At 44.2% G+C, this 72,089-nt stretch overlaps 4 long non-coding RNA genes across 7 annotated transcripts in view; 3 read left to right on the top strand and 1 right to left on the bottom strand.

Moving 5' to 3' along the window:
- The window catches only part of LOC308593938, a 13,513-nt gene extending 7,551 nt beyond the window's left edge, over positions 1-5,962 (bottom strand). The window contains exons 1-2 of the long non-coding RNA XR_014011112.1: positions 5,690-5,962; positions 97-301 (exon numbers count right to left, since the gene is read on the bottom strand). This is a non-coding gene — a long non-coding RNA (uncharacterized lncRNA). The remainder of the gene's footprint in view (positions 1-96; positions 302-5,689) is intronic.
- A 6,027-nt stretch (positions 5,963-11,989) lies between these two features.
- Positions 11,990-32,893, top strand: LOC308593962. Of its 4 annotated transcripts, none has more exons than XR_014011152.1 (3): positions 11,990-12,019; positions 12,824-13,335; positions 32,754-32,893. It is a non-coding gene; the product is annotated as an uncharacterized lncRNA (long non-coding RNA). The 4 variants fall into 4 exon arrangements; XR_014011153.1 differs by lacking the exon at positions 32,754-32,893 and adding an exon at positions 14,736-14,979; XR_014011154.1 differs by lacking the exon at positions 32,754-32,893 and adding an exon at positions 14,766-14,979 and having other exon boundaries at positions 12,824-13,363.
- A 25,297-nt stretch (positions 32,894-58,190) lies between these two features.
- Positions 58,191-58,607, top strand: LOC308593512. The gene is made up of 2 exons (XR_014010989.1): positions 58,191-58,228; positions 58,426-58,607. It is a non-coding gene; the product is annotated as an uncharacterized lncRNA (long non-coding RNA).
- A 554-nt stretch (positions 58,608-59,161) lies between these two features.
- Positions 59,162-64,199, top strand: LOC308594024. Its single transcript, XR_014011236.1, has 3 exons — positions 59,162-59,211; positions 61,566-62,105; positions 63,758-64,199. It is a non-coding gene; the product is annotated as an uncharacterized lncRNA (long non-coding RNA).
- Positions 64,200-72,089: the final 7,890 nt, after the last annotated feature.

Below are 72,089 nucleotides of genomic sequence, written 5' to 3'. Positions count from 1 at the left end.
GTAGTCGCCACCTGCTTGTTAAAGTTATACATTTAATGTACATAAAATGCTGTGTTTGGATGCATTGTATTTGGAATGCTGTAAAGAGAAGTTTACCTTAAAAAAGAGGTTCCACTCTGGCTGAAAGCAGAAGGCTGGTGTTTTTCCACCTTGGTGAGTTAAACCAACCAATGACTCGTTACCCGGAAAACTGAGCTGCAACTCTCACAGCAGAAGACATCTGAGAAATCAGAGATGGCTAGTAGTAGCAGTAGCAGTAGCAGAGAAGCTTTGCAGTGATGAAGAAGCTGAGGATCTCTCTCTGGGACCAGAGAGAGGAAAGTTTACTGAACTGAGTAAAGGAATTAGAGGACTGAACTGCATTGTTTGATTGCACCATGTTACTTTGTTATTTTGTTCTTGTAACTTATTGTAACTAGATTTAAGACCTTTCAACAGTAAAGCTTTGAAACTCATTATCGGAGTGGAAAGCTCACTTATTTCTACACAAGGGATTCTGCTGAACTCTTCCCAAGATCAGCCCCCACCCAAAAGACAGAACTTAACTTTTTCAAGGGGTGTGGCTAAAAACAAGAATTGAACTGAGCCTTGAGAAGCACATAGACCTGAAAGAGGAAGTGGGAAAGAGGGTTACTCTTCCAGCTTTGTCCTTCAGCTCTCTGTACTCTTCAAGATAGAAAATTGTAACCACCCTCACTATTTCATGACTGAGGGGAGATGAGTTGGGGGGGGGGGAGAGAGCTGAGAGGCTTTTGGGGCACTGGGGAAGACCTCATATTTTCCTTGATAATTATTTTAATGAGTGTGTAAACATTCAATTAAATGGTTGCTGTTCATTCACAGAGGTGACAGCAAATTGCTACACATGTTGGCAGTGAAAATCTGTCCCCCATCCAACACTGAGTGTTCTCTATTGTTGTTATATATACAGTGGTACCTCAGGTTAAATACTTAATTCGTTCCAGAGGTCCGTACTTAACCTGAAAATGTTCTTAACCTGAAGCACTACTTTAGCGAATGGGGCCTCCTGCTGCCGCCGCGCCACCGGAGCACAATTTCTGTTCTCATCCTGAAGCAAAGTTCTTAACCCGAGGTAATATTTCTGGGTTAGCGGCGTCTGTAACCTGAAGCGTATGTAACCTGAGGTACCACTGTATCTGCACAGAGCACAGGGAAATGCACCAGACTCTCTCTCTCTCTCCTCTGGTTTCTTGCATACACCATCCATTATGATGTGCATTCTGCAAGGGAGTAAAATTTCTTTTAAGGGCTCACCACATGCATCAGTTAGCTGGTATGGCTAATTACTTAATTGCAGAACAACAGTTGGACTCCAGTTAACCGGAGTCAAATTTCCCACCACGTCCACTGGAACATGTTTTGGTTCCCTGATGCCTACTTCTTTCCCAAGCGCTCCCCTTAATTTCTCGTTGCTGTGGACAGAGTCTTCCAGAGATGGATTGCCTTGGCTGAAGGCAAGAGAGTGAGTGGACAGGTTCCAGCATTCGAGAAAAGGCAGATGGCTCATCACATATGGACAGAAGAAGCAGAACTGGATTGCATCCTGAAGATGTCAGAGGAATTTGCCATAGCCAAATATTGTATGCATGGGCTCAGGCTGGGAAGAAAAGGGCATTTGATAGGCAAATATAGCAGCCCCCTGTCATGTTCACCTCTCATTCCCCTTAAGATGTAGGCAGATTACCTGTTTTGCGATACTTTGGGTTTCCCCAATCCCAGCAGCTGCCAATGAAATGGAATGCAGATAAGTGAATGCACTACAATGTAGGCATTATGGGAGGCTGGAGAACTTGACATGGGGTGCTGGGTGTCCCCCCCCCCCAGCAATGCTGTGTCAGCTGTAATATCTGATTCAGAGGCAACGAGTCTATGGCCCTCAAGATGTTGCTGGACTATGTATCAGGTAGCGCAATGGGTCAGTGTGTGTGGCTTTTAACCAGAAGGTTGGTGGTTGAGCCCTACATTGCAGAGGGTCAGGATACCTTCCAACTCTATACAGTGGTACCTCGGGTTAAGAACTTAATTCGTTCCGGAGGTCCGTTCTTAACCTGAAACTGTTCTTAACCTGAAGCACCACTTTAGCTAATGGGGCCTCCCATTGCCGCCGCGCCAGTGCTGTGCAATTTCTGATCTCATCCTGAAGCAAAGTTCTTAACCCGAGGTACTATTTCTGGGTTAGCGGAGTCTGTAACCTGAAGCGTTTGTAACCTGAAGCGTCTGTAACCCAAGGTACCACTGTAGTTCTATGATTCTATGACTCAGATCAGCCCTGACCATTGGCCATCCAGCTTGGGACTGATGGGAATAGGCAGTCCAGCAATGACTTGAGAGTCACAAATCCTGCAGGCTTGAACCTTAGGACAATATACATTTAAATGCTTTGCTTGATTATAGTTGGTCTAGAAACCTAAAAGCATACAACGTTCCACCCCATTATGTTCCAAATATTCCATGGAATACACAGTATAGATGGTTTCCTTGTTGCACCAAACAGCTGAATTAGAGTTTGATTTGTGTATATAAAACTGGCTCATTTCTTTCTGTTTGCCATTCAGCATCTAGGCCCTCCGAAAGGAGCAAATAGATGTAGAGTTGGGGGGGGGGGACTAGATGCAGGGAGGAGCATATCTTTTATTTAAAGGTTAAAACTGAGTGAAATGCCTTGTTTTTATCTTCCTCTTTAAAGGTTTGTGTCTGTCTGAATGACCTTACAGTGTTTGAATTTGAAATTATAGTTTCATTACCTGGTTTCAGACAGGTTGTTGTCATGTATCGGCTATGTGGGGGGAGGAACAGAGAGCTGGGTGGGTTGAAATGAAACTAAAAAGCAATTGTGATTATGTAGTCAATCTCCTGTGTTTAGGTATAAGCTGGGCATGCACTAGATAAGTCATGAGTGGCTTGTCACAGTGAGGCTCCCCACAGCTTGGCCTTCTCGTTGAAGGTCCAGATGTGATTTATTATAATCCAAACCTTCATTGCCCTGATTAATATTTGCCTCTGTCTGTCTCTGATGCTACTGAGGATGAAATTGTTGCACAGAGCCCCTGACCTCATGGTCACTTCCATCTACCAGATGGAGCTGCCTTGGACACAGAATTAACCTGTGCCTCCATGGACAGGTGTGAGTCCAAAATGACTTCCAGGCTGCACATCTGGTCCTTCAGGCACACAGTTACTCCATTCAGGACCAGAGAGTTCCCCACACCTGCCCACCCCCTGTCCTCCAGAAACAATACTTCTGTCTTGTTGGGATATAATCTCAATTTCTTCACTCTCGCCAGAAAAAACAGAGCATCTCTTGACACAAGAGCAAAGAAGAAGAATAAGGGTTTGGCAGATCCAGGGCTACAGGTGGCAGTCCTCAAATCTAGACCTACTTTGTAACTCAAGATCCTTGAAGTCCATGCCTTGAAGGCATGAGGGCTTGTGAAGCTGAAGCCTAAAATCAATACAGCATCAGATATCAGTACTGCTCTGTTGACCAGGTACAGGCAAAAAGCCAGGACTCTTAGTATTTTATATAAAGCCTTTCAAGCCAGAGGCTTCATATTTTCTGCCAACTGCAGGGGCCACTACTACACCACCCTATTTGCTTTGGTGCTTAAGCAGTTCTCTGACTCTTAGGTCTGAGCACATGCAGCCTAGGTTACTCCAATATTTAGAAATCAGCTCCATGTTCGTTCTGGGGATTCTAAGAAATTAATTCAGAAACTGGGGTACTTCCAATCCCAGGTTTCGCTGATGAATTCTCTCTCTCTCCTCCCTCCACAAGGCAGATTGCCTCAGGCAGCCATGAAAGAATCTGGTAGGCCTGACTCTAAATACTTATTTCTACTGTAGTCCTTTTAATAAAACCACACTCTTACAGCAACTTACTGGGTTACGTCCCAACAGTGTTTGCTGTCGTCTATCAGCATAGGAATTCTTTGATAGGAGGCGAAGAAGGGATTTTGTTTTTCCCAAAGTAGGGCTTTTCTTAGGCAACCACACATGAATGAGCTATTTCTGACAGAAAGCCTAATTATGCCAATTTTGTGTTTGTGCACAGGAGTTCCAGAATACCCAATTACAATGCATTATGTTTCCCCCACCTTCACCACATCAGCAAACAGAATTTATTACAAAGGCGCAGAAGCTGTGCCTGAAAGCTACCTTGTCGTGAAGGCTGTGTCTTGAATTTAGTTTTCATGTCTGTTTTGCAGCACACAAAACATGTTTCCATAATCAGGATTCCAAAAGGGGGGGTTGTTGGGTACGTTGAAGGAAATTGATGAATAAAAGATGTGAACATTGGATTCCAGACTCAGAACATGGTTTGTTCTAGCTACGAAACCCCATCCTGACTTAATATGCTGTTAAAACATTTGCTATACATAGAAGCAACGTGACCCTGTATTGTCTGGTGGGGAACCTGTGGCTCCCAGTGTTACTGGGCTACAGTTTCCATCATCCCTGAACATTGTAGTAGCTTGAGGGCCACAAGGGCTGGATCTACACTGACCTGTTTAACATTATTTCCCCCTATTAAAACGATATTAAATATGCCATTCTAAAACATCACAGGGCATACTTGTTAATGAAAACATATTTTACCTTGTTTTCCCCCATCAAATGTGATCCTTCCTTCCTTCCTTCCTTCCTTCCTTCCTTCCTTCCTTCCTTCCTTCCTTCCTTCCTTCCATGTCCTTTGTTATCTCCGCATGCCAGCCTTTCAAATTTAAATGAAATCGAACACCGCCCCTCAAATACCATCGGAGGGGGTGGGGGTCAGCGTTTGAAAGCAGTGAAGAAAGGTAAAATGCTACATAGGGACATATGAACAGTGCTTCACCGATATAGCAGCATAAAACGGTTAAAAATCAAGCAATAAGTAAGACAAGGTAATAACGCATTATGAATGTAAATAGTAGGACACCATCTGTCCATCTAGGTTATGAAAACCATTCCTAAACCTTTCCTTAACGTTAAAAACCATGAGTGTAGATCTGCCCCAGAGCTGCCCTACGTCCCTATGCTGTGTGGTTCTCTGTGTGGTGTGGGGCAAGCCATGGTCTGCTCTGAGGAGAACTTAGCTGAACAGCACCCCATGTCTTTGGAGAAGGCAAGGTGAAGTCTTGCTAAATGGGCCAGATCCCCCCCCCCCATTTTAAAAATGACATCCCATGCAGTAGCTCAGCTTTCCCCAGCCTGGTGCTCTCTTACAAATCCCACCAACATGGCCAATGGTCAGGGATGAGGGGAGAAGAGAAGAAGACAAGAAGAGAAGATGAAGAGTTTGGATTTGATATCCCGCTTTATCACTACCCGAAGGAGTCTCAAAGCGGCTAACATTCTCCTTTCCCTTCCTCCCCCACAACAAACACTCTGTGAGGTGAGTGGGGCTGAGAGACTTCAGAGAAGTGTGATTAGCCCAAGGTCACCCAGCATCTGCATGTGGAGGAGCGGGGACGTGAACCCGGTTCACCAGATTACGAGACTACCACTCTTAACCACTATACCACACTGGCTCCCATGTAGTACATGTGGAGGGGGCCAGGCTATGCAAGCTGCAGTTGCACATTCCCAGTGAATTCATAAACCAGACACTTCCCCAAGGTGTTTTTGGGACTGCCATATTTTAAACAATTTTGGAGTGCAGTAGGCCCTGCCTGGGCAGCCCACGTACCTGGCAATAATAGCTGGACCATTTGTCACATCTTGTCAAGGTGTATATGGACCTCAAGAGTTAATGTTGGCCAGTTGTTAGCTTCCAGTTCAGGGCACTGTTTCCATTCCCACCCTACCTGGAGGCTTCATCAAGCATCTAAGACCATTCACAGTGCAATCCTGTGATGTAATAACAGCACTGGGTTACTTATTATGATGCTGTTCATGGTTTCCTAGCAGAGAGAAGGAAAATCAACAGCTACAGTTTTTAACAACATGCAGCGACGTTGATGCCATTTGGCACTTGTATCAACACTTTTCTCTTTTTTTTTTAATAAATTTTTATTGGTTTTACAGCATTTTTTAAAAAGAACAAACAAACACAAAACAAAACAAACATACAAAATACTTTCAAAGATATTTTCATAAACCTCTTTTCTTGGACTTCCCCATACCCCCCCTCTCTGCATCCCAGTGTCCATATTTGAACTAGCAACTCCCAGTTGTTACCTTCTAATCTCTGTCATCTTAGTCCTCCTTTATTATCTAACCTTGTATCCCTGTACCCTGTTACTTCTAGCAACCACAACATTTTAACATTCGTTGAGTTTATAGTAGTCCTTAAGATAGCTCTTAAATTTTTTCCATTCTTCTTCCACCATCTCTTTACGTTGGTCACGGATTCTGCCTGTCATCTCAGCCAGTGTCATATAGTCCATCACTTTCATCTGCCATTCTTCCAGAGTAGGTAAAACTTGTGTCTTCCAATACTTTGCGATGAGTATTCTTGCTGCTGTTGTGGCATACATAAAGAAATTTCTGTCTTTCTTTGTCACCAATTGGCCGACAATGCCCAAGAGAAAGGCCTCTGGTTTTTTAGAAAATGTACATTTAAGTACCTTTTTCATTTCATTATAGATCATTTCCCAGAAGGCCTTTATCTTCGGGCATGTCCACCAAAGGTGGTAAAAAGTACCTTCAGTCTCTTTACATTTCCAACATTTATTATCGGGCAAATGATAGATTTTTGCCAGCTTGACTGGGGTCATGTACCACCTGTATACCATTTTCATAATGTTTTCCTTTAAGGCATTACATGCCGTAAATTTGATACCGGTGTTCCATAACCATTCCCAGTCATCTGACATAATGTTGTGTCCAACATCCTGCGCCCACTTAATCATAGCAGATTTAACTGTTTCATCCTGTGTGTTCCATTTCAACAGCAAGTTATACATTCTAGATAAATTCTTAGTATTGGGTTCTAGCAATTCGGTCTCTAGTTTTGATTTCTCCACTTGGAAACCGATTTTCCTATCCTGTTTAAAAATTTCCATTATTTGGCGATATTGAAACCAATTTTCTACTTTGTGCTTCAATTTCTCCTGACTTTGTAGTTTAACCTTGTCTCCATCCTGTTCTAAAATTTCCCAATACTTCGGCCATCCGACCTCCATATTGAGTTTCTTCACTGCTTTAGCCTCCACTGGTGACACCCATCTAGGGGTTTTATTTTCCAATAAGTCTTTGTATCTTATCCAGACATTAAATAATGCTTTTCTAACAATGTGATTTTTAAAGGTACTGTTAACCTTGTCATACCAAAGATATGCATGCCAACCAAAAGCATTATTGAAGCCTTCCAGATCCAAGATGTCTGTATTCTCGAGGAGCATCCATTCTTTCAGCCAGCAAAACGCTGCTGCCTCATAGTACAATTTTAGGTCCGGCAGGGCAAAACCCCCTCTTTCTTTAGCGTCAGTCAGAATTTTGAATTTAATTCGGGGCTTTTTGCCCTGCCAGACAAATTTCGAAATGTCTTTGTGCCACCTCTTAAAACATTCCATCTTATCAAGAATCTGCAAGGTCTGAAACAAAAATAACATTCTAGGCAATACATTCATTTTAATTACTGCAATTCGGCCTAACATTGACAGTTTCAGATTTGACCATATTTCTAGATCTTTTTTAATCTCTGACCAACATTTTTCATAATTGTCCTTATACAAATTAACATTCTTAGGTGTTAAATAAACCCCTAGGTATTTGACTTTCTTAACCACTGTCAAACCTGTTTCCTCCTGAAATTTCTCCTTTTCCATGTCTGTTAGGTTTTTCCCTAAGACTTTAGTTTTTTGCTTATTCAACTTAAATCCAGCCACCTGGCCAAATTGTTGAATTATTTCTAAAACCCTTTTCGTACTAGTGTTTGGCTCTTGCAAAGTCAATACTAGGTCATCTGCATACGCTCTTAACTTGTAGTGTTTAGCTCCGACCTGCACACCTTTGACCTGCTGGTCATTTCTTATCATATTCAGCAACACCTCCAGAACCGAAATGAAAAGTAATGGGGAAATTGGGCACCCCTGCCGAGTTCCTTTTTCTATCTTAAGTTCCTCAGTCACAACATTATTTACAATCAGCTTAGCTTTTTGTTCGAAATATATTGCAGCCATACCATTCTCAAAACCCTGGCCTACCCCCATCCCATGAAGATTCTTCCTCATAAAGCTCCAAGAGATATTATCAAAGGCTTTCTCCGCGTCCACAAAGATCAATACTGCTTTAGTGTTTATATTCACCTCCAGCTTTTCCAAAATGTCTATTACATTCCTTACATTGTCCGCTAGGTGTCTTTTAGGGAGAAAGCCTGCTTGGTCTTTATGAATCTTCTCCATCAAAACTCTTTTAAATCTTTTTGCCAAAATGTCTGCAAAAATTTTGTAATCCACATTAAGGAGTGATATCGGGCGGTAGTTCTTGAGTTGGGTCTTTTCAGTCTCTGACTTTGGTATGAGTGAGATATATGCCTCTTTCCACGATTCAGGTGCCCTTTTTCCTTCAAGGATCTCATTACAAACTTCTCTTAATGGTTGAATCAACCATTCCTTCAACGATTTGTAGTATCTAGAAGTCAGTCCATCTGGTCCCGGAGATTTGCCCAATTGCATATTCTGAATGGCAGCCTCTATCTCTTGTTCTGAGATTCTCTGGTTCAAGTCCATCTTACTTTGCTGAGAGATATTTTGTAATCCATATCTTCCAAGGAATTTGTCTATATCTTCTTCATTTTGCGGGCCTTGGGTGTAAAGTTTTTTGAAGTAACTTAGAAAGCAATTTCTAATTTCATTAGGTTTAGATATACTCTTTCCATCAACCTCTAGGCTTGTAACTGTATTTAGTTTCTGCCTTTTCTTCAATTGCCATGCCAAAAGTTTACCGCATTTATTTGCTGATTCAAAAGTCTTTTGTTTCATTTGCTTTATCTTCCATTCAATCTCTTGGTTCATCAATTCCATATATTGAGTTTGATATAACTTAATCTCTCTTAAAATGTCCTGAGACTTTGGTTTTGTTCTTAGTTTCCTCTCTCCTTCCTTTATCATTTCCAAGATCTTCTCTTTTTTCTCATTTTGTTTTTTCCTCTTTATTGAATTTTGTTGAATCAAAAATCCTCTCATAACAGCTTTACTTGCGTCCCAGATCACTCTTTTCTCCACGTCAGTCCTCAAATTTATTTCAAAATAGTCTTTTAAAGTCTTTTGGGCCTTCGTGAGAATCTCCTTATCTCGAAAGAGGGTGTCATTCATTCTCCATCTAAATTGACCGGTTATTGTGAGTTTCATCTCCATCTTCACGGCGTTATGGTCGGAGCAAGTTTTTGGGCAGATTTCCACTTTCTTAATCTTTGGAGCCAATCCACTAGTAACCCAGATTTGGTCAATTCTGGTCCAGGTCATCATTGCTTGGGAGAAGAAGGTTCCCTCTCTCTCCAGAGGGTTCCTTGTTCTCCAAATGTCTATCAAGTCCATATTTTCTGTCATTTCGAAAAAAGTCTTGGGGAGTCTCCCTTCTTTAGTGACTGTTAGTCTTTGTGCCTTGTCCATATTAGTGGAGACCACGCCATTCATGTCTCCCATGATTATCATATTATAATCCAGATAGTCCGTCAAAGTTTCATGAAGTCCCTTAAAGAAGTCAGATTTGCCTTCATTTGGTGCATAAATTCCAACAACTAAAAGTTTTTCTCCTTGTACTTGTATCTCCACAGCCAGATATCTCCCTTGATCATCTTTAAATATCATTTTTGGAGCCCATTTCTCCTTCACATATATTACCACTCCCCTCTTCTTAACTTTGTCTGATGAGACAAATTCTTGTCCTAACCTTTTATTTGTGAGTAATCTCCTGTGGGCTCTAGTTATGTGAGTTTCTTGTAAACATATCAAATCCAATTGTTCTCTGTTCAAAATATGAAATACTTGTCTTCTCTTCAAAGGCCCATTCAGTCCATTACAATTCCAACTAAGGAATTGCAGAGCCATCTTGTTATTTTCTTAAGGCTCCTCCAACAGCTCCAAGTTGTTGCTCTTCTTCTGACGGTGGTGGTTTTTGTCCAAACGAGAGATTCAGGATATCCAGTGCTCTCCTCTGTTCTGCAAGTACGTCCACAGTCCCCTTCTGTAGGTCCTCCTGATATCTTGCCAGAAATTTGTCTTTATCTTGAATTGTCTTTATTTTCACTTTCTTTGCCTTGTAGTCGAATGACAGTCCTTGTGGGAATTCCCACCTGAAGCGGATCTGATTTTTCTTTAACAAAAGCACCAAATCTTTGTAGAAGTTTCTTAAGTCCAAGATATATTTTGGTATGTCTTTAAAGATCTGTACTGCTGAATTTCCAATTTGGAGGGCTTTTCCAAAGTGTAGTCCTAAAATTTTATCTCTTTCCTCCTTAGATCTGAGTGTGATCAAACAATCTCTTGGTGTCTTTCTATCTTGCTTTTTGCCGAGTCTAAAGGCAGTTGTGATTTTGAAATCGTCTTCCTCCAGGTCCCAGCAATCCGCAAACTCCCGTGTCAAATATTCCACAAGGTTGTCACTTTCATTCTCCGGAATCAGTCTTAATTTTAAGTTTCTCTCTTTCCTCTGTAACTCCCACAAGGCCAAGGTTGCATCATGCTCATAGACCTTCTTGGCAAGTGGCTCTAATTTCTCCTGCGTCTCTCCAGCTGTGGCTTTGGCCTCTTCGGCAATTTGACGCGTGGTGGCATTTTCCTCGACCAATTTATTTATAGATTCTGTATTCTGGTTTAATCTTGTTGATATTTCTGTTAATTTTTGTGTGTTCTCTGAAGTCTGTTTTGTCAAAGACTCCAGAGTCTGGTTTATCTTAAGCAAAGCTTCTGTCACAGCTTCCATAGAAACGGCTGCTCCTTTGTCCTGTCCTGTTGTTCCAGCTAGTCCGGCTGTTACGCCTAAGATCGAACCTCTTCTCTTTGCTTGTTGCAGCTGCAGCTGTTGCTGTTGTTGTTGCTTGGTCTTGGCTCTTGTAGTTATCTCTTCTTGTGGCCCACTCATGTCAAGGTCAATTCCCACGGGATTTATTCTCCCTTGGAAAATTCCCCTGTCTTAGGCCGTGCTGGACTTCACTTTATCCTCTAGAGGGAGCAAATCAAAATGGCCATAGAAGGAAATTTCAAAATACATGAACAAAGGAGACCATCCAAGATGTAGAAAGAAAGGAGATTAACCCAGTCAAAATCAATGTTACTCAAGTCTTATAGCTTCCAATTGCCACAGTTGCCCAGTATACTGTTTATACTGTTTCTTCTTAAAATGTACAAAAGTCAGGCACTGTGGAAACTTTGTATCAAGATGTCACTTCACAGGGAAAAGTCAGCTCAATGTACTAAGAAGGCAGACCGTTTCAGACTTTCAAGTAGATGAGATAGCAGAGGTTTTTTCCTTCAAATAAGTCATGCAGTTAATGGTCAAATTCGCCTCCCCTCTGCCCTGCTTGCTAGAGGGGAGATCAAAGGTTTAAATGTCCGGTTTAGCTGATCAAAGGACGAATTTAAACGGATGCAGGTTTAGAGCTCCGTTGCTTTCACTTTCATGCGGTCGGGGGGAGGCAGACTTCCTTTGTTTAAATCTCCCCCGTTTTTAGCCCAATTTTTAAAATTTAGAAAAGTCCCAGTTATTTTTCAGTTCTTACTCACGGGGAATCAGTCCGAATTTCTTTTCAGGAAGGAATCGGCGCTCTCCGCTTATGGCGACGCGGCTTCACTTCGCAGGCTGGGTAGCGACTCTCAGCACCGCGCTCACTCCCGATGTCGATCCGTAGCCTTTAAAAAGGCTCTTTCACGGTACCGGAGGGCGCGAAGGTGCCCACCGAGTCTCCTTGTTCTCAGGCTTCTGCGCCTGGGATTTTAGGGGTCCCCCGCTTGCCGTAGCGGGTAAGACCCGAACTTGCGAAGCAGTCCTTCTCCGGAGCTCGGAGGTAGGACCGCCATTAAGCGCTGGCACCGACCGGAAGTCCGTATCAACACTTTTCTCTGAGCTTTCAAAGGTGGGTCAGTATTGCTATACATTATTTCCCAAACTGACAGGAAAGCTTCACCTGTGATATTTTACCTGACTCAGCTGTGGCCAAGTCAGCAGGCTGCCCAAGGGGCACAGAAATCACTGTTTTAAAAGGGAAACTTCTCCGAGAAAAGTGGCAGACCAATGCAGATTCAACTGCTTTAGTTAGTCCTCACTGATTTTGGTAGAACAGACTTATATGCGCTTACAGAATCTTTAAACACTCAGCTAATGGCCATTTGTAGGCAGATGTAAGCTTTCCACCTATGAGTTCCTCGCTGGTTGCTTCCGTAAACTAGCTGCTAGGTGCACAGTCAAAATAATACACCAATCTGCTATAGTGGGAAGCTGGATTCTATCCCTCCTTTAATCTTCCCTGGCAACACTGGCAAAAGCTGAGAGGCCAATTTTTTGACCTGGACTACATATCATCGCTTGATCAGCTCTGTTCTGTTTAAACGTTATAAAAGACCTATCCCTTGGTTGAGATATCAAAAACAGCATGCCTGCAGTCCACGGCTCTGTCAAGAACAATGAGTGGCAACCGGTCTCCTGTCATATGTAGAGATTGTTGGTTGTTCATTTGAGGGACAATGTCAGAAGGAGCAGGAGCTTAAAATGCTACCTTGATGGTGGACCATTAGATGGCTGTGACAGTGCCACTCGGCAGGTATATTTGGAATGGGGGATTTGTATGACTCACTCTTGTATCACAACTGAGGGCTTATCTGTATTAATGGATACAAAGGCCGGGTCAGAGTAAGTTGGAATTTTCATCTGTATTATACAGTGTGATGCTCTGGCAGTTTTGAAAGGCTCCACTTCAGCAGACCTCTATCATTTCTAAAGACAAAACGCTGAGAAACAAGAGCATCTGTGATTACTTGCATTCCTCCAGTATTACAGGTCAGCTAAGCCAACGCTTATCATTATAAATCATTTTATTTCCACTGTTGTTGTGACTCATGAGCGTTTAGTTATAGGATCAGGAGGCACAGAAGCGAGCGCAGAGAAAGTTGAGAACAGGGTTAAAATGAGGAGAGCAGCCATGATCGGGTGCTGTACTTATTACAAACCTGTCACTTCGAGTCACCTTTCTTGTTAGTTGTTCCTTGCCAAGCAGCGGAGTGTGGCAGCCGGAATGCGGGGAGCCGGAGGTGAAGTTACTGTGGGAGATCAGACTTGGAAAGGTGCAGAGATGCAAGACCAGATAGAATGTGAAGTGGAGCACAAGATTCTCACTGGCGGGAGACAGAGCAATTGAGTAACAAGCACCACCAAAAATGGAAAAAATACATCAGGGTAAGATAATGGAACAGATGAGAGCTCGGTGATATCATGTTGTACCGTGCCTTTCTAAATAAGGTGTTTTATAAATAAACAGTATTTTATTTGTTTCCAAAATATTTTACTATTATGATTATGATTATTAAAAAAAGGTAAAGATAAAGAACCCCGGATGGTTAAGTCCAGTCAAAGGCAACTATGAGGTTGCGGTGCTCATCTTGTTTTCAGGCCGATGGAGCTGGTGTTTGTCCACATACAGCTTTCTGGGTTATGTGGGCAGCATGACTAAACCACTTTTGGTGCACTGGAACACTGTGACAGAAACCAGAGTGCACGGAAACGCTGTTTACCTTCCTGCCGCAGTGGTACCTATTTATCTACTTGCACTGGTGTGCTTTCGAAATGCTAGGTTGGCAGGAGTTGGGATGGAGTGATGGGAGCTCACCCCATTGTGGGGATTCGAACCACCGACCTTCTGATCGACAAGTCCTAGGCTCTGTGGTTTAACCCACATTGCCACCCGCGTCCCTGACATCTAGGTAGGTTCTCCTTTAATTGCAAACCGAATTAGATTTCTTCCTCCCAGGGGCTACACAGCTCTTCCAGTTAAAGCAGCCTCAAAAACTTGGCTTTTTGTTGTTGTTTCATATACTTTTTTAAAAAAACTGAAAACTCTGCTTTTCCTGGATTGAGCATGCAATTTTTTTCATTCTCCCTAAATGCATTAAACACACGCTCCTTCTCTCTTTCATAATGTGGACAGAAAGGGGTTCTATTCCTCCCCCCTCATGGACACTTTTTCTTTCTTCCTCAGTTAGGCAGAGAGCCAAAGCAAGGCTGTCTAATTCATCTTCTCCCCAGCCATGATTTCTCATGTTGAGGGTCAGTGTGTGTTGCGCAGTAGGGCATTGATTTGCTGCATGTAGCTCGCCTTCCTTTTATTTTTCATCATTAGTACCTGACTCAGTACCTGGTGATGGGCTGACTGCTACCACCGAGATCATGCTATGAAGAACTATTCCCCCCCCCCCCCACAATTGAGATGAAATGCCTGGGTGTGTTTTTATTTTATTTTATTTAAAAAATGATTTGGTAAGCCAGCTTGACAGCTGGATCATTAGAGGCATGAAAAATGCATGGGGTATTTAAAAACAACAACAAAATGTGGCTGATACGCTGTGCTTTCAGGTAACGGAACAAATCTACATTTGTAAATTGTCTCCAAAAAATCGGGAATCCAGGAAAAGAAAATGCCTTCAGTGTGTAGAAAGGAATTTATTTAATTAATTAAACCTGCCACAGCAATTGACATAAAACGTACTGTTCTCTGGTCTTTTGCTGTAGACCACTTTGAAACGCCCTTCTTCCATCTTAGGGACGATAATGTTTATTTTTCCCCCAAAAAATAATCTTAGGAGTAATAATGCGACAGTCTTAGTGTGGAGAAAGATGCCGCACATTATTAAAGAAGTCATGATAAAAGAGAATGGCACTTCAGATCCCCGAAAAATGCTTTCAGAAGGGAAACTGAATGTATGCTAGGAGTAATATAGGCTTTGCTTTTGCACTAGGAACCAGTCCCAAACAAAACTGATCTTAGCCTCATATCTGAAGCACCCAAAGCAGTTGCATGTCAAGGTCCCCAGGGCCACCGCAATAACTCACACATCACACAGAAATTTTTGTTTAAGGTTTTTGGCATAATTTTGGCCACAACTTTATTAAAACACAAAAATGTGAGTGGTTGCTTAGGCATTGGTTGCGACTGACATTCCGCACGCCTGCAAAAGTCAGAAAAGGGGAATGCACTTGGGGGTAGCGACGGAGCAGGGAACCTGCCCTCAGCCCTCTCCAAATGAAACCAGGGGCTCTTGCATGGCCCGAGCACCTTGACAGGGTGGACAAAAGCAATAGTGAGCCCCTGTATTCCTTTAACGGAATCCCTTGCAGCAGGAGCATTAGAGGGGCAGGCACAGCCAATCCATGCCCCTCAACCAACCAAACCATAGAACCAATGCCTAACTGCAACCTTACAAGTTGTGACGATTTGCTACAAAGTAGGCAAAAACCAAATGGCCCCAGCCAATCAGCCAGATGGACAAAATTCCTACCGGGCCCCTGCCCCAAGAGCAGACGACCCCATGACAGGCATAGCAAGGTCAAAGCGAACAACCCTAAATATGGGGGGGGGGGCAATCCAATGCACAGGGCGAAAAGAGGAATCTCTACGCCTCGTGCAGGGAGTTTCTGGCTGTCAATCAACAAAAGGCAACATTAACTTCATCCCAGCAATAAGGGAAGCCCAATCAAATCAGTGGCCAACGATCAATTAGCCCGCCCCACAACTTTGGAGTGTCCTGTCGGCCCCCACCGCAACACGTGCTCTCCATGAAGGAGAACACTCTTAAATGTAAAACTAGGAGCTTGGCAGCCTCCATGAAGCTAGGAACTTGGACTGATTCTTTTCTGCTGCAAAGAGAAGTGTGATCTGCAGGGGAGAAGCATCCTGGGGGAGGGGGTGGTGACTTGTGCCTAAGAAGAGGCCATTCCAACATTTCCTCTCTCCAATTCTCGGGTGCAAATGGAAGAGCCACACAGCTTTGCAGTTAGGTCTATCAACCTGCGTTGGTGTGTTGCCAAAGTCAACTTGAAACGAGCCTGGAAGCACCGGCTTGAAGTGCTCGCCTGAAACATCTGCTTAGCAACAAGGATTCTCCTGAGCGACAGGTGTCTTCATCAAGGCATGTCTGGAGAGATGGAGCTGAATTTGAGGCACTCAGTGTTGGTCCGTGTGGCTGCCAGAATATGTGGAAGTCTGGATGAAGCAGAGATCTGTAAATAGTTTTGTTTCTAGTTTTATATGTAGACCAGTAGTGCTATGCAACTTGTAATGTAAATAATAGAGACTTTAGAGAAGAACTGGGTTGGTGAGGTGGTTATTCCTTGGTAATTTGCCAAGAGAAGGCTGGACTGCCATGGCTGTGAAGATACAGAAAGAGTTTCTGCTTAACTCTGCTGAGACAGAGAAAATAAACCCCAAGAGTTGGCGCTTATGCAATAACAGCCTGAATCTCTAGACCCATGTTTGCCACCAAACACCTAGCTTCAGTCAGAATGGCCAGGAAAATGGATACATTTCACTATTAAAAGGCATATGAGTCCTGCTTTAAATGATCCATCGGAAATATCGCCTTAGACAGTATACAGTTGCTAGCATTGCTTTTTAAAAAATGCATGAATTGGTCTTTGCATGCCTAATGTAAGGTTGTGCATTACTTTGTCACCATAATCAGCAACAAGCTGCTCTCCTATGTGCTACATGGCAAATAGCATTCTGGACAATCCAAGCTGGTCATTAAAAATGTATATTTTGGGATTTGGATCTCCAATGGCCTTAATTATCTTAAGTTTTTTCAATACCCTCTTTAGGGATACTGTGAAGAGCCAACAGATTTTATATTGGTGGTCACTGCGTTATGCAAGACATGTTTTCTCTCCCCCCCCCCCGCAATAAACCCATCTTGTATGAATATAAAGCATTGTCATGCTGCCTTGCTTATTCATTAAGCACTAATAAATAGAACATGGGAAAAGGTAGTGCTGTTTTTGAATAAACAAGATAGCCAGAATACTAGCAATGGTTAGTAACAATACTACGGATTTTCTCCAATTGGATTAGCAGATTAAAAGATCCTTTGGCGTGCATGTATTATTCGCAGAATAAAACAGCAGCAAAATGTGTAGATTAGGTAGAAAACAACTCCCTATATTCTGTTCTGCTCTTCCAACCTTCTGCCAAGGAACAGCCTAGGTTTCCTACACGGGACTGCCTTTGCACACTATATATGTTTGATATTTGTACTCAATATAAAAAAAGAAATCAATTTGAAAACCAGCTTTGTCAATAACAGGAGGATGGTAATTTTAAATATATTAAAATGCAGCTTAAACTTTAAATGTAACAATGGCCGAGCTTTGCAAAGAGTTAGTAGGTACACCAATCTGCTGCAACAAAAATAGCAGTGCCTTGTGATGCCCTGAAGACAAATAGATTTATTATAGCATAAACTTTGTTGGAGCTGAGTTCTACAGTAAATCTATTAAGTCTCTAAACTGCCACAATAACTCTCTTCTTCTTTTTTTAAGGAATGAAGTTTGGGTGAAATCAAATTTTTAAACCAGTCCCACAAACCCCACACTTTATTGGAGCTAACAGGCCTTTGAACAGGCAGTCCTTCAGTAACCTCTGAAGAGATGCAATCTAGTGAATAAGAACACATTGCAAACAGACTCCTGTTCTCCTGGGTGTAGATCAAACTCGAAAACAGTGACACTTCCATTTATGAGAGCGACTTCAAAGATGCAGTTATGGTCACGACTTGTAAACAGAACTCCTGTAGCAAGCAAAATGGTCATTAAAAACAAACAAACAAACAAGAAAATTATTTGCTACTTTTTAATTTTAAAGTCTTTCTGCCTAGGGCTCGTTGTAGACAGAGACTGGGGCTGACAATAGCTAAGACCACTTTAAGTCAAGTGAAGAATTTCAAGTACAAGCTTTATACAAGCTATGTTAAAATCAGGACAAATAACCTGTTAACTGCCCTGGGAAAAATGGGACACCCTGTGTTTTCTTGTGAGAGGGCAGTGGCCAAAATGGTTGCAACCATCTCACACAATTTTGGAATGCACTTGATGAGGAGAGCATTGCCTAAATGAAGGGGCTGTTCATTACACAGAGTGCTAATTACAGAACTGTAAGTTTGCCTTCCTATTTTTGTTTTGTTTAGAGAACAATTTCCCTCTCTTATGAATTCATGAGGCTGAATCCCTCTGCATCTTGCGCTACAACCTGTTATTCATTCAGTGATGCTTTCATTTTCCAACGCCCTGTCTGACTTTGTGCATAAGTTTGCAAAGTGGTGTAATGCATCATTTATGTTTTCCCACCTTTCTTGACTGATAGCCTTCTTGACTGTCAATTGCATGGTAATATTCTGCAAAGGAAAGGAAGTATGTGTGTGCCTGCATGGGAGATTTAGTTGTCCTGGAACTCAAGGGCATCCACCTATGAACAAATGCACAAAATAAAAAGCATAAGTTGGGATTACAGAAGATCATTTGATAGACAACAAAGGCCCCAAGAGAAGGCATTTAGAGATGAGTACGGGAATAAATGAAGCAAATGTGATCTACTTAGCTGAGCAAGAGTCTTTGAGCAAAGAGGAGCATAATAGCAAGACTTCTCTTATGAATGAGATGGTGCATCTATAATATATATTATAATGAAGTTTCCAAAATAGTAATTATAGGGCTGTGGCTGTAAATGCCAACTACTGTATAACGTGACAATCTTTCCTATTTTTTTTTAATTGCTTACTATAATAAACAACTTAACAAAATTGATCATGTAACTCCAAAGGTTTCATTACAACTCCAAAGCCTTCAGTAAAAACTGTTAGGAGCTGGATAATGTTTATGTGGCACTGTGGTCTAAACCACTGAGCCTAGGGCTTGCTGATCGGAAGGTCAGAGGTTCGAATCCCCGCAACAGGGTGAGCTCCCATTGCTCTGTCCCAGCTCCTGCCAGCCTAGCAGTTCGAAAGCATGCCAGTGCGAGTAGATAAATAGGTACCGCTCCGGTGGGAAGGCAAACGGCATTTCCATGCACTGCTCTGGTTTCGCCAGAAGTGGCTTAGTCATGCTGGACACACGACCCAGAAAAACTGTCTGTGGACAAACATCGGCTCCCTCGGCCAGTAAAACGAGATGAACACCACAACCCCGGAGTTGTTCGCAACTGGACTTAATTGTCAGGGGTCCTTTATACCTTTTTAATGTTTATATAAGCTGTACTGGCAAGTTGCAATGCCTGTGTTAAATGTGTCTTGTACACATCCCTGAATCAAAATCAAAGATTGGAGGAGCAACTCCACCCAAGCATCCCTTTGTACACATGTAACCAATCCTTCCATTGTAGTGAAACCATTCCAAGAATGTGAGACCCCCATGGCCATTTCCAGATGACCAGATGATTGAGCATTCATCCTGGTTTGTTTGCACAAAGTTTGGGAGGTTAAATGATGCCAGCTATTTATTCAGTATTCATTCTTATTTGTTTGCTGGACAGAACTCCAGCCAAGTAGTCGGCCTGTACTTTATGAGCACGTAGCTGCCACCCTGAAGCTCTCATGGTAAAAAAAAAAGGGAGGGGCTGAACCTAGCACCCATTTTTCAGTATTGCACCTAGCACCAGCTGAGAAGATCTCCCACAGCTGGTGTTCTGAAGCTGTTGCTGTCACAAAGGAAGTGAGATACCAGTCAAGGAACCATCTAACTTGCTTTTGACACCCCTTTTTTGCACTACAGAGATACCTCGGGTTAAGTACTTAATTCGTTCCGAAGGTCCGTTCTTAACCTGAAACTGTTCTTAACCTGAAGCACCACTTTAGCTAATGGGGCCTCCTGCTGCTGCCGTACCGCCAGAGCACGATTTCTGTTCTTATCCTGAAGCAACGTTCTTAACTTGAAGCACTATTTCTGTTCTTATCCTGCAGCAAAGTTCTTAACTTGAAGCACTATTTCTTGGTTAGCGGAGTCTGTAACCTGAAGCGTATGTGTCAGGGCTGCCACTCAGTCCCAGCTCACATAGGACCACGTTAGCCAGCGTTCAGGTTAAAAGAGTCTTTATTGGATTACAGCTTCCATTTCCAAACTGCAATATGCAGCCCTACTTCTTCTAGGTCAGACCGGCGAAGACCCGTCTGAGTCTCCGCCTCTAGCACACCAGCTTAATACCCTAGCCTTGCTCCACCTCCTGCGCCTTTCCCTCCGTCTCTGGGTCCTTCTGCCCCCCGGGGTCTCCTTTTTCCTACTCTCTTCTGACGCAGACCCCCCTGACCCTTCCGCCTCCTTGCGGCGGGCTTTGGGACCTGGTTCACTCTCTGGGCTGCTTACTGCGCCAGCTTCCGCTACATTTGAACTTGGCGCGCGCGCCCAACTCTCAACCTTCCTCTTGATCGTTTCGTCGCTCCCCGAGGTGGGCGTGACTACTCCTGACTCATGCCCTCCCTCCTTCTGAAAGCCTCCGGAACCCGATATCTGGTCCCCTTTCTCCCCGCTGTTCCCGTCTGGGTACGTGGGTCCCGATCTCCAACTGCTGCTCTCTGATTCCTCTCTGGACCCTTCTTCCTGGGGTGTCCCCCTGCTTTCCCCCCTTGCTCTGACTGCTGGCGCTCCCTTCTGGGAATCCTCGGACTCACTGGATAAGCTCGGCGATCTCGGTTCGTCATCCCCACTCATCTTTCCTTCGTATTCCTCCCCCTCGCTCTCTGTCTCCTCCCTTCTCTGCGTCTCTGCTTCTGAACCCCTGACATCCATCCCCCCCTCGAAGCCCCCCCTTCCCCCCTCCCCACTTTCAAGGGTGGTTGCAGGGTGCTCCATCATCATAGGAGTGAATGCCGGATACAGTTCGCTCCTCGTTGCTGGCCGCCAACTGAAGACCTCCGAGTCTTCCTCCTCGCGTTCGTCAACGGTGAGCTGCTCCGCCTCCATTTCAGTGCCGCCGTGCTCGAAACCGAGATCCTCCCCGCACACGTCCATGTCAGTCTCTGCGTCGGTCGCTTGACCTGGCATCTCCAGCCACCTCCGGCGCCACTGCTCCTCTGGCCGATCGTCCCACCAATACGAGGTGTCGGACGCCGAACCCTCCGGTGACCCCTCTGGGGAATGTGTGCGCTGTGCGGGCTCCCCGTCCGAGTCGAAGCCATGGAACGTGCTGGAGGAAAGTGTGGGCGTGAACAACCAGTCGTCGAAGAAGCCTGCTGGCATGGGTCTGTGTGGGAAAAGGGCATGAAACTCGTCCTTGAGCAGGGGTTCCTCCAAAGCGTAGTCTGGCACCCAGCTATTAGCACTAGCCCGGGTGCCCTCTCTGGCTAGGAGGTATTCCACTCCGTCTTCCCCCCATCTGGAGTCCAAAATCTCCGTGACTTCGTTGATGGGGTCCTGCTGTGGCAATCTTCCCGCCTCCGACCGCTCCTGAGACGGACTCGGTGCTGTTCCTGGTTCCTGGAACCTGTGAGGTGTCCTGTAGGGAGTGAGCACCGACCTGTGGAACACCGGATGCATCCTGGAACCCTCCGGGAGCACCAGCCTGAAAGCTACTGGGTTGATCTGCGCTTCGACTTGGTATGGACCGAGTTGCTTGTGCCCCAACTTCTTTTTGGCTAACGATCTGGTCGGCACTGCGTGGGCTGCCAACCAGACCCAGTCTCCCACTCGGATCTCTTCGCCAACCCGCCTGTGCTTGTCCGCTTGCACCTTGTATGCGTGCTTCGCTAGCTCCAGCTGCCGTCGGAGTTGATCGTGGACCTCCTGCAACTCAGACGCGAAAGCGTCCGCCGTCTGCGGTTCCCCTTCCCCCACTCTGTCCAGTCCCGGGAAGGTTCTGGGATTCCTCCCATTGTTGGCGAAGAACGGTGTCACCCCTGTGGACACGTGCTTCGTGTTGTTGTAGGCGAACTCGGCGAGCGGCAGGTAATCCACCCACGTCGCAGGCTGTTGATTGGCATAGCATCTCAGGTACTGCTGCATGATGGCATTGACCCTCTCCGCTTGCCCGTTGGTCTGCGGGTGTCTCGCTGATGTCAGGTTGATTTTGACGTTCAGGAAGCCCATCAGCTTCTGCCAGAAATTCGAGATGAACTGGCGACCGCGGTCGGACAGTATAGACCGCGGCAGCCCGTGCACTTTGAACACGTGATCTATGAACAGTTTGGCTGTTTGTTCTGCCGTGGCCACCTTCGCACACGGTATGAAGTGTGCCATCTTGGTGAACAAGTCCACCACCACTAGTACAGCCGTCTTGCCTCTCGAGCTGGGTAGATCCGTGACAAAGTCCAGGGCCACCCTCTCCCACGGTTCAAACGGCGTTTGCAGTGGTTCGAGCAGTCCCGCTGGTGGTTTGTGCACTGGCTTGGCCCTCTGGCAGGTGTCGCACCTCGCGACGTAGTCCGCGACTTCCCCTCTCAGTCTGGGCCACCAAAAGTCCCTTGCGACTAATTCCACCGTTTTTTCCGTGCCAAAGTGCCCGGCCGTGGGTGCGTCGTGCAACTGCTGCAGTACCTTGGCGCGAAGTTCATCTCCCGGCACGTAGATGGCCCCTTTACGTAAGAGCAAGCCGTCCCGTATCTGGAACTCGTCGCTCTTCGCCGTGCCCTTGTGCACCTCGGCCATCTTCGCCTGCGCGAATGAGTCGTCCTGCAACGCCCGCCGCACCGCATCCAGGTCTACTGTGGCTGAAGCGCACACCCACGCTGTTGGCGCGAAGATGTGCATGGCTGCCGCTGGCGTCGCCTCTTCGAGGTATTGCGGTTTTCGGGACAGTGCATCCGCCGTGATGTTGGTGTCGCCTGGGACGTACTCTATTCGGAAATCGAAGTCAGCAAAGAACTCCGCCCAACGTATCTGCCTCTGGTTCAGGAACTTCGCCGTGCGCCAGTGCTCCAGATTCTTGTGGTCCGTGCAGACCTGCACCGTGTGCTTGGCGCCGATCAGGAAGTGCCTCCATGCTTTGAATGCTGCATGAATGGCAAGCAACTCCCTGTCCCAGATGGTGTAGTTCTGCTCCGACTTGCTGAGCTTTCTGGAGTAGAACGCTCCCGGTCTCCAGACCCCCTGTGGGTCCCTCTGCAGCAGGACAGCTCCCACTGCTCTATCGGACGCGTCTGTCTCTACCCGCATCGGTCTGCTGGGGTCGATATGCAGCAGTTGCTCTTCCGACGCGAAGAGACGCTTGAGTGCCTGAAAGGACTGCTCTGCCTGCTCCGTCCAGATGAATTTCTTTTTCTTGGAGCTTAGCGTGTCCGTAATAGCCGCCGTCTGCATCGCGAACCCTTTGATAAACTTGCGATAGAAGTTGGCGAAGCCGACAAACCGCTGGACCTCCTTCCGGTTGCGCGGGCTCTTCCAATCCAACACCGCTCGCACCTTGGCGCTGTCCATGGCTAGCCCCTTGTCCGACAACTTGTAACCCAAGAAATCCACCTCCGTCGTGTCGAACTGGCACTTCTCCAGTTTGGCGTACAGTCTATGCTGCTGCAACCTCTCCAGCACCTCCCGAACGTCTTGGTCATGCGCTTGCTGCGACTCGGAGAATATCAGGATTTCATCCAGAAAGCAGACGCACTTCTTGTAGAGGAGTCCCGCCAACACATGATGCATGAAAGCTTGAAAACAGTGAGAACCGTTTTGCAATCCAAACGGCATCACTCTGTACTCGTAGGTGCCCAGAGGCGTGAACATGGCTGTCTTCCACTCATCGCCCTCCCTCATGCGGATGAGATTGTACGCCCCTCGCAGGTCCAACTTGGTAAACACGCGTCCCTTGCGCACCGTCGCCAGTAGGTCGTCAATCCTGGGCATGGGGAAATCAGAGGGCTTGGTCATCTTGTTCAAGAGGCGAAAATCCACCACCAGCCTCTTTTGGGGCGTGTCCTTCTTCTTCACAAAGAAAACAGGACTGCCCCCTACTGCCCTGGACTCCCGGATGAAACCGCGCTCCAAATTGTGATCTATGAACTGTTTGAGTTCCTGTAGTTCATCCTCAGACATGGAATACAGCTTCCCCTTCGGTAGCGTCGCCCCTGGTAGGAGGTCAATCTTGCAGTCATATTGCCTGTGCGGTGGTAACTTGTCTGCCTCCTTCTCGCAGAAGACCTCCAGAAAGTCTGCGTATTTGTGGGGGACTGCTTGCAACGTTCCCAACTGCAGTTGTGATTCCTCCTCCTCTCCCTCCTGTCCGGGCAGGATGCAGTGTTCTGCGCAGTAAGAGGAGCCGAAGATCAGCTGTCGCTGGTACCAAGCCAGTGTCGGACTGTGCCTGTCCAGCCAACTCATGCCCAACACAATGGGTGTGTCCGACAGTCGTGTGACGTTAAAACTGATGACTTCCCTGTGGTTGCCAAGGCGCATCACCATTGGCGGCGTTTGCTTCACCACCTGCCCCCCCAGCAACTCTCTGCCATCCACTGTGACGACTTGCAGGGGCAGAGTGGCCGGTAATAGCTGTATAGCGTGCTGCTCCACAAAATCCTGTGCTATAAAGTCTGCGTTGCTTCCAGAATCCACAGAAAGCGGGACTTCGATAGTGACGCCATCGGGCAGCTGGAGAGATGCTGTGAGTTGCACTACTGGTTTGGGTGGGAGGGGGTCTGTGGGTTGCAAGATCGCTGGGGACTGCTTCAGTGATGCGTCTGGCTGGGCCCCAGTGCCTCTGTCTCCAGCCAGACATCGTCGTTTCCCTGCTGGTGTTCGCTGTGTTGCGTGGCCGCTTTCACCGTTGCGGAGGCTGCAGTGTGCTTGGAGCTCCTCTGGGGACACTCTTTCGCCAAGTGTTGAGAGCTGTCGCATATATAACACTTCCTGGTCCCTCTAGGAGGTTTAGTCTTGACTGCCGCCGGTGCAGGGGCTCTGGTAGCTGACTGAGCCCTGGCTCCTCCCACCTCCATAGGTTCCACTCCCCCTCCTGGCGGAGGTGTAGATTGCGCACGCGTAGCGTCCCTGGGAACGAAAGAGAAACTTCTCGCTGCTTCGCGCCCTCCACGTCCTTCGTCTCTGCACCACGGACGTTCTTCCAGCCTCACCCCCACAGTCAGCGCCCTTTGGACCACCTCCTGCGTGCTCCGGGGCCTCTCCCCCCTCGCAATTTCGTCTTTAACAGCACTGCTTAAACCCTCCCAGAATAGGTCTCTGACTGGGGGCGAATCCCGGTCCCATTCCAAGGCACTGACCAGCGCAAAAAAGCGGGCGTGATACTGGCGTACGCTCGCCCTCCCTTGTTTCAGTCCATGAATCTCCCGTCGGGCAAGATCCACGTCAATGGTAGATAAAAAGCACGCATCCATCGCTTTGATAAAGGCATCTGCATTCTGAAGTGCCGGATCTTTATCCCTCCACAAATTGCGTAGCCACGCTTTAGCATCCCCATGCAAATGGGATAGTATAAACCCCACTTTCTCTTCCTCATCCCTAAAGTCTTTCGCCAGCAGTTGCAGTGCGCACATTACGTCTGCTCGAAAATTGGGGTACTGTTGTAAATTCCCATCGAAGTGAGCCACAAGCCCTCCTGCTCTCCGTGCCAACCCAACCCCCTCCGGTCTGGGTCCTGGCTGCCCATGCTTAACCAATGCTTCAAACCTGGCGTGGAGATCTCTGTAGGCGGCTGCCGCATCCTCCTCCCTTTTCTTGGATGCCTGTACCTCTGCGTTCAATTGGGTCACTGCCTGTTGCAGCGCTGAAATTTTCTCTGCTTCCGTCATCTCTGCCAACCGTTGTGAGCTCGCTCCCAAACACCAATTTCCTCCTCTCGCTGCTTCTGCCTCCGCTGCGAGGTATCAGGTGTCCGAAGCTTAAATGGGACGGGTCTTACTGTCAGGGCTGCCACTCAGTCCCAGCTCACATAGGACCACGTTAGCCAGCGTTCAGGTTAAAAGAGTCTTTATTGGATTACAGCTTCCATTTCCAAACTGCAATATGCAGCCCTACTTCTTCTAGGTCAGACCGGCGAAGACCCGTCTGAGTCTCCGCCTCTAGCACACCAGCTTAATACCCTAGCCTTGCTCCACCTCCTGCGCCTTTCCCTCCGTCTCTGGGTCCTTCTGCCCCCCGGGGTCTCCTTTTTCCTACTCTCTTCTGACGCGGACCCCCCTGACCCTTCCGCCTCCTTGCGGCGGGCTTTGGGACCTGGTTCACTCTCTGGGCTGCTTACTGCGCCAGCTTCCGCTACATTTGAACTTGGCGCGCGCGCCCAACTCTCAACCTTCCTCTTGATCGTTTCGTCGCTCCCCGAGGTGGGCGTGACTACTCCTGACTCATGCCCTCCCTCCTTCTGAAAGCCTCCGGAACCCGATATCTGGTCCCCTTTCTCCCCGCTGTTCCCGTCTGGGTACGTGGGTCCCGATCTCCAACTGCTGCTCTCTGATTCCTCTCTGGACCCTTCTTCCTGGGGTGTCCCCCTGCTTTCCCCCCTTGCTCTGACTGCTGGCGCTCCCTTCTGGGAATCCTCGGACTCACTGGATAAGCTCGGCGATCTCGGTTCGTCATCCCCACTCATCTTTCCTTCGTATTCCTCCCCCTCGCTCTCTGTCTCCTCCCTTCTCTGCATCTCTGCTTCTGAACCCCTGACAGTATGTAACCCGAGGTACCACTGTATCTGCCTAGATCCTACTATGATGCTGCCATTTTGAAAAGAGATGCAATGAAATGTACAAGTGTCTTTACTTTATTCACCCAAGCTCAGTTGTGTACATCCGAACCAACCCTTTCTATCTGCAGGCAACTACAAAAGGGAAAAGAAGATCTGCCACATTTCCTAAGTTGCCCTGAACACTTTTATGGAAAGATGAGACAGACGTATAAGAAACAACGTCTGACACATAATTAATTTTTTTGTTTTTAGTAACTGTGAGTTGTCCTAAAGGTCTGGACCAGTGCTTGAATTATTGGGATGGGGGCTGTGAGGAAGATAGGAGAGCCCTTAGTGAAACCCAACAGCTTCATCACCTTACTCCCTCTGGATTGTGCCATTTCTTTCCCTACTCTGTAGCCATATTAAAATGGCAACTAAGGAGACCATTATAAAAAGTTAAATGCAGCGTGGTACCCTCAGTGCTTCCTAAAAATTGTTCACTGTTTTGATATTGAATACAACATTCAAAAATACAGAACCCTAGTTTCACTGGAGCCGGCCAGTTTTGCTAAACTACATGTTAATTCCCCTTTAGCAATGGGTATGGAAAATTGCATGTAAGCTACTTCATGTGATGGCCTGGGATTCGGACTCGGAGGCTGAACCTGAGGAATCCCAGCCTGCACAGGAGTCCCCGCCTCCAGAACCAGCTGAGCTGGGGCTGGGGCTTGAGCCTGAAGGGTCCTCACCTGTGCTGGATCCTCAGGTGCAGGCACCAGCTGAATCTGCTCTGGCTCCTGACGTGATGGAGGACCCATTGCCTCCAGGTGCTCCACTCCCAGCCCCGTCAGGGGAAGCTGAGGTTGTCTCTGGGTCCAGTAACCCTCCAGCCTCTCGTGAGCTGCAGAGGCTCGGGGCAGAGAGACGGAGGGAACTAAGTTCCCACAGAAGGAGTGCTCGCCTCCAGGCCAGGAGAGGTGAGTCACCTGTGGACCGGGGCTGCCCTATGCCTCGGGGCAGATAAAAGCCGGCCAACCCCAGTCCCAGGTTGCGGGAGCAACATTGCTGGTAGCCTGTTCCTGCCTGCACCCTGTCCTGTTCTTCTGCCAGAGTTCCTGACCTCACCTGACTCCCTGCCTTGGACCCAGCTTCAGCCTTGATGGACAGCCTCCATACTGCACCCTCGACCTCGGACTGGACTCAGACCTCACCACATGGTTAACCCTCGGGACCAGTCCACTTCTATTGACTTCAGCTGGATTCAGGCAAACTAAATGTGTTTTTCAGCCTTTGGTGGTAGGCATTTTTGAAATACCACAAAAGGGAAATGGTAGCGGTGCCAAGAGAGCCAAGGTTACGCAAGGTCATACAACTGCTTTGAATTCTTCCTACTGTGATTTCCTCCCCATCAAACCCCCGGTACAACTATCCTCACAATGGCACATATCTAATTAAAGTCAGTGGCAATTGAACAACCATGCACCCAGACTTTTATAAAAGATGATTTATGTGTCTGAATGGAGACTGTAATCCTGATTTTCTTATTCAATTAAATGTTTAAGTGCTCTATAGCATCCAAATGAAGGTTAAGTTCTAAGTGATTAAGATCAGTTGCACTGAAGAGTTTTTAACAAGACAAGACTTATATGATAACCTGGTTATAAAATCTGAGCTTTTCAGAGCGGTGAAAGCTAATGGTAGGGAATGGACCTCCAAGGTTGCTGAAACTAGTGAGATTTACCCAGGGCTATGTTTCTAGAGTTTTCTTGGCAGGGATACTGGAGTGGCTTGCCAGTTCCTGCTCCAGGTGGATCACATTTGGTCAAAACTCTCCACTATGACCTGTCCATCTTGGGTGGCCTTGCATGGCATAGCTCATAGCTTCTCTGAGTTATTCAAGCCCCTTCGCCATGACCAGGCAGTGATCCATGAAGGGGGAATTAACCCGGAATTAAAATTGCCGGAAGAAATATCAACAACCTCAGATATGCAGATGACACAACACTGATGGCAGAAAGTGAGGAGGAATTAAAGAGGTGAAAGAGGAGAGAGCAAAATATGGTCTGAAGCTCAACATCAAAAAAACAAAGATCATGGCCACTGGTCCCATTACCTCCTGGCAAATAGAAGGGGAAGAAATGGAGGGAGTGAGAGATTTTACTTTCTTGGGCTCCATGATCACTGCAGATGGTGACAGCAGCCACGAAATTAAAAGACGCCTGCTTCTTGGGAGAAAAGCAATGACAAACATAGACAACATCTTAAAAACAGAGACATCACCTTGCCAACAAAGGTCCCTATAGTTAAAGCTATGGTTTTCCCAGTAGTGATGTATGGAAGTGAGAGCTGGACCATAAAGGCAGCTGATCGCCGAAGAATTGATGCTCTCTAGTGCTGGAGGAGACTCTTGAGAGTCTCGTAGACTGCAAGAAGATCAAACCTATCCATTCTGAAGGAAATCAGCCCTGAGTGCTCACTGGAAGGACAGATCCTGAAGCTGAGACTCCAATACTTTGGCCACCTCATGAGAAGAGAAGACTTCCTGGAAAAGACCCTGATGTTGGGAAAGATTGAGGGCACAAGGAGAAGGGGATGACAGAGGACGAGATGGTTGGATAGTGTTCTCAAAGCTACCAGCATGAGTTTGACCAAACTGCGGGAGGCAGTGGAAGACAGGAGTGCCTGGCGTGCTCTGGTCCATGGGGTCACGAAGAGCTGGTCATGACTAAACGACTAAACAACAACAAATGTTTCTAGAAAAAGATGTGCCGGAACTCACCATGAATGCCTCCCTTGTTCTCTTATAAGGGCAATGGCGTCCACCTGAGTGGTGCCGGAACTGAGTTCCAGTGAGTTCCAGCTGAAAAAAGCCTTCCACTAAATAATGTGAAATAACAATGGATGCGATTAAAGTGATAGGATGTGAAAGCTTCATATTTGAAGGTGTAATTTCATCCCTTGTCTTATTTTCTTTTCTGTTGAAAGCAATGGCCCGAGCAGTGTGAAGATTCCAGCAAGTGTTCTCTGCAATCATTCGAGGTCTAGCAAAGCAGATTCAAGTGAGGCCAAGTAGGGCAGATTCCAGGTTTTAGCAAGGCAAAGCAGGGCAATTTTTTTTAAAAAATGTTTTTCAGGTTTATACATTTCAATAATTTTACAGTCATTTTAACATTTCAAAACTTGACTTCCTTCCCCCTCTTTCTGCAGTTCTTTGAATTTAATTTTAATATCTTCTGCATATCCAAATTAACTTAATTTGTTCATTTATTCATCTACTTTAAATCTATACTCTTATGAAACTGCAGGTTATTACAATAATCCTGCCAATGTTCTTATCTGTTTACAATTTGTCTGTAAATATTAACCTATTTCCATTCTTTTATAAAAAGTTTATCTTGATTTCTTATTTTTCCGGTAAGTTTCTCCATTTCTGCATATTCCATAAGTTTTTGTATCCATTCTTCCTTTGCTGGGACTTCCAATTTTTTGGCAAGTAACATTCTTGTTACTATAGTAGCATAGATGAAGACGTTTCTGTACAATTTGGGTAGTTCTGTCCCTATAATTCCCCAAAGGAAAGTTTCTGGGGTTTTTTTTTACAAACGTTACTTTAAACATCTTTTTCAATTTATTATATATCATTTCCCAGTAAGCTTTAAGCTTACTACAAGACCACCACATATGATAAAAGGAACCTTCTTTTTCTTGACATTTCCAACACTTATTTGATTTAGATTTATACATTTTTGCCAATTTACTCAGTGTTCGATACCATCAATATATCATTTTCATATAATTTTCTCTTAGACCATAAAATGCTGTAAATTTTATATCAATGTTCCACAATTGTTCCCATGCTTCCATATCTATATTATGACCAATATCTATTGCCCAATGTATCATTGAGGATTTTACTTGCTCATCCCTTGTCTCCCATTCCAGTAATATTTTATACACTTTAGACAGCACTTATACATTCCAACAGGTCTCTCTCTAGTTTTGGTATTTGTTACCCAAGCAGGACAAAGTAAGGCAAAGCGGGAGTTATGGCATGGCTTGGAAGAAGTTCAGGATGCATAGGATTCATTGGATAGCCAAAGCTGGAAGCTCATAGGAATAAAGCTCAAATGATTCAGATTTAGAATGGTGTGGGCACAGAGCACAAAGCTGAAGGGGTGCATCTTCATCATCTACCGTATTTTTTGCTCCATAAGACACACCTGACCATAAGATGCACCTAGTTTTTGGAGGAGGAATGCAAGAAAAAAAATATTCTTTAAAGGGAGCGCTGAGCAGAGCCTGTCTGCATCCCAGGCTCTGCTCAGCGCTCCCTTTCACGAGCCACGTGGAGCGTGTGTGTGGCACTTGCAAGCTTTTCCCTGAGGAGGGAGAAGGGCAGCCCGTCACTGATGGGTTGCCCTTCTCCCTCCTTGGGTAAAAGCCCCCCCCCCCCACGCTTCACGCAGCTCTTGCGGGCTTTTCTGGGAGGTCGGGGAAGGGACAGAGGGGCTAAGCCAGAAGCTAGAACAGCAAGAGTGAGCGCTGGACAGTGATCCCTCTCACAGTTCTGGCTTCTGGGATAGCCGTGCAGCCTGCATTCGCTCCATAAGACGCACACCCATTTCCCCTTACTTTTTAGGAGAGAAAGGATGTGTCTTATAGGGTGAAAAATACGGTATCTTTATATGGGTACCTAATCAAAGTTAGTGGGGGTGCCAAATGCTGTCCTTGCTGAAGGTACCATATTACCCAACCCACCCCTGCTCAAATGTTGACTCAGCAGCAAAGCAATCCAAAATGGAGTGTTAAATAGAGCTGCAACTCAACCTGGAAACTGAAGACAGAGGACAGTTTAGTATAGCAATTCTGATGACCGAGTGGAATGCATTAGCACTGCACCGAAGAATAAAGAGGTTTGATGAGTAAGGAGGAAGGGGGGAAAAAACACTGGAAGACTGACAAAAGTCCTGGTAGAGTCATTTTTTCCTGCTTATATAGAAAGGAGAAAACCGGGGTGAAAAGATCACAAGGGCTGCCTTTGCCACAATTGTCTGAGAGATTTCCAGCCCCTGTTAACAATAATTGCTGTGCGCTTGGCTCATCCCTGTTATCTTAAAAGGTAGGTTGTGGCAGGAAGGATAAGGACACACCATTTCACAGGCTATCCAAAGATGCTGCATGAACTGGCAAAGGATGACCTCGAGAAACACCCTTAGCAGGAGACGGCACAGCGCGAAAAAAAAAGGAAGCAAGGAGGAAAAGCATAAAATAGGGGATTGCCACTCCTGGCCAAGGTTTCAATACCATATGCTTCTGTCTCTGTGTTTTGCTTGTGCAGAACAAAAAGTATTGCTGTAAAACTTGCCCCACCAGATGCACACTTCCTTCTGAACAGGAGTTGGCTGCCTTAAAGGTCAGCAGATGGACAGGTGATGGATAAACCGCTAAGCTGAACAATCACACCCAAGAGTCAGTATTGTTAGGCCTTGGAGGTCTTATTGGAACACGAGTGCAGGAGAAGTTGGAGGGGAGGCTGGCTGAAGTTTACTTAACACTTTCTGATACCAGAGACACACTCCTGGCTGTATTCACCAGCATATATCCAGTAGAACAGACTGTGCATTGTTATTAGCTGAAATAATTGACTGCAAGAGCTGCAGCTACAGCTAATTTAGTCAGGATTACTGTCTCGGGCTGTAGCTCCCAGTACTCTAATAGAGGTCTTGCTGAACAGTAATTATTGTACATGCCTGTCAACTACAAGAAGTATTTTGAGATAGTTTTTTTATCACCAGACAAAAAAGTGCTGGAATTATTTATAGGTGCAACCAGAATATAATAAATGTTAAAGCAAGGCTGGCTATTTTGTACATTTAAAACCTAGTGAATTGTTGGGACTGTGGGTTGGTGGGTCTGTGCACGATTCCTCATTTGGAGTAGATTAGCATGGGTAGTGTATTAGGGTTATTCTGTGGCAAGTACTGAATTAAGACCATGAAAGTGTTTAGTATCATTGCTTAATTGACACTGAAATAGTGAATGGCTGTGTATATTGCTGAGAAAGTTTAACATCAGAAAATGCCACTGGAGTATACTAAGTGGTCTCTGAACTCCTTGATGGGTTGATTATTAACTAATGGTTCTTTCTGCTAGCTAACGTGAGTGTTTAACCTTAAATCAGGTAACAAAGGTATTTGGTTGCAAATCTCCATTTTGAAAGAGAGTTGCCTTTATTCTTTGTTCCCAGGCTCTGTGGAAGTAAAGATGTGTAAATGACCATCTCCAGTAAGGCAATACAGGCAAAATGGATACAGTAAGGAGAGACAGACCTTTGATACTCTATTTGGAGTATTTCATATTTCATATTCAGCTGAGTCATTACTGGACTTGCACATGATCTTCTGGATATTTTGTATTTACTGTTTTCAGTTCTGTTTTGGAGAAAGTAAAGTTTTAATTAAACTTATGGGCTGTTTACCTTCCTTCCAGAGTGGTACCTATTTATCTACTTGCACTTTGACGTGCTTTCGAACTGTTAGGTTGGCGGGAGCAGGGAGAGCCAGTGTGGTGTAGTGCTCGTAATCTGGGGAACCGGGTTCGCTTCCCCGCTCCTCCACATGCAGCTGCTGGGTGACCTTGGGCCAGTCACACTTCTTTGAAGTCTCTCAGCCCCACTCACCTCACAGAGTGTTTGTTGTGGGGGAGGAAAGGAAAGGAGAATGTTAGCCGCTTTGAGACTCCTTAAAGGGAGTGAAAGGCAGGATATCAAATCCAAACTCTTCTTCTTCTTCTTCTTCAGGGACCCAGCAACGGGAGCTCACCACATCGCGGGGATTCGAACCACCGACCTTCTGATCGGCAAGTCCTAGGCTCTGTGGTTTAACCCACAGTGCCACCCACATCCCTACAGCTCCCATTATCCCATCATCATGCTAGCTGGGATTGATGGCAGTTAAAGGTAAAGGTACCCCTGCCCGTACGGGCCAGTCTTGACAGACTCTAGGGTTGTGCACTCATCTCATTCTAGAGCCGGGAGCCAGCGCTGTCCGCAGACACTTCCGGGTCACGTGGCCAGCGTGACGAAGCTGCTCCGGCAAACCGGCACCAGAGCAGCACACGGAACGCCGTTTACCTTCCCGCTATAAAGCAGTCCCTATTTATCTACTTGCACCCAGGGGTGCTTTCGAACTGCTAGGCTGGCGCTGGGACCGAGCAACGGGAGCGCACCCCGCCGCGGGGATTCAAACTGCCGACCATGCGATCGGCAAGTCCTAGGCGCTGAGGTTTTACCCACAGTGCCACCCGCGTCCCACTGATGGCAGTTAGATTCCAACAAAATCTGGAGAGAATTGGTTCCCCATCCCTGCCAAAGATATTGCTAGATGAGTCACACTCTACACAGAAGCGTAAGAGTGAGATGGAGGAATATTGGTAGGGATGGAACTTTTGTCATGCTTAACACAAATTTGTATACCAGATGAGTCTGTTTGCTATTTGTAATCCGAAGTCCTTAAACAGAAAAGTCTCTCCTCGTGATCACTTTGTGAATATATTTTTTATAAATGGGAAAATCTTGAATAGAACAGTGATGTTTGTATTTAAAATTACTATTCTTGAAAAGTGTTAGGAAAAGTAATAGCAATTTGCTGAGGAACCCTTCAGAACAAAAGCACGTTGCGCGGTGTTTCAAAAAAGTAACCTTTATGGTCACTATTATGTAAATAAGCTTTGTATTCTGTTAATGCCATTTTAAGTGTCTCCAAGAGAACTCTGCAGGCCAATCACGTAGCAAAGCTGCCAGTGGGACTGGACAATCCATCTAAAATGCCATTTTGAAAAGACATTTCATTTCCTTGTATAAAGCATTGAGAATCAACCCAGTGAATATCTGCTGGAAGCAATTGCTGCATTCAAGATGCCATGTAATGAAATCCTCTGCCCTTGGCGGTAGGAAATCAATAATTTCTTTATTCAATGGTTGAAATAACAAAACAGAGATTATACAGATCTGGATGAAAATATATCTTATACATGCATAGCTAAAAACAAAGAAAGTGCTATGAAGAAGTCTTTGGATGCAGTTGTAAGAGCCCACTAGGATCCTGGTGATCCGTTGAAATAGCATTGCTTATCACCACCTCGCTTGTGACTAGCCTGTTATAAGCAGAAGGCAAGATGGTGGAAAAATCCCTAGCAGAAGTGACTTTTCTTTGTTTTCATCAAGCACTGCCCTATCGCCGTACCCTGGAGCCACAGTAGAATTCACTTGAGCTTCTTTTGTAGCTTATTAAATATCTGTTGTTCTCCAGTTTTATTATCATTTTTTAAAAGGACATTGTGTTTTGATTAGTGATGGGTGAGCTCCTGTAGGCTTAGTTTGGCTTGGAACAGGCAATTTGATACCCAAACACTCTGAGTGTTGGGTTGGAAGTGAGTTATTTCCCTTTTCACTCTCCCCTTCATTGGTGTGTAGAATGAATGCTGCCCTGGTGCCAGGAATCCATAGTAATGACATGTGTCCTGGGGAAATTATCTCTTCCAGGATCCCTGGTGCCTGTAACACTGCCATCATGGTGCTCAGGATGCCAGGGGAAGTCGGGGAAGGAATTTGTTTGCCATGGACCACTTTTTGCCATGGACCAACCCGATCTTGCTTCTGAAGTTTACAGATTGGAATGCAGTTCTCATTCTGATAATGTACTGTATTTTTTGCTCCATAAGACGCACCTTTTCCCTCCTAAAAAGTAAGGGGAAATGTCTGTGCGTCTTATGGAGCGAATGCAGGCGGGAGGCTCTGCTCCCTTTAAAGAGCCACATGGGGCGTGTGTACGGCTCTTGGGGGCTTTACCCTGAGGAGGGAGAAGGGCAGCCCATCAGTCCCTTCTCCCACCTCGCGGAAAAGCCCCCAAGAGCCGCACACACACTCCGTGAGGCTCTTTAAAGGGAGTGCGGCTCTTGGGGGCTTTTCTCCGAGGAGGGAGAAGGGACTGATGGGCTGCTCTCTGTCCCTTCCCACACCTCCCAGAAAAGCCAGCAAGAGCCAGTGCCAGGCTCTGCTCAGCGCTCCCTTGTAAGGGCTCCCTTTCGTCCCTCATCCCGCTTTGCTGAGAAGCCAGCAGAACAAGAGCCGCTGTGCAGCTATCGCTCTTGTTCTGCTGGCTTCTTAGCAAAGCGGGAGGAGGAACGGAAGGGTTTAAAGCAAGAAAAGCGAGACCCGCTTACATGCTCTGTGCAGAATATTTTTTTTCTTGCTTTCCCCCTCTAAAAACTAGGTGCTCTTATGGAGCAAAAATCCGGTACTTCTTTGGATGGATGCAATGCATTTTAGTGCACAAAAATGCACACCAAAACACATATTTTACATAAAAGATCCATGCAAAATGTGTATGTATATTCCTGGTGAATGTATTGAAAATCCTTGACAAGTTTGCCTAATGGCCTGTAGTCCCAAGTGTTTCCCCTTTAAGGACTGAGGTTCTTAAAAAGGGGATGGAGCCTATGATCCATAGGCTGGAAGCATAAGCTCTAAATACGTTGCTAGAGCAAGTTCTCACTAATTGCTGGGGCAACAACATTTGCCCTGCCCACCATGCCCCACTTTCCTTTGGGCTCTGTTGCCAGATCAGAAGAGGACTGTCCAAATTGCCAAAAACACAGCAATCAATTCCAAATCTGTAGATGAAGGCTCCGATTCTGTAGATTGATGGATGAAAGACCAGAGGAATCCAATATATAACAGAAAAAAAATCAAAGGGGCATTACAGATTGGTGGTCCCTTAATCCAGTTCAGAAAATCTTTATCAAGAGTTAATTTGCATGCACGGGTTCAGCAAACCATGCAATACCCAAGTACAATTCAATGATCAAAGAAACCTTGCCAGTGTAAGGTGAGAGTTAAGGTTATCTCATGTTGGCTCGAACTCCACAATGCTGGGATGTAAGCTATGGTAGATGCCTCAATGGAGTCAGTAATGATGTTGCGTGATGTTACAAAGTTCGCTTGCTCGCAATTTATCCTCCATGCTCCCCATGGTTATTTTGCTGCCTGAGGCAGAGAAGAAAAAGGGACAGTTAAGTCCAGTCACGAATGACTCTGGGGTTGCGGCGTTCATCTCGCTTTACTGGCCAAGGGAGCCGACGTTTGTCCGCAGAGTTTTTCCAGGTCATGTGGCCAGCATGACTAAGCTGCTTCTGGCGGAACCAGAGCAGCTCACGGAAATGCCGTTTACCTTCCCAACGCAGCGGTACCTATTTATCTACTTGCACAGGTGTGCTTTCAAACTGCTAGGTTGGCAGGAGCTGGGACCGAGCAACGGGAGCTCACCCCGTCACTGACCTCCTAATTGGCAAGCTCAAGAGGCTCAGTGGTTTAGATCACAGCACCACTCTTTATTTCAGAATACAGAAGCAGACAGGACTGGCAGTTGTCTTGCATGGGGGATTGTGTATGTGTTTGTGGTGTGCCTGTATTGGGTTGGCGTTGTGTTAGGAGCTGATGAGGGGTTTGCAATGTAGGCTGGGGCAGCATGTTTGGTGGGGTTGCCTGGAAGATGCTCAAATGGCTGTGGGGTGTGGTCTTCCAGGACAGTTCCTCAGATTTCCATATGAGCTTATGGGCCAAAAAAAGGTTGGCGAATAATCATCGAGCTACTTCACACCATACTGTCATAACTAATGGAAAAATCACTGTACATAGCTTCCACTAGATGGCTGCCTCAGCAAACACTGAAGTCCTGGTAAATTATCACTTCAAAATTTAAAATGCGCATGCACAGTAGTTTGCCAATAGTTGCTGCCTTAGGCGTTATGGGGCAGTAAAATCCTGAAAACATTTGCACTGCCGCTCAGAACTTAATCAAACACAAACCTTGATCTGAATTGGGCAGTCTGCAAAGCATCTTGGAATGTGTTGGCCTGTTTTCCAAAGTACCAAATTGGGATCCAAAGTAAATCTTGTGGTCAGTGCATATTTCTTCTAATAGTGTCGTTAAAGAAGCTCTCGGTGTTCTATCACATTCCTTTTTAAAAAACCAAAAAACCAAACTTAATAAGGAACAGTGGCGTAGCGTGGGTTGTCAGCACCCGGGGCAAGGCAAGTAATTTGCGCCCCCTAACCCATGGATTTGCACCCCCTAACCCGTGGATTTGCGCCCCCTAACCCTAACCCCCAGATATTGCGGCCGGCCCCCCCTGCACCCCCCACGCTACGCCACTGATAAGGAAAATATAACAATAATAAGGGGGGAATCATCAGTGCTTTTTTTCTTTAAAAAATGGTTAGGGGTACTCTCATTGACTCAAGAAAACCACCATTTTATAGTTCAAATTGGGGAAAATAAATACAGCAAATGGACCAAAGTACAAAGATTCGCAAAATGTTTAGGGGTATGTGTACTCCTGCCCCCCCCCCCCGAAAAAAGCACTGGGAATCATCATTTTTATAATGGAATAAGTTGATTTCACATACCTTTCAAACACCGATTGCGTATTTTTTCCTTATCTTTTACATTCACAACTCTCCTTTTCTTGAACTAAATTCTTGTATTCCACAGCACTCAGGATATTGGTGTTAGTTCTGTGATAGAAGTTAGCTTGATTGTCTCAATGTCCTATGGGGAAAACCAAAGTATTCCGATGGGGAAAATGCTTACCTCTACTCCACATACTGGGTGTCAGGATCAACTCATGCCTGGAACCAGAATAGGACAAGAAAGCAGACCAAAAACAGACCCCACCATGGCTTGGGATCAATGGAAGTCAGTATACAATCAGGCAAACCCTGAAACCAAAACCCAGAAAGTTGCACTACTTGGGAAAAACATGAAAAATGGATTCACCCCATTAGTTGCTTAGTGGTTATCTCCCAATAACCACTAATGTAACAACCCCATGGTTTCTAGCCTTGGGGATACCACAGATACCCCTGCTAAGAAGATTCCAATCTGGGTTTTGGCAATTATTTCCTCCTCAATGGCAGCATTACACTACTGATAATATGAGAATTGGGGTTCTGGTCAACAAACAATCCGTACAACTCAGAACAATGCAAATGCTTGTCGGTTCTGCATAGAAACTAATGAATAAAAAATGGTTTATTTTTGTCTGGCTGGGGAAAAAAATTCTGTTCTGCAGCCTCCTGGAAGATCTCATTTATGTTTGTGTAACAGTTTAATTTTAATCTTTTTTGTTTAATTAGAAAGCCTTTGCTGACGCTCACTGCAGCTTAGGGGGTTCCCCTCCTCACCATTTGACATAATTTCTAATTTATACTTGGTCAAAACCTCCCACATAGCTGTAAATACATTTAGCATTATTAGAGAAAAACAAGTAGATTGATGAACAAAAAGTGTGGTTGACACTGTGAAGACAGGAAGGTAGGCAGAGCAAAGCTGAACTCCTCAGCTTTTCTGCCACACAATATTAAACCCTGTGCCTTTCTTTAGGAATGCCACAGTGAGGTCTACAAGTTGCAGCATTATGTTGCAGCGCAGCCCCTTCTCCTAAGATTGGTGCTCTTGTTTGTGGGTTTAAATGGGGGCGGGGGTGAACCTTTGGCTCACAGACCAAATGTGGCCTGTCAAGCCTCCCCATTTTGCCTGCCAGGCCATTTGGGGGAAGCCACACCCACTGGCCCCACACCTGACGTCAAAGTTATTGTGTGGAAAGCCAGCAATGACAACACCGAGGCTGCAATTCTAATGCTCATTTACAAGTGAAGAGAATTGTTTAGGAGTGAAAATGAAAGCTTTGGTGAACCCACAGAGAGCCCACCTTGTGTTGCCTGGTCTATATATAGTGGTACCTCGGGTTAAGTACTTAATTCGTTCCGGAGGTCTGTTCTTAACCTGAAACTGTTCTTAACCTGAAGCACCACTTTAGCTAATGGGGCCTCCTGCTGCTGCTGTGCCGCTGGAGCACGATTTCTGTTCTCATCCTGAAGCAAAGTTCTTAACCCGAGGTACTATTTCTGGGTTAGTGGAGTCTGTAACCTGAAGCATATGTAACCTGAGGTACCACTGTACTTAGCTACAGAGATTGTACCTTTCCCAATTGTGCTGCCTTGTGCTAAATACAATCCTGGTGCCCTAGACAATTGAGCAAGCGCTCTGAAGGCAGCCCGGTTTAGGGAAGTTTTTTATGTTTGATGTTTTATTGTGTTTTTCATGTTCTGTTGGGAGCCCCCCAGAGTGGCTGGGGAAACCCAGTCAGATGGGTGTATTATTATTATTATTATTATTATTATTATTATTATTATTATTTCTGTTTCCAACCAGGGAAATGGACATCTACCTATTGCACTCTGTGATGGGAAAGCAATGCATCTGAAGTTCTCTGGTCAGATCTTGCCTCTAAGAAGGGGAAGGAAAATAGAGCTTTAAAAGGAGGAGGAAGATGCAAACTAATACTACTTTTAAAGAAGGAGGTTAAGGAAAGGAAGGAATGTGTATATTTGTGGGCATGAATATGAATGATCTTGTGGATGCCCATGCCTGCCACTGACTCAAGTAACTTCCACTGGCAGACACGACCATCACCCACTCTTGCCATGCCACCACCAACCCACTGTTGCTTGCAGTCGTTGGGGGCAGAAATGTTGCCCACCCCGATGTGGAAAATTGCTGGCTACTCCTCTCCAGCTCTTTTGCACCAGTCCTGAGAAGTTAGTCACAGTTAGGTCCCACTGTAGCCATTCGTTGTGTTTTAAAGACGTCATTCAGTATATCTCTCAACTAGGCTGTTTAGGCTATGGTTACCAAACGTCCCCATTTTCCGGGGACAGTCCCCAGATTTACAAATCTGCCCCCGGACAAAATCCATCCCTGGAATTTTCCCAGATTTATATTTTAAGTGTTGTAGATTTATTAGTAGGGAATGAATGTTGTGTGATTGGTTCAATGGCACAAGACACATCATATGGGGACTTCCGGTGAGGCAAAATGGCAGACACCATGGCAGTGAACAGCTCCTGGAGCCAGCCAGAGCCAACTGCGCTACCAGGCTGGCTCTGGGCTGCTGAGACTGCCACCACTGCCAAAGGGGAACCAGGGACACCCGGTGCATCAACTGGGGGAACCACTGACTCCCCCTGCCCGCGTGACCCAAATCGAGCTAGGAGCAAGAGCTCCTGACCACCCGGCCAACTGCCCAACAGCGCTCCAGGGCCAGTAAAAACCCTGGAGCTGACGCAGTGAGAAGGAGGAGTCACTGCCGCCACCACTGCTGAGGGGGAACCACTGACACACACACACCGTGACTCAAATCGAGCTGGTGCGAGAGCACCCGGCCACCCGGTCAACTGACTTCTCTTTTTTTTTAAAAAAAAAAAAAGTGTCCCTGGATTCTTTGAAAAAAATCTGGTAACCTTAGTTTATGCAATTTTAAGCAATGAGTTAGAAGTGCTTTTTAGAATTAGCAGACTAACACCGGGATTAGAAAATTCATTTTGTAGAACCAGGAGCTCAATGCACCATGAAAGAGAGTTTGTATATAACTGGGGGGAAATACATACAGTATTTGCATTTTTGGTACTGCTTGAATACCCTAAATCAACAATAGTCTCAATTCTATTAAACTAAGGTCTGTGTTATTTACACACAAAGTAGTGTTTGAAGAATGTATAAGATAGTTTCCATATTTTCACAAGATGCCTGTGGGCTGGTTCTGTTGTCTATGCAGTTCATTCAGGTGCTGAAAGGTTCTTTGAAGGACTTGCTTAAAGCATGTTGAATGACAGTGAATCCCTGATATGAAATTACAGCCCTCACTAAATCACTATGCTTCACTTCTACTCAACATTTGCAGGATCTGCATATAAGTAAATGTACTATGCATCAAGTTCATTTCAATGTTGGAGGTTTACTGCTGACATTTAGTGTCAAAACCAGCTTTCCCCCCACTAATCTTGGTGCCAGGCTAGCAACGTGGCTTTCGTTAAAACTATAGAGCAGAAAGACCATAAAAGACAGGACATAACAATGAATCTTAGAATGCAATCTACAAATTAATATGGAAATGTAGTAACGCATATATCTGCCATTTAATTTCTTAAGAGGCAACACAGAACTAATAAATGGACAAATTAGTATAGAAGTAACATCGCATAGTAATTTGGGTATTTAGCGTTAATTAATGTCTGCTTATTGTTATGTGTCATCTGTAATTGAATTCTGCTAATGCTAATAAATTACTGTAGACAAAGTCGGCGGTGGAATGGCATCACTAGACAAATCCCTCAGTAGCTCTCCTTGTCATTGAGAGGGAGTTTCAAATGCATATTGTGTTGAGGCCTGAATAGATCACTAAACTTCATGAAAATGTATGTATCCAAGAGAACAAAAGGGAATACGAACATTAGAAAGCTATAAAGAGATTACACAGGGATTATTTTAGAAACACTGAAGCATGTTTTCTAATATAAAGACAGTTGTGGGGGAAGGGGGCGTTGTTTCGTTCCGTCTTCCTCGGAGCAGGGAGAAACTCAGTGCAGCCTTTCCAGAGTTGGCTTGCCTCAGAGGACAACACTTTGAAGCACTATGACACAAAGCATTCCCATAATCCTCATTGGAGTGGTGTGGAGGACGCAAGTGGGCATCTGGGGAGCATGCTAAAGGGGTTTTGGGGAGCTTTCCAGATGTTCATAAGAGCAGGCCTGCAGGATAAGACCAAACATAGTCCAACATCCTTTTCCCACAGTGGGCAACCAGATGCATTTGGGATGCCCACAAGCAAAATGGGACTATATATTCCGTAATCCCCAGATATTGTTATTCAGATACACACTTGATCTTAGCCAAAAGGCTGAGATGCGGACTGCAATAAAGCTGTGTGAGTTATTTGGAGACATTCTGCCTGTGATACTGGCTGTAGTACATACAGTCATACCTCGTGTTGCGTCTGCTTCATGTTGCGTCTTTTCACATTACGTCCCACAGCAACCCGAAATGCCGGAATAAGTTATTTCCGGGTTTCGCCACTTGTGCATGCACAGAAGTGCTAAATTGCGCTTCGCGCCTGCGCAGAAGCGCCAAATCGTGCCGCGCGCCTGCGTAGACACAGCGCTTCAATTTGTGGGTATTTCACGTTACAGATGGGCCTCCGGAATGGATCCGTCCGTAACATGAGGTACCACTGTAAACACCGTCATGACTAGCAGCCATTGCTAGGAATGGACAAATCTGTCTGCTTTGAATGTTTTTTGTTTTTGTTTCATTTTTCCATACATCAGTTGAGTTCACCACATTTCTGAATCAGTTCAGAAATGTGCCAGCAAGGTAGGTTTGCGTTACAATGTGGACCAAACCAAATTTATCCTCCAACCTTAGCCGTTGTTAACTTTATCCTCCATGAATGAGACATACACTCTTTTTGAAACTGTTCAAACTGGTATGCAACAAATCTAGTGGTATCAAATCCTGCGTTGAAATATTCACTGCGTGAAGAAATACACTGTTGGACCTTTAGCTACAATTCTTCTATCTGGGATGCAGTGGCGTAGCGTGGGGGGTGCAGGGGGGGCCAGCCGCACCGGGCGCAACATCTGGGGGTTAGGGTTAGGGGGCGCAAATCCACGGGTTAGGGGGCGCAAATTACTTGCCTTGCCCCGGGTGCTGACAACCCACGCTACGCCACTGCTGGGATGATCGTCATCTTCCACAGAGCACGCCGCTTCAAGAGGAACGCACATGGAGTGGTGAGAGAGAAAGGGGAAACCCGTCTAGCCAGCCAGATCAGCTGAATCAACCCTGACAATCAATGGGGTGAGAGATGTCGCAGCCCGATCGCCCTTGCATCACCACAACAGTTATTAACACTGGGCTTCAGCAAAGCAAATAATTTAATTAGACAGTGCCTATATGATATCAAGGGATGCGGGTGGCACTGTGGGTTAAACCACAGAGCTTAGGACTTGCCAATCAGAAGGTTGGCGGTTCAATCCCTGCAATGGGGTGAGCTCTCGTTGCTCGGTCCCTGCTCCTGCCAACCTAGCAGTTTGAAAGCACATCAAAGTGCAAGTAGATAAATAGGTACCGCTCTGGTGGGAAGGTAAACGGTGTTTCCATGTGCTGCTCTGGTTCGCCAGAAGCAGCTTAGTCATGCTGGCCACATGAGCCAGAAGCTGTACGCTGGCTCCCTTGGCCAATAAAGCGAGATGAGTGCCGCAACCCCAGAGTTGGTCACGACTGGACCTAATGGTCAGGGGTCCCTTTACCTTTTTATATGATATCAAGCGACAGAATAATCTGGCCACAGTAAGGAAATTTTGTCCATGGCATGATTATTTTCCACCTAGTCATTTTGACATTTGGGCACCCTCTTTGCAAAATGTAACAATTCCAAAATACAGACGTGCTTTCACTTTCGCAAGATGGAATATACTGCCCTCGGCTGTACTTGATTTCAAAAAATTCCACTGGAAAAATGGCTATGTCCATGTGGAGAGGACAGTATTGAGTCAGTGGCTCATGTGCTTCTGACTTGCACTCTTTATAAAGATTTGAGGAGTGACGTCCTTGCTCCTCTATTATTGTCCCCGCCAGGTTGCTCAACCATTGCTACTGTGTCCTATCTTTTAGCAGATCAAGATGATCAGCTGACAGCAAAAACTGCAAGGTTTTTAGCAGGGGCAATTAGAATTAGATCTACTATTTGATTATTGACATAAACCCCCCAAATGTATTTTGTATAGTTTAGGTTTTACCTCTATCTTCAGTACATTTTATTTTATTGCTATGGCTAGTGGCTGATGCAAATAAAGATTCTTCTGATTTGGAATACTTTGTTGCTGCAAGACTATTCCCTCAGATGAATCTTAGGGAATAATAATAATAATAATAATAATAATAATAATAATAATAATAATAATAAAAATTTTTATTTATATCCCGCCCTCCCCAGCCGAAGCTGGGCTCAGAGCGGCTAACAACAGTAAAATGATAAAACATTCTAAAATCATTTCATTATAAAATTAATTCCAATCAAATTAATGGCAACCATTTGGGCTAGAAGTTCTGAGAGGATTGCCAAAGGAGGGAGTCAGGCTGTGCCCTGACCAAAGGCCTGGTGGAACAGCTCTGTCTTGCAGGCCCTGCGGAAAGATGTCAAGTCCCGCAGGGCCCTAGTCTCTTGTGGCAGAGCGTTCCACCAGATCAGAGCCACAGCTGAAAAAGCCCTGGCTCTGGTGGAGGTCTAACCTCTCTGTGGCCTGGGACCTCCAAGATGTTTTTGTTTGAAGACCGTAAGTTCCTCTGTGGGACATACCAGAAGAGGCAGTCCCATAGGTACGAGGGTCCTAGGCCGTATAGGGCTTTAAAGGTTTAAACCAGCACCTTAAACCTGATTCTGTACTCCACCGGGAGCCAGTGCAGCTGGTATAGCTGGTGAATGTGATCTCGCAGCGAGGACCCCGTAAGGAGTCTCGCCGTGGCATTCTGCACCCGCTGGAGTTTCTGGGTCAGTCTCAAGGGCAGCCCCACGTAGAGCGAGAAAAGACACAGAGAGGCCACTGTCATTCTGGGCAGCTACAACTTTTGGCTACTCCAATCCAGCTGCTGCCTCCAGTAGCAATGGTGGCAGAGGAGAAAACCAGTGTCAGGAAAGAGCTCTCTACTTAACTTTACTATGCAGAGCAGGTTCCTCTGGAGGGGAGAGCACAACAGGGGCTGTCCTCTATTCATCACCACTTTCCCCTTTAATTTTCTCTCCTTCCCTCCTCCATCCCACTCTTGGAGTTTTGCTTCCTCACATTGAACAGTATTAGGAACTGTCAGCAAAGCAGATAGGAATTAAAAGCTGCTTTTAATATAAAATTGATCTCGGAATGAATTCATTAGTTGTAATCATGGCTTTCCCTCAGTGGGGGATTTCCTCAGTAATTTCATGTAAATGTTTTCATAGTAGCCAATCTTTCTATTGACATTTCGCTCTTTAAATTGGTTTTTAATTATAATATTGAATTTCCTTTTCATGCTCACCATTCAATTGATTTCTATTCCAATTTGCCATAATAGAGTCGTGCATTCGATTTCCTGTGTCAACCTGCTCTGCATGTCTGGACAGGAGGCAGGTAACTTTATCAATATCCTGCCCATACAAATTTTCAGTATGACTGTAGTATTTATATTTGGGAATGATATTATTACATGTACATGCACAAATCCAGGCACATACACAGAAAATGTGCATGGGGTCATTCACATTAGTCCCACAGTATCATAACCAGAACTCAAAATAAAAAAAATTCCTTCCAGTAGCACCTTAAAGACCAACTAAGTTAGTTCTTGGTGTGAGCTTTCGTGTGCATGCACACTTCTTCAGATACACTGAAACAGAAGTTGCCAGACCCTTCTATATAGTGAGAAGGTGGGGAGGGGTATTACTCAGAAGGGTGGTGGGAATGGGAGATTGGCAGATAGCTGAGATGAGCCTGTTGACGACTCTTAACGACTGCAATAGGTCTTACAGGAAAAGGCAAGGGGTGAGAAGGTGAAAAATGGCTTAGTCATGTATAATGAGATAAGAATCCAATGTCCAGGGAGATTGAAGTGTTCTCCTGCCAATCTCCCATTCCCACCACCCTTCTGAGTAATACAGTCTATTTCTGAAATCCTTTTGTAATAAGACAGCTACTTTGAGATCTTTTATAGAATGTCCTGGGAGATTGAAGTGTTCTCCTACTGGTTTCTCTGTCTTGTGATTCCTGATATCAGATTTATATCCATTGGCGTTTATCACACCTATCATTCTGTCACCCATTCCCACCACCCTGTTGATGACTGTTAATGACTGCAATTGGTCTGGTGATTCTGTTTCAGTGTATCTGAAGAAGTGTGCATGCACACGAAAGCTCATACCAAGAACAAACTTAGTTGGCCTCTAAGGTGCTACTGGAAGGAATTTTTTTATTTTGTTTTGACTATTTGTACCGCTAGTCACTATTTAACGTAACGTATCTAAGTTATTTAACTATATACATAAAATATGCTCATTTAAATGTAAAGGAAACATCAAAATAATGTTTAAAAAGGTATTAATTACATATGTTTTGTATAGTTAAACAACAAGAATGGGAACAAATTCTTACCATATTTTCTTGACTGACTTCCTGTCGTGATGACATCAGGCATCGATTTGGCAAATGAAAAAGTTCTTTAGATGCTCATTGCATCTCTCTAAGGCCTCTAAACTGACATTACAAAAAAGCTGGCTGGTTCTAAGAGTTACCTTCTGTGAAAACAGAATTAGCTCGAGGATGTATATTCGGAAATAAAACACTGCGTAGCTGTCTATCCAAGGTTTGTAGCTAGGTTGTGAAATTCCATATGCTCTAGGCAGCATGGTTGAATTATATCAGAATACAGCAGTTAATTTTTCATTATTATTATTTTTTAAATTGGGTCCCTACATGATTCCCTGAGAAACTGACTGGACACATTAGGATCAACTATACCTTCCATATCTCAGCTAGAATGCTAATTCTATATAAATGAAGCAGTTGCCACTGAACTGCTATTTTAATTGGTGCTTTCACTATTAATTTATGTATTACTTAACCAGCAGGTTTGCCTTTTCACTCCACAACATTCCCAACGGCTTCCCCGCCCCCATTTCTTACTTAATCTTTGCCAAATTCTGTGTCATGCTTAGTTTACATTTCGTTAAGGCAAAATGCCAGCACAATACTTTGGAAAAATTCCACGAGGAAAGAAAGTAGATGGAAAAGTTTGCACACGTTGGCATCTGATTAATCTGAATTGGAACCTTGTTATAATTCATGACCAAATGTGTTGCTTACTGTTTGTTCGTAATACTTTTAATTATGTAAAAATGACACCCTTATGACCTGCTCCAGTTCTCTGATGTCAACAGAAAGACTAGCTCTGAAATGGCAATAAGGATTTAAAATGCTAACAGCTCAACTGACCCTTAAGAAAGATGTAAAGTGAACGAGAAGCTGAGGCCAAACCATGGCGATAATGTAATTAAATATTTCCTTGTGGTACTCACAGATACTTAGGTTATATTGTAGCTAAAGGGGGGCACCTGAGGTGGTTCCAAAGAATCTGTACAATAATAAGTTTTGACAATGTTCTTCTGAAAAAGAGATGAGCTTGTAAAGGCTCCAAGCTGAAAGTAAAACATAAGATTATTTGATTTACCACAACTTGGGAATTTAATGCTAAGAGGCTAAAGCTTGCTAGAAACAGTAAAAACAAACAAAGTTTGAAGAAACCATGCCAGTTAAAATAATTTCTCAAGCACTGTCTGTGTTTGAAAAGTTTCTGCTAATACAGATTTGCAGCAGCACCACTGACAAGACAAGAATTGAGACCTCTTGTTTAGACAGCATTTGAAGACCATACCACAAACTGGTTTAATAATAATGACCTCGCCCCAAGGAACTCTGGGAAATGCAGTCCTGCATGGCATAGCTAACAATGAATTATTAGCACCCGCACCAAACGACAGTTCTGAGATTCTTTGAATCTCATGGCAATTAAACTAATATATAACACTGATATGGATTTAGAGTACAGATTGGTTGTTTAGCAGATGCCTAGGACAAGACTGGACTCTATCACAGATTGCCATATGTCCAGAATTTCCCAGACATAGCCATCAGAAACAGTGTCTGGTCAGAAATAGGTGAAATGTCTGGGAAAATCCAAATGTATGTCACCCCATGTTGACAGTGCTGTTTTTGGCATTTTTCTTTAAAAATAGCTCTAAAATTTCAAAATTGCCCCAAAAGCTCAAGAACTTTGTTCAAGAAAGTTCAACAACCTTTGCATCTGGATTTTCAGTTTTTGAAATATGGGAACCCTATTGCATCACAATAGCAGAGACATCACCTTGCCAACAAAGATCCGTATAGTTAAAGCTATGGTGTTCCCAGTAGTGATGTATGGAAGTGAGAGCTGGACCATAAAGAAGGCTGATAGCTGAAAAATTGATGCTTTTGAATTATGGTGCTGGAGGAGACTCTGGAGAGTCCCATGGACTTCAAGAAGATCAAACCTCTCCATTCTTAAGGAAATCAGCCCTGAGCGCTCACTGGAAGGACAGATCCTGAAGCTGAGGCTCCAGTACTCTGGCCACCTCATGAGAAGAGAAGACTCCCTGGAAAAGACCCTGATGTTGGGAAAGATGGAGGGCACAAGGAGAAGGGGACGACAGAGGACGAGATGGTTGGACAGTGTTCTCGAAGCTATGAACATGAATTTGACCAAACTGCGGGAGGCAGTGGAAGACAGGAGTGCCTGGTGTGCTCTGGTCCATGGGGTCACGAAGAGTCGGACACGACTAAATGACTAAACAACAACAAATTGTATCACACCTCACAGACCTATGGGAGGTGTGACAGAGATGTTCTCTCTGCTGAACATCTCTTCTGCAATGGGAAAGGTGTTTGGTACTAATAGGATGATCAAAATATAATGATTAATTGTTGGGTATTCTTGAAACTGGTTCTTCGTGCAAAGTGCCCCTTCTCCATAGATATCTTGCGATGAGTTCCCCATTGTGAGTTATAAATCCCTACACTGAGATGGATTAAAATGGGGAGTCAGGGTCAAGCTCACAAGTCACTCTTTCAGTATCCTCACATGCCATTGGCTCCACATCTGTCCTTCCCATATTGAGCGTAAAGGTCTGAAGGGAGAATTTTACTGCATCAGTTCCACTAACAATAAAGGCACCCTCTGCTCATTTTCCATCACCATTACTTCTGCTGCAGATTTTTCTTCTCCGAGATGTGTATTGATGACTCTAACAGCTCTATTTGCTCAATACATAAGATGCTCATCATCGTACTCTGTGTTAACGACGTGAAATATGAGGTGTTTACTGTGCAGTTGATTATTATGGATTGGATTTAGACATCATGGAGAGAAGGCGATTTGAAAGTTGGATTAATTAAGGCAGCTTTTGGTGACTCCATGGCTGCTCATGTTTTTAATATTAACCTTTGCTGGTCTATATGGCTTAGATTTGGCCATCTGTTCCTTCTATTTTTACCTTGCTTCTCAGCCGATTCTGCCAAAGTGAAACACTTCTAAATATCACTGATTTTAAAGAGAGATTGGCCACATGTCACCTCCCTTATATTTTATAATAATAATAATAATAATAATAATAATAATAATAATAATAATAATAATCCTTGTAAAATGCTTTTGAGTGCCCAATTTTGCTTTCAGATTTAGCAGGTCATGTCAAGATTCAGGAGTAGTCAGCTGTATAATTGGATAGCAAGGGCTCTTTGGCTCTGGGGAACTTTGGGAGGAAGAGTTGGGAGACAGGATGAGTAAATAATTGGGGTGAACAACAAAGGGTTCACAATAATAATAATAATAATAATAATAATAATAATAATAATAATAATAATAATAATAATAATAATAATAATTTATTATTTATACACCGCCCATCTGGCTGAGTTTTGCCAGCCACTCTGGGCGGCTACCAATCAAGTGTTAAAAACAGTACAGCATTAAATATTAAAAACTTCCCTAAACAGGGCTGCCTTCAGATGTCTTTTAAAGATAAGATAGCTGCTTATTTCCTTCACATCTGGAGGGAGGGCATTCCACAGGGTGGGCGCCACAACCGAGAAGGCCCTCTGTCTGGTTCCCTGTAACCTCACCTCTCACAATGAGGGAACCGCCAGAAGGCCCTCGGCGCTGGCTCTCAGTGTCCGGGCTGAGCAATGGGAGTGGAGATGTTCCTTCAGGTATACAGGACTGAGGCCGTTTAGGGCTTTAAAGGTCAGCACCAACACTTTGAATTGTGCTCGGAAACGTACTGGGAGCTAACGCAGATCTCTCAGGACCGGTGTTATGTGGTCCCGGTGGCCACTCCCAGTCACCAGTCTAGCAGCCGCATTCTGGATTAATTGCAGTTTCCGGGTCACCTTCAAAGGTAGCCCACATAGAGCGCATTGCAGGAGTCCAAGTGGGAGATAACTAGAGCATGCACCACTCTGGCAAGACCATCAGCAGGCAGGTAGGGTCTCAGCCTGCATACCAGATGAAGCGGGTAGACAGCCGCCCTGGACACAGAATTAACCTGAGCCTCCATGGACAGCTGTGAGTCCAAAATGACTCCCAGGCTGCACACCTGGTCCTTCAAGGGCACAGGTACCCCATTCAGGACCAGAGAGTCCCCCACACCCGCCCGCCCCCTGTCCCCCCAAAACAGTACTTCTGTCTTGTCTGGATTCACCCTCAATCTGTTAGCTGCCATCCATCCTCCAACCGCCTCCAGGCACTCACACAGGACCTTCACCGCCTTCACTGGTTCTGATTTAAAAGAGAGGAAGAGCTGGGTATCATCTGTATACTGATGAACACCCAGCCCAAACCCCCTGATGATCTCTCCCAGCGGCTTCATATAGATATTAAAAAGCAATTGATTTTACTGGGGGGGTGTGGTCTTGGCACAATGCTAGAAAAAGGGAGGTGCAGTAATTCTGCTCTTTATTGTGTATTCATTTTTGCAAGTGAACTACAGTAAGCAGGACCTTTTCCCATGCATACAATGGCATGTAAAATAATCATGAACCAAAGGAATATCTCAAAGACTCATCTAAATGGATAAGCATATAAGTTTCTTAATTATCAATTTACAATGGGATGGAAGGTTCACAGGCTATGAAGGACTTGCTCACAAATTTATTCACAGATGCACAAATTATTAGAGCTAGGAAGTGGAAACCAGAATATAAAATGGAAGCATAATATAAAGAGGTGTGGGATATAGCTATTAATGATAAATTAACACATGCCATTAAGGTAAGACAGGGAATATGCAGGATAAATGATTTTGAGGAAAAATGGAGGGTGTTTATAGAATTTGTACTGTTAAAACGGAAAGAGGTCGAACCATCACAACAGGTGTTGAAATTTTGGAAAGTTGGATAGTTACAATGGGTTGGTGTCGGTGGTGGGGTGCACATTTTTATTCTCATTTATTTTTTATTATTGTCAAAATAAAAAATAAATTTAAAAAACACTGCTTTTGGGTTACTTAAATATTTGCTATTGGACTACAACTCCCATTATCCATGACAATTGGCCATGCTGGCTGTGGCCAATGAGAATTGGAGTCAGCCAGGGGCGCCATTTTGAATAAAGAAATTTGGGGGTGGGGTGGGCAAGTAAGCCCCATCCTGCATACTTGATCACATGACACAGTCCATGCACACCATTTGAATGGCAATGTCATAGCTGTTAAGTGTCCCTTATTTGAAGGAACAGTCCCTTATTCCAGCACCATGTCCCGCTGCTGTCCCTTATTGATAGATGTCCCTTAAATGTCCCTTAAATGATGTCCCTTAAATTTCAAAGGAAGCAGCTCCTCTCCCTCCCTCCCTGCTGGCCAGGGAGGAGGGAGGCTCCAACTGTGTTGCTTGGCTGTGTTGCTCACCCAATAAGAAGTCTAAGAATGACTGGGGGGTGGAGCTTGCATGCCTTGTGTGTGGCTAGTTAATGCAAGCTGAGGGGTTTTTTGAATGCTGGACGCCATTTTGTTGCACGTGCTGCTGCAAACTTTGCAGTGCAAAGCCAGGCCGGGGAGCCATCTTAAGTTGAGGCTGCATAGGCCTTGTGGTGCATGTGATTCAGATTCTATTCAGTTGAACCTCTGGTTACAAAGTTGGTTGGACAGTGTTCTCGAAGCTACCAGCATGAGTTTGACCAGACTGCAGGAGGACAGGAAGACTGGAGTGCCTGGAACAGGTGAGGCTGCAGGTCCCTTATTTTGGCTGCTGGTCCCTTATTTTCAAGGCTGCTGGTCCCTTATTTTCAAATCTGTAAGTTGACAGCTATGGGCAATGTCAATCAACTGGGGTCTGTGGGCAGAATCCTCAAATATTTTATCGGGAAGGTTGAAGCCTCCTCAGTCCCTAGGAGTTGGCTCCTATGGAATCAGCTGCGTTCTATGTAATAAACTAGCTCAGTGAGCTACTGTTGCTGAAAAATCTTTTCCATTGAAAGCCATTCTCTTCCGCACATGGGGTTCTAGTCTGTAAACCCTTTCCCTTACAACACCCCCCCAACAATACAGAAATATTGTTCATACATACAATTTACTAGGCATTACAAATTTTTACCACAGCAAATGACTTAATAAAACAAGGAAAGGCAGCTTCAAAGACCCAAGAGATCCTTTTACAGGTTACAGTAAAGAGATTAGTAAATGACAGTAAATTTGTTAGTAGAATTTACGCTCTGCATTTCTGACTAACAGCAACTTATATGTAAGGGGGGAATCAGATTAACAATTATATGATTTAACATGAGAGATTTATGAGAAAGAATTCAGACTGCAGCAAAATATTGTAGCACGGGTGCTTTCGCTTAGAGTGCTTAAAGGTAAAGGGACCCCTGACTATTAGATCCAGTCGTGACTGACTCTGGGGTTGCGGCGCTCATCTCGCTTTAATGGCCGAGGGAACCGGCGTACAGCTTCCAGGTCATGTGGCCAGCATGACTAAGCCGCTTCTGGCGAACCAGAGCCGTGCACGGAAACAGCTTACCTTCCCATTTACCTTATCTACTTGCACTTTGACGTGCTTTCGAACTGCTAGTGAGGCATCTGATCAAGGCTTGTATTTTAAAATGAGCTTAAAAGATATATTTGCAGATGCTTGTGTGTTTCATGCCAGGCATAAAGCAGCTGGCTGGGTGCTTTGAGGTTGTTTGTCTTTCTGCTCAGAGGCCCCTCTGATTTATAGCATTAGCAGGAGACAAGTTTCTCAAAGTTGTAAAAGGAAATTACAGGCTGGGAGCAAAGGTTACAGTGACCCTACATATTACAGAATACAATCAAGCTGCAAAAACACTAATTAAGAGTTGGTAAATAGTAGGTTTTATTGTTTAACAGAAGACTCGAGCCATATTTTCATAAGGTTAAAGGGCAAGAGCTAATAGGAACAGCAGCTGGCTGGGGAAAGGGGGGTTGTAAACTGAAGAGGCTTCTCTCTGAAGCTGTTTCCTTTTTACTAAGTTCCTTTTCTTCTAAAAAGCTATATATGTTAATGTATGAAATATATTGGCTTAAATGTAAGTATGCAAAGGATTTAGAAAGTAAGAAATGTTAGATTCTTATGTTAGATTCTTATTTCATTGATGGTGTGTGAGAAGGTGAACCCAAGATCTCTGTTACCATGAGCCATCTGTTTTAGCCATCTGTTTTGGAGTGAAGGGGCAATAGGGTAATAGGGCAATAGGGCAAAAAGGTTATCTGGTAATTAAGGTGCCTGGTCGAGGCAAATGTAAGATATATGGCTACTTGTCTGCCATTTATGGATAGAAGGAAATATAGCTCTTTGTCTCCCATAAAAGGTAATAGGAAATGGGTGTATCTTTTATGATTGGTTCTAGCAAACAGCCAATAGGAATTTCAACCAGGCTGATTGGACAGAGGCAGCCAAAAGAGGAGCAAGGGGGCTGGGCTGAGGAAATATAAGTGCTGGCCATCAGGGCTGGAGTGGGCAGAGCTTTGGTATCCATATACCACTGTGTCTCTCATTTATTTGTCTGACAAATAAATTATTATTTTAATTTCTCTATTGCTGTGTTGAATATTTCATTCCAGCTAAGCGTTAACCACAAGCAGGGTGCTACACTAGGTTGGCAGGAGCAGGGACCAAGCAACAGGCGCTCACCCCGTTGTGGGGATTCGAACCACTGACCTTCTGATCGGCAAGTCCTAGGCTCTGTGGTTTAACCCACAGCGCCACCCGCGTCCCTCTTAGAGTGCTTAGTAGCTACCAATTAATTTCTGGGCCCAATTAAAAGTGCTGGCTTTGACCTATAAAGCCTTAAATGGCTTGGAACCACAATACCTCAAGGACCGCCTATTTTCATATGAACCTACCTGGACCCTGAGTTCATCTTCTAAGGCCCTCCTTCGTGTGCCCTCAAGAGGTCCAGTGGGGGGCAACATGAGAACGGGGCCTTCTCTGCAGTGGCTCCCCGTCTGTGGAATGCTCTCCCCAGGGAAGTTCACCTGTCGCCTTCATTATGCACATTTAGGCACCAGGCAAAAACATTCCTTTTTAACCAGGGCTTTGGTTGATCTAATTGACATCCTATGCCCTTTTATTTGTGTGTGTGTGTGTGTGTGTGTGTGTGAGGAGGGGCTATTGGGTTGTTGTTTTTATTTTGATTGTATATTTTGTGGTTTTATATTCTGTTTTTGTTCTGTGAACCGCCCTGAGACCTCCGGGTATAGAGCAGTATATAAATTCAGTAAATGAATCAATAAATAGTGTTACAGTCAATCAGATGATTCCGTTCTAGTCATCTTTCCACCTGGTTTTCTGTTCCTACCTTCCCCCACCTCCATGCAGTCAGGAACCTTGATCAAACAGGATCCCCAATTGACTGGAGGGCTTGTGTGTCCAACAGCTAGCAGAGTATTTATTCTTCTCTTAAACTCAAGTCTCACTGCCTTCAGGGATTCACTGCAGTAAGTTGTAAATGATGTATATGATAAAGGGAACCTCTACTAGATAATAATGAGAGGCAAGGAGAAACTAACTACCCGCTGTGATATGTATGTGTGTGTATATATATATATGGATTTATAATGTTATGAATGAAATGAAACCTCTCCAAAAAAGAGAATTTAATAAGTAAATGGCAAAAAGACTTAAAGCAACTAATAACCGAAGAATACTGGGATAAATCACTTGCCGTAATGGAATCGTCAATAATAAATATGAAATATGAATCGCAGGACTGTTTTACATTTAGGTTTTATTAACAGAACAAGTGTCTAAACAGATTTGATAAAAGAGGCTGGCAATTCATGAATCACTATTTCATTATTTCCCAGCACTGCCCTTGGAATTCTTTAGACAAAAAAATATCAAATTACCGGAACCTCTCATCTGTTACTAGGAGTCCATAAACAGTACTTGCCGAAAGTGTGGTGGCATAAATATTTTCACCATCCCTTCTGTTTTTTTATTTATTTGTAAGGTGTCTACTTCGATTTCCAAATTTCTGACGTCTTTGGCAGAGAACCATACCGCTATGGGGGGAAAATGCTTTAATTTTTAAATGAAGGGATAACTACATGCATAGATTTCTCTCTCCCTCTTTCATAAAGGCTTCTGTTTTAAAAGGGCCTATAAAAGATTTCAGGGCAGTTTCTCTGTTGGTATGTAAAAGCCAGAGTGATTTTAATAACTAATCCACTTTAACAATTAATCTATTATAGAGGGAGCATTACACATTTTTTACTTACATGTTACAACAATCTTAGCTATTAAATATATGCAGGCAAATAGCTGAAACATCAAACATTTATTTTTGTTCCCCCTGTTTTGACAATTAGCCAAGACAGCTTTTTCCCACGAGCCCAGCGCACGGACAAAATAGCCAGTATTCTGCTGCAATCTATGAGCCCCAGCACCATTGTGCAAAGGCTTATTGTGATTAATAATAATAATAATAATAATAATAATAATAATAATAATAATAATAATAAATTATTTATACCCCACCCTCCCCAGCCAGAGCTGGGCTCAGGGTGGCTAACAACAGTAAGATTACAGTAAAAACATAATGGGGGGGGGGGAAACCAATTTAAAATACAGGTTAAAATGCCATTTAAAATGCAGCCTCATCAAAACCCTAAGGGGAGGGAAACATATGGGAAACATAAGGGTTTCTTAGACACAGAACAAGGCTAATCTGGAAAACTAGCACAATATTCCCCACTGCTGAATGTATCCTTGTTTGTAGACAAGGAAGCAACATCATATCCCCTAGCTGCACCTTCATGTACCTTCAGTAAAATGTCAGAAAGACCCTATGCAGATGCCATCTATAAATGTGCATAAGCTCTGTGTGTAGGATGAAGTATATGTGGGTTCAAGCAATACCCAAGGCAGGGAATCAGTTTGCAGGCTATATTGAAACATCAGGAACAGAACAACAACTGCTGATATGTATTTCTGAAGACCTGGGCCACTCCCACTCTCAATATAATTGGTTGTCTAAATCCACAAGCTGTGAATCGTAACCTGGAGCTTAAGAGCCCATGCCAGTAGCCCAAACCCTGACAATGCTACGTTTTTGGATATCATGTATCGAATCAGGGCTCGGATTCCTAGTCCAGGCTCAAGCTCAGAGCAGAGGACACATAATGAACATACATAACACAGTATCATGGACACAGTTGTCTATATGTCAGGTTGCTTTCAGCGGCTCCCAGCTGGTTGCCGAGGAAAGTATAAAGACAAGGAAAAGTTACTTACAGTCCTTTTCTATTTCAGTCTTTACAGGGAGAGGATATAGAACTCAGCCTCTTGGATAAACACACACACACACACACACACACACACACACAGAGAGAGAGAGAGAGAGAGAGAGAGAGTGGTACCTCATGTTACATATGCTTCAGGTTACAGACTCCGCTAACCCAGAAATAATACCTTGGGTTAAGAACTTTGCTTCAGGATGAGAACAGAAATCGCGCTCTGGCGGCGCGGCGGCAGCAGAAGACCTCATTAGCTAAAGTGGTGCTTCAGGTTAAGAAAAGTTTCAGGTTAAGAACGGACCTCTGGAATGAATTAAGTACTTAACCCGAGGTACCACTATATATATATATGTGTGTGTGTGTGTGTGTGTGTGTGCGCGCGCATTTCTGTTTTACAATTTAGAATATTCATTTAAACAACCTTAAAATATCAAAAACTTCCTTTCTTCTCTTTCCATGGTTCATTTTGCATAACACTGTGTATATTTTATATAAACTAAACCATTCATTATCCCATTATTACATTCACCAAAACTTATTTACGCTGTTGAATTTATCTTAATGCTGCCAACGTTTTCAAGTGTACACAATTCCCCCCCATATATTCAACAAACATTTTCCAATCTTCTTTAAACATATGCTCTTCTTGTCCTCTTATTCTGCGTGTTAGGTCCACAAGCTGTGCATATTCCATCACTTTAAGTTGCCATTCTTCTTTAGTTCGGACCTCGCTCGTTTTCCATTTTGGGGCTAACAAAACACAGGCCGCAGAAGTGGCATACATAAATAACCGTTTTTTGACACCTGGGAATTTCCACCTCATTCATCTTTCTCATCACCTCCTCTACTGGTGCTGCTATGTGCCCTCTGTCTTTGAGCTCTTTGCTCTCCTACTTTTAAGGTTCGCTGGGTTCTGGGAGATGGAGGGTCTGGAATGCTTTCTAGTGTCAACGTGTCAGCCGGGTGTTGTTCTGACTCTCCCATGATTTCCCAATTCCTCCCCCATCTGCTTCTGAACTACTACCTCTCTCAAACACTGTTGCAAATCTAAACTATCTTCCTTTTCCTCCCCCCTGGAAGAGTCAGGATGGGGATGGGGTCTCCACCATTCCTCCTCTGCCTAGTCTGTGACAATTAGTATTCTTTAACAGTGGAAGCAGGTTTTCAGATTATACACAGCTCTTCTTCAGGCTTTGATTATGAGAGCAAAAAATAAACATCAAATAGTCTAGACAGAAACAACTGAGTAGGCAGGCTGATGGTTACTTGGCTGCAGAAGTTTACTGGCCATTGCTGTTGGCTTGGAGATAGTCTAGGAGGTTAAATGCAAACATGCCATTCTGATGTCATGTGTGATGTCATAAAGGGGATATGCTTTAAGTCTTCCTAAAGCCAGAAACAGTTAACAGTCAGACTGCATCTCAGCCCTGTCAAGATGGAACTCCATAATAGGTGATGAATAGTTTTATTTGGGGGATATATTAACTTTTACTATTGGGGAAAAGTTTTAGATTGGTTTGCCAGCTTGTGCCCCATCAAGTTGAGGCCAATAGATATACATTCACAGCCCTGTACCCATCAAATAATCAACTATATGTGTGACTTTGGGACTGATTCATACAACCACATTTCCTTTCTTCACTCTATAGCAGCTTTTTCTCTGTATTTGAAAAAATAATGAAGGAGAAGATAAGGAACCAGGAATAAGATTTGGATGAGTATGGTGAGGATCTAAGCTTTACAAGTGAGGGGGCTAGGAAGATGGCTTTGTGGCCCAGCATATGAATGATGGGTGCTTCATATTATTGAATTCCTGTTCCACAAAGAAGAAGTCTTTGAACTCTTTGCTCTCCTACTTTTATGGCTTGCCAGTTTCTGGGAGATGGAGGGTCTGGAATGCTTTGTAGTGACAATGTGTCAGCCAGCTGCTGCTCCGGCTCTGCCTAATCTTCCTCTCCCATTATTCCCCAATTCCCCCCCCCCCAATCTGCCTCTGAACTACTACCTTCCTCAACCTCCTGTTGCAAATCTAAACTTTCTTCCTTTTCCTCCTCCCTGGAAGGGTCAGGATGGGGAGGGGGTCTCCACCATTCCTCCTCTGCCTAGTCTGTGACAATTAGTTTTCTTTAACAGTGGAAGCAGGTTTTCAGATTATACACAGCTCTTCTTCAGGCTTTGATTATGAGAGCAAAAAATTAACATCAAATAGTCTAGACAGAAACAACTGAGTAGGCAGGCTGATGGTTACTTGGTTGCAGAAGTTTACTGGCCATTGCTGTTGGCATGGAGATAGTCTAGGAGGTTGAATGCAAACATGGCATTCTGATGCCATGTGTGATGTCACAAAGAGGATCTGCTTTAAGTCTTGGTAAAGCCAGAAACAAGTTAACAGTCAGACTGCATCTCAGCCCTGTCAAGATGGATCTCCATAATAGGTGATGAATAGTTTTATTTGGGGGACATATTAACTTATACCATTGGGAAAATTTTTAGATTGGTTTGCCAGTTTGTTACCCATCAAGTAGAGACATAACCTTGCCAACAAAGGTCCGTATAGTAAAAGCTATGGTTTTCCCAGTAGTGATGTATGGAAGTGAGAGCTGGACCATAAAGAAGGCTGATCGCTGAAAAATTGATGCTTTTGAATTATGGTGCTGGAGGAGACTCTGGAGAGTCCCATGGACTGCAAGAAGATCAAACCTCTCCATTCTTAAGGAAATCAGCCCTGAGTGCTCACTGGAAGGACAGATCCTGAAGCTGAGGCTCCAGTACTTTGGCCACCTCATGAGAAGAGAAGACTCCCTGGAAAAGACCCTGATGTTGGGAAAGATGGAGGGCACAAGGTGAAGGGGACGACAGAGGACGAGATGGTTGGACAGTGTTCTCGAAGCTACAAACACGAGTCTGACAAAATTCGTGACCCCATGGACTTTTCCAGGGAGTCTTCTCTTCTCATGAGGTGGCCAAAGTATTGGAGCCTCAGCTTCACAATCTGTCCTTCCAGTGAGCACTCAGGGCTGATTTCCTTCAGAATGGATACGTTTGACCTTCTTGCAGTCCATGGGACTCCCAAGAGTCTCCTCCAGCACCATAATTCAAAAGCATCAATTCTTCGGCGATCAGCCTTCTTTATGGTCCAGCTCTCTGGTGCATTTTTTTATTGAAAACTATGCTGCTGTAAGTGGGGAATCGTGAATGTTCACAGTGTATTGGGGCAGGAGAAAGTGGGAGCAGATGTTAGAATGAAGAGGAAGTGGGGACAGGTGTGAAGAGTGGGACGCTAGTGCTACAATTTGATGGAAGAAGTGTGATCTTAGAAATGCATGAATCGGCTCTCCAGGATATGCCAAATATCAGATAGCCATGTGGTGGGTTGTGTTCTGAAAAAATACTCATCACTGGAAAAGAGAAGGGAAAGTCATCATGAATGAATGGGAAAGTAAGGTTTGAGCCTGAAAACCACAAATACAGTTAATAACAGCCATGGGGGGATTGGGAATCCAAGATAAAAAAAATGAGAGCAGCTGCATGGTAGATATGGTTCCCAATTTGTTTTAAGGAAACTCATTATGAAGGAACATGGTTAATGTTTCTTGATTAAAAACTGGGATAACCTTTCCAACTAAGCTTAGGTGAGGCTGAGAACAGATCTATTTCAAATTACGATTTAAAAAGAACTGTTAGTGTTCGATTGTTTGGGACACTGCCAATCAAGTTAATTTATTGCTCTGGTAAGAGTGGACATCCTTTCATGTCTCAAGCAGCTTCTATATATGTATGTGTTGCCACTGTCAAATTTATCAGAACCATCTTCATAGCATAAGGGATAACATTAACAGGAGACTTTATCTCTCAGGAGAGCTTCTGCAGACTGCAGCGATAACAAGCAACATGTCAAGTGCAGATAACATTTCCTTTTCAGGACTGCTTTATTTTCTCTCTTGAGATTCCCAACTTTGTAAATCTGTTCACAGTTGCGTCCACTCATAACAATGTGTTTGTATAATCAAAGGTGACTTAAGCTCTGACCTTCAGCTATATATAACACATCACAGCATGGGTGAAGTTTCACACTGCATATTCCAGTTCGACAACAAGCCCTTTCCATCATTCTCCTCATCCTGTGAGGGGGCAGAGAGGGTTCTCTGGCTCCACCCCCTCTTGTTTATTTATTTATTGAATTTATATTGCATATATATATATAAAATATTTATGTTGCCTCACCACCACCACTCCTGCCACCCTTCATGCGTTGACAGCTGAACATCCGCAGCATTACTGTATTTCTGTTGACTTCTCACATGATTTCATTCCCCAGGGTCTAAATCACACTGGGAGTTTACATGAGTGAAAAAGGCTCTCAACTTCAGAAGCTATCCCTTTCACCCATGGAAGGTAACAGGAATTGTGACAGGAGGTACACAGGGTCTTCGCTGCATCATTTGATGGATTAGAACACCTTCAATAGTGGCAGAGAGGGGGTTTTTTTGTTTTGTTTTTTAAAGGGTCTCCAGATTCTCTAATGTGCTCATTTTTAAATGTATAAACACAAGGAGACGCTTGCCAGTATGGTAACCAAGAAGGAAAACAGGCAGGCAATATTCTACCCAATCAAAGTGTGATGAAGCCTAAATGGTTTAATTATTAGCATGTGTGGCAGGGGAGCTACTAAATCGATGTCTGAGGTCGGTAATGACCTGGATGAGGGCCAATGAAACAAAACTCTGTCTAAATAAATTGGCAGGTTCTGTTGGTAGGTGATTTGTCTGACCAATGAGATGGTTTTCAGTCTGTTGCAGATCACTCCCTCCAAAGGACCAGGTTCATTGTCTGGGGTGATGACAGAGCCAACATTTTCACCTGATATCCAAGCGGTGTCTATGGTATGTAACACCTTTCAGCAGCTAAGACTATTGGACCAGCTGTGCCTTCTTATTCACATTCTGGTAATTCCTAAGATGACTGCTGCCATGCCTTGCACATGGGACTACCCTTGAAGACTTCTTGGAGGCTTCCATTAGCACAAAATGCACCTGCCAGGCTACTAATGGAGACTGGCAATGGCGAACATATTTTCCCAGTGCTTAAACAACTACACTGCCAATCCTCTTTCAGGAATAATTCAGACTGCAGGTCATAGGGCTAAATGGCTATTTGAAGGATGCTTTTTACTATATAAACACACCTGGTTCCTTCTCTGCCCTGCTTGTAATCTGGATTTAGGCAGCTGTGCACATGGGATATGCCCAGAGGATGGATAACTGTGACCACAGGGGCTATTAATATAGGAGAGAATCTGGAAGCAATGTGGTTGTATATTCTAGCCAATGTAATTTTTGGCTCATGAGGTATGAAATACTAAATTGTGATTTAGCATGTTAGTTCAGCCCCTAGTGTTTTTTTATATAGTATTTTTTATTAATTTTAACGTATAAATTATAAAATGTTCCACAAAACTTATCACTTATACAATCTTTTCAGACTTCCATCAGCACCTCTGATGACCCACCGTTTTAGCCACTTCTTATGCATTTCTTAATTTTATATTGCCTTTACATCTCTTAACAAATCATCCTCCCCCTTGTCCATTTTTACAATACTTCTAATAATACTCCTCACAAAACTTCTTGCAACCATACAAATGTCGTCTGTTCTTCACAATTAACGTACTTTTCAAATAGTCTGTAAATTTACTCCAGTCTTCTGTGAATTTCTGGTCTCGCCGGTTTCGAATCCTCCCTGTTAGTTTATCTAATTCTGCATAGTCCATTAACTTCATCCCACATTTTTCAGTCGTCGGTAACTCTTCTTGCTTCCATTTTTGGGCCAATAATATTCTTGCTGCTGTTATTGCATATAAAAAGAGCTTACATTCCTTTCTATTTATGTCACTCCCCACAATGTCCAATAAAAATGCTTCTGGTTTCTTTATAAATGTATATTTCAACATTTTTTTCAACTCATTATATATCATCCCCCAGAAGCATTTCACCTTTTTACATTCCCACCACATGTGATAAAATGTTCCCTCTTTTTCTTTACATTTCCAACATTTATTACTGACTTTATACATTTTCGCTAACTTGACAGGTGTAATATACCAGTTCAGCCCCTAGTGTTAGCACACAATGTCCTCATTTAAAGAAGGCTTCAGAGTGGCTAATTGTGCATCATTCAGCCTGGGAGGTGAGCTGTTGTTATTTTTAAAATTTGCTTCAGCTTTGCTCTTGCTTATCAAATTTCCCCATACGAAGTGGTGATGAGCATACTATTCTTCATCTAGCTGCTCATGCAAATTGACGTCGGGCTTGCCATTTGTCTTCCAATTCCCAATGCAAACAGCTGCTCCACTAGCTATTGCTTCCCTTTCCTTCCATCTTCTGTTCAATTGGCTTTATTTGATCGCGCCTTACATGAGAAGATGTCATTCTTCTTTTGCCTCTGATATGCACAAACCATTGGAGAACTTACTCCATTATTCAAGGCACATATCCATAGATGCACACATGCCGCCCGCTGCCACCACTCGCCAATGCATGTAACAGTGCATAAATAGAAATTTTCTTTACTACTTTGCTTTCCTGCTGCTGCTTCTTTGCCTGAACTCCTATACACTGCGGTGGACATTTAGAGCCACGGTGGAGCAAGAAGGAGCCATTAATTCATTTTCTAGTTGCATTAAATGGGATGGAGTAATTGCAAACTGCCAGGGTAGCTCATAAAATAGAAATGTGTATTCATGACTGAAAACCTGATAAGACAAAACAGGAAAACATATCCCAAATGATAAATGTTATGGGGACAGACTCCAGCTTCCCCTGCTCTACATCTTTATTTTTCAATTATAAGACGTGACAATTGATTACAATGTTATCTAATGGCTCCTTATCATCACCTCTGGAATTTGAAAGGAATAAGAAAAATGCTTTGTCTACTTGTTCTTTAGCTGCAAAGATAAAAGATGTTTTATTTCCTTTATAGGAGCTCATAAAAAAGAGAGGAGATAATTATACCAAATGGTTATGTAAATCCCAAGAGAAAAAGAAAATCGGCTCTTGTGAAGAATTTAAATAAGTTTTTGAATTCATTGGGAGATGCTGAATTTTTCATTTCATTGTTTATCAGTGAGGTTTGTAAAAGTTATCCAACTGGCCTAATGAAATATTAATTTGACTTCCATTACATTAAAGGAGAGAACCATTTTTATGTTTAAAGAAAACGGAACAAGGAATATATCCTATATCAATGTAAAAAGAAAGTACAACCTAGATAAAATGTGTATAATTGCTCTGATTTTAAACTCTGATTTTTAAGAGTAGCAATTAAATGAAAGCACTTTGGAAACATAGAGGCGCTGCTATTGTTTTAAATCTGCCTTTATCAGCTTCCTCTTATGATACCATGAAAATAAACTGTAGTGTGTTGGAAAATGGAATGAGTTTTCATAGCTTCTTCTGTAATGGATTCCATTTTCTCTCTCTCATGTTTATGGCCTTCCACTCTGTGGTGCAACATAGACCAGGTGTAGTTAGATTGCTACTTATCCTAAAGAGCCATGGTTTTGAAACTGTGCTCTGCAAAAGCTTATTGGGATTCCTCAATGAGAAAGTCATGATGGTGGGCAAGCTTGCCATGATTGCAGATCCTACAATATGCTGCCATGGAAGTGGGCAGGTCATGTTCTAGAGCAGATTTCCTCAACTCTGGAGCCTCAGATGTTGTTGGGCTGCAACCTTTGGCCAAGCAGATTGCGCATGATGAAGGCTGTATTCCAATAACATATGGAGATCCAAGGTCAGGGAAGGATACTCCTAGAGGGTTCTCTCACTTATGAACATGGAAACAATAAGGCTGAATCAACAGATGTCCAGCACTCTGTGTGAATTTACTGCATATCCTAGTCCATATCCCAGAATAGGGATGCAGGTGGCGCTGTGGTCTAAACCACTGAGCCTCTTGGGCTTACCGATCAGAAGGTTGGCAGTTCGACTCCCCATAACGGGGTGAGCTCCCATTGCCCTGTCCCAGCTCCTGCCAACCTAGCAGTTTGAAAGCACGCCAGTGCAAGTAGATAAATAGGTATCACTGTGGAGGGAAGGTAAATGGCATTTCTGTGCGCTTTGGCTTCCATCACGGTGTTCTGTTGTGCCAGAAGCAGTTTAGTCATGCTGGCCACATGACCTGGAAACCTGTCTGTGGACAAACACCAGCTCCCTCAGCCTGAAAGCGAGATGAGCGCTGCAACCCCACTGTCGCCTTTGACTGGATATAACTGTCCAGGGGTCCTTTACCTTTTTACCTATATCCCACAATCCCCTACACACTTATAGAGTTCTTTTAATACTGTAAAGATCATCTAACACCCTTGCAGAAGTGTTGTCCAGTAATATGAGCATGCAGTCCTATTTTTCTAGAAAAAGAGTTGGTGGAGCTCGCTTATTTTCTTATAATGGCAATGGTACTCACCCGGGAGGTGCCAAAAGTGAGTTCCAGCTGAAAAAAAAGGCAGTGTGGTGTAGTGGTTAAGAGCGGTAGTCTTGTAATCTGGGAACCGGATCTCATAAAATGGGGAACTGGGTTCATGTCTCCGCTCCTCCACATGCAGCTGCTGGGTGACCTTGGGCTAGTCACACTTCTCTGAAGTCTCTCAGCCCCACTCACCTCAGAGTGTTTGTTGTGGGGGAAGAAGGGAAAGGAGAATGTTAGCCTCTTTGAGACTCCTTAAAGGGAGTGAAAGGCGGGATATCAAATCCAAACTCCTCCTCCTCCTCCTCCTCCTCCTCCTCCTCCTCCTCTTCTTCTTCTTCTTCTTCTTCTTCTTCTTCTTCTTCTTCTTCTTCTTCACTGGTTGCAAGAGTTAAAATGGTACCAAAAAAATGATATGAAAACTGGAGTTTTCTTGTTGTATAAGCTACTATTGAAGATATACACCACATCCGTAAGCTTATAAACAAATCCTTCTGGATAAGTGTAATGGGTATGAGTTACTCGTGCGTAAACTGGTGCCTTTCTCGGTTAATTTGCCTTGTAAAACCTTCTGACTGCGCAGCCCCTTCTCATGGTGGCTGCCTCAGTCACTGGCAGAATCCGTCAGTGGGCGTTTCTTGAACCTCTTCCAACATAAAAGTTGTTTGACACCCAGTCGCCTCCTCCTCTCACTGCGCGGGAGTCTTCTGCACAGGGAGGGCGTGGGTAGCGGAGGACCTGGGCTCTCCTCACTGATGTCCAGTGAAGAGTCCTTGAGCCCTCTCTCCACTTCCCCCGTCTGCCTCTCCTTATCCCCGGTGTTGCACTGATTGGCTTCCCCCTCTACTGAGCTGTCTCTCCCCCTGCTGCTGGGCCCTTCGCCAGCATCATCTGGGAGCCTTCCCTTCGCCTCTCGCTTCGATGTCAGTTCCCTGACAATAAGGAAATCAAAGCATTGGTGAATTCCACTTGCCCTAGGTGGAAGATAAGGCAAGTCAGCACCAAAGGTCAAGAATACCCCAAGTGCATTTTCAATGTACTGATTCATCCAGGGTCTCACATACCTAAACTGTCAGAATTTGGGTCATAATTGACATAGCAGTGGGGAACTAGCGATTTTCCATCAGGAATTTTGAAGTAGGAGTTTTTTAATTATAGAATTTGCCCTTTCTCCGTCATCCTCCCATCAAATCAACAGCTCCTGAGGTAATTAATCTGAGATCTTTTGCAAGGGTTGGTGACTCAACATATCAAAACCATACATTTATTTCTGTCTGTTCTGAAAATGTAAACTGTTAATTTGTGGTGGGGAGGGGTCTTTGCCCATATGTGCCTATCTAGAATTCATCCTTGTTGGTAGCACAGACACTTTTGCTCTGCATAGCACAAAACAACCCATCCATATCTGAAAGGCCAAGGAATGGAAAATGGCTGCATGGAAGTGAAGGTGTGATGTTCATAGAAGAAAAAGATACTCTTCCATTGGAAGCAAAGTTCAAGTGAATTGGGCACTTCCTCCTCAGAAGACGCACAAAAAGTATGAACAAGACTAGCATAATTTCTTTTTTTACTTTTTCTTTTTTATTGTGTGATTTATTGGGCCCAAGTGAAATGGCCAAGGAGTGCTTGCTACAGCAATGCTTCCCCCCTTTCCTTTCTCTCATTTATTTATTTATTTATTTGACAAAGTAATAATCATACATAAATAATAAAAATGTCCACCCTACCACCAAGACCATTCCATTATAACTATCCAACCTCCCAAATTTTCAACACCTCTTGCGATGGTTTGACCCGTTTCTGTTTTAACAGTACAAATTCTATAAACACCCTCCATATCTCCCCATAATCATTGCTCCCGCATATTCCCTATCTTACCTTAATGGCACATGTTAATTTATCATTAATAGCTATATCCCACACCTCTTTATAACATTCCTCCATTTTATATTCTACTTGCCCCTTCCACTTCCTAGCTATCATAATTCATGCAGCTGTAAATTGATAACCTCTGGGCTTCTAGTCAGCTTTAACCCGGTGATTTCTGTTATTTCCTTAAACACTCTTTGCCAGAAAAATTGTACATATTCACACCCCCACCACATGTGAACATAATTCTCAGTTTCCTGGCATCCCCTCCAAAGCATAATTTCTCAAGCAGGAATTGTCTGTTCCTAAATTAGACACAGTCCAATGGGCTGGGACTGCTGTAGAAGCCACCATCTTCTGGAGATGATATTGTCTAATGAAAACAGTAAGAAAGTCAGGAGAGGAAGTCTTTCATCATCTTCTTCCTTGCTGATGGGGCTCTGGACTACTAATATACCATAGAACATGGGTCCAAATCAGACCCCCAGTTCAGGAAACCAGCAGACTTGTACCTTCTCATTCGTTATTATGGGGAAATTTCAAGAAAGGGCCATAACCTTTATTCCTTTTGACAGAAATGGGTAATGTTTGTGGATAAAACCTGTCAAATTAAAAATAGGTCCTGGTGTTTTGTGCTGGGCACTTTTAAAATTTGATTTATTTATTTTTAAAGACATAATTTATAACTTTTTGGCTGAATTGCTATGGAGGTTCTTCCTTTGGTTTGGGCTGATTCAGAGGGAACCCACTTTGGTTTTGTCAAGTCCTGAAAATTTCAAAATCAGCCTGGGGTCAAAATTCAATGCACACATCCTAACATGCACACACACACACACACACACACACACACACACACAGTGTACATATTCAAATAGCCTGCAATGCTATAACTACAATAAATGTATTGACAGTTTATACTGGATTAAGTTTTCCGAGTCAGAAAATCAAGTATAATTACAATTTATGGGGTTTTCTATAAAGCTTGTGTCCATGCAATTTGTATTTTTTAACTTGGAGTAAAATATATGTGCACTATATATAGTACTACTCCAATTTCTTCTGCATTATGCGTTGCCATAAAAATTCAGATAAATACATGACAAAGTAAAAATGTGTGTGGATAAAGTAAAGTTAAGTACGAAGTGTAGTTATTCAATCTAAAGTTGCTTAATCATCATCTATTTCAAGTAGTTTATTACTGCACACAATTGCCTTTTACCATTATCGCTATAAGAATTTATAGCAAACTTTACAGGCTCTTAAACCTCTGATTTATTTTAATGTGTGAACCATTTTCCAAATTTCCCAAAGCCTGTGGAGTTGCAGTATTAAATACCTGATTCTTGCAAATGGATTTTAATGAAAACAATTTCCTGAGATCTCATTCTTCAGCTTGTAGACCAGTAACAGAACTGTCTAAGGCTATGAACAAAAAGGTCACATGAAAATTCCCATTAACACTGCAAAACAAATTCCTGCCCTTCCAAATGTTCCTGCCTCTTTATATTGAAATAATGATACTCTGAATATTATGTATCTTCTTCTAGATTGTACAGCATTTGCATATGTAGTCCTGAATCATATTTACTCAACGTAGAAGTCTAATCTGTCAAAATGGCCAATTCAAGACTCCATCGAGGGCAAAAATGAAACTGTACAATACAGCTACACACATTTTGCATTTCTAACAAAGGAGCTCAAGGCAGCATATAGCTGGTGACCTCACAGCTGCCTCATAGCAACCCTGTGAAGTATGTTTAGGCTGAAAGAATATGACTAGACTAAAGCACCTCAGTGTATGGTTACCAGACGTCCCTGTTTCCCGGGGACACTCCCTGGATTTACAAATCTGTCCCTGGACAAAATCCATCCCTGGAATGTCCCCAGATTTCATTTAATGTCCCAGGATTTATATTTTAAGTCTTGTAGATTTATTAGTAGGGAATGAATGTTGTGTGATTGCTTCAACGGCACAAGACACATCATATGGGGAGTTCCGGCGAGGCAAAATGGCGGGCGTCACAGCAGTGAGCAGCTCCTGAAGCCAGCCAGAGCCAACTGCACTACCAGGCTGGCTCCAGGCTTATGAGACTGTTGCTGCTGCCGCCACTGCCAAGGAGGAACCACTGACCCCCCCACGCGACCCAAATTGAACTGGGAGTGAGAGCGCCTGGCCACCCTGCCAACTGCCCAACGGCGCTCCGGGGCTATTAAAAACCCCAGAGCTGACGCAGTGAGAAGGAGGAGAGGAGAAGGAGAAGGAAGAGAGGAAGAGGAAGGAGAAAAAAGAGGGGAACCCTGACCTTGTGCTGCCCCTGCTGCTGCTGATGCTGAGAAGAGGTAGGAGAGGAGGGCAAGGACATGTGGCCGAGCCCAGGCCCAAGAGAGCAGGCTGAGGTCCAGAGGAAGGCTGTGCGACAGAGGAGCCCACAGAAGAGAAGATATTATTTATTTCTTTATTTTTAAAAATAATTTAAAAAAAAAAATTCCCCATCTTTTCAAAAAAAAAAAAAAGTGTCCCCAGATTCTTTGAAAAAAGTCTGGTAACCTTAGTGGGCTTTATGACTGAGTAAGATGTGAATCTGGTAGGTGGATGGCAATGAACACAGAGGGGCTGATTTCCGTGTGACATTGGGGGGAGGGCTCACTGTGTTTGTGTGGCATCACACACATTGGTAGGAGGCTGGGAGGCCAGGGGAGTCTTGCCACCACCACAGGTAGGCCCAACAAGGACTTCTGCCACTGTGGGCCATGGTTCCTCAAGACTGGGGGGATTCAGCCCCATCACCACATACTTTTTTTTGGGGGGTCAGCTATCCTCAGCCCCATAGAATTGGCACCTATGAACACAGTTATTAAAAGGTATACATTTGGCCTGTCACTCAAGCCTCCCTGTTGGCAGCTAGTTCATGAACTCAAAGGATGCGGGTGGCACTGGGGTCTAAAGCACTGAGCCTCTTGGGCTTGCCGATCAGAAGGTCGGCGGTTGGAATCCCCACAATGGGGTGAGCTCCCATTACTCTGTCCCAGCTCCTGCCTACCTAGCAGTTTGAAAGCACGCCAGTGCAAGTAGATAAATAGGTACCACTGTAGTGGGGAGGTGTTCCGTTGTGTCAGAAATGGTTTAGTCATGCTAGCCACATGACCCGGAAAGTTGTCTGTGGACAAACGCCAGCTCCCTTGGCCTGAAAGCGAGATGAGCGCCACAACCTCATAGTCTCCTTTGACTGGACTTAACTGTCCAGGGGTCCTTTGCCTCTCTTTTTTTTTTTAACCTCATAAACTCAGGCTTTTATAGCAACATTCTAGGAGCCACTGTTTTCTTCAGCACCCAAGCAGGTGAAGTATGGTCAACAGCTAGAAACCACCAGCTGTCAAGGCATTCAGCAACCATTCAGCTATAAGTTTTGAGAATGGTCCCTTCGCCTGTCACAATGCAATACATTTCTCATCTGGGTCAGTCGCTTTGGGACTATATGTGGAAAGTGACTAATACATTTGATAAATAACAATAAGGTGTTGGTGTCATGGCTTACATTAAGAATACTGTGCTCAGTGCTGTTTGGTTGTTGTTGTTGTTGTTGTTGTTGTTGTTGTTGTTGTTGTTGTGTGTGTGTAGAATCTCACACATGGCTCACACTGACTCACTCATGGCTTAGGCTGAACCACATCAGTAAAACTTCTCTGATTCCCTCAAACAAACACTGCCCCAGAGGCAACATCAAAGCACGGTGGAACGACATCAAAAAGGCATCAAAAAGTCAAATACAACACAGGTGTGCCCTCTTTTCATAAAAGAGATCAGCAGGTCCCTGACTGGTTTGAGGCTGGCATTAAGGACATGGAGTCTGTTATCACTGCGATGCACTCCTATGAACTACAAGTGTTCACTCTATGAGAATATGCTTGCTGCACAGAGAAAGGTAAGGAGTGGTGCCCAGCAGATTGCCAAATGATGTGCCAATGACTACTGGCTAAAGCTATGTCAGAGCATTCAACTCATTGCTGACAGTGGCAACCCTTGTGTAATGTACACAGGTGTGAATACAGCCTTTGGATCAACAGTCAGGAAAACTGCACCACTGAAAACCTTGTCTGGAGAGCTCATCACAGATCACAGCAAGTAGATGGAGCAATGGGCAGAGCACTATTAAGAACTGTACAGTGGTACCTCTGGTTAATAACTTAATTCGTTCCGGAGGTCTGTTCTTAACCTGAAACTGTTCTTAACCTGAGGCACCACTTTAGCTAATGGGGCCTCCCGCTGCCGCTGCGCTGCCGCCGCTCGATTTCTGTTCTCATCCTGAAGCGAAGTTCTTAACCCAATGTACTATTTCTGGGTTAGCGGAGTTTGTAACCTGAAGTGTCTGTAACCTGAAGCATTTGTAACCCGAGGTACCACTGTACTTGTGGGGAAACATGGTCTCTGACACAGCAATTGACAGCATATAGACTTTGCCTGACTTGGAAGAGCTAGATGTCTCTCTCTCCCTTGATGATCTGAAGAACGTCAACAACTCTCAGACATGTGGTAAAGCCCCAGGACAGGACAACATCCCAACAGAAGTGCTGAAAGCCTGTTTCATTCCTCCCTCATAATGCACCTCCATGGCCTTCTTTTGCACTGTTGGGGAAAAGGATCCATGCCATAATATATGTGCAACCCCAGCATTGTGACCCACTATAAGAACAAAGGTGACCAACACGTTTGTAACAACCACTATGGAATCTCCCTGTTGAGTACTGTGGGGAAAGCCTTTGCCCATTTAGTTCTCAGCAGATTACAGTCACTCGCTGACAAGGTCTATCTCAAGTCACAGAGGTCATAAGTTGACATTGTTTTCTCACTGCACCAGCTGCAAGAGAAACTCTGAGAGCAGAGATGCTGCTTGTACATCATCTTCATAGACCTGATGAAGCCCTTTGACCTCATCAGCCAAAAAGGACTCTTCATGCTGCTCAACAAGACAAAAAAAAT

Source organism: Podarcis bocagei, assembly GCF_964188305.1.
Source record: "Podarcis bocagei genome assembly, chromosome: 8".
Classification (NCBI taxonomy): Eukaryota; Metazoa; Chordata; class Lepidosauria; order Squamata; family Lacertidae; genus Podarcis; species Podarcis bocagei.
Note: the sequence above shows the minus strand (reverse complement) of the source record. Positions and strands in the feature narration are given on the sequence as shown.